Raw genomic sequence first — 72,089 nt, forward strand, 5'->3', positions numbered from 1 at the left:
GATACCGAACCTCGTTAATGCTCATTTTTCCTGTATTTTATTTGTGCATTTAATTTTTGGGCAAATTTATTTATGCTTTACTACTGTATTATTATATTCAATAATCTAGCGTTATGAGTTTATGTTTCCGTTGTCATAACAATTTGGTATCAGAAGCCTAGTGTTTAGGACAGTGATACTTTTGTTGGCTATATCATGTCTAGAAATTCTGTCCAAAAGACGAGTCAAAACTAGGAGACTGGATTTTAAGTGGGACCATGTGTGACCCCTCCTTGTTTCCCTGTGATTTTCCTGGTGTATATTTAATCTTTCACACTCCTGACACTACCTAGGGCTTATATGTTTAATTTGTTGTTGCTTAGCATTTGAATATAATAATTTTGGATCTTGGTTATTGGAATTGTTGTTACCAAGCCATTGTAACGGCTAAATGGCACACCTTTCGGCGATTCATCGTTCGAGGCAGCACCGTTTGCTGCACCACCATCCGGCACCCAATAATAGTGATAACGTTTCAAATCAAAATTTGATGTTGAAAAATTTGATGGCCCAAAATAATTTTGGCTTGTTTGCAAGTGATGTAGATGGATAGCTTGTATCAGCAGGAAATCTAGATATTCGTTATGGAGGAGGAAAAACTAGAAGTATCTCTATGAAAGACTGGTGGGGTTGACACGTAATAGCTGTGGGATGATTCGCTCATGTCTTTGTAGAGAGCCAGAAATAATCCATTCAATGAAAGAGACGTCTGCAAATAATGTTATGGTATGGCGCTGGAAAACAAATACATGAAGAAAAGTAATGAGAATCGTCTCTATTTATGAAAAGACTTTTCGTCTTCATGTTGAGACCAGGTACAAATTATCAGTAGCCATCATGACACATTTAAGATTAATTGCTGATTGGTCTAAATTTGGTCATGAAACCATTCAAAGTGAGCATAGGCTAGTTTGTTAATGTTGGATCCTTCCAGATGATTGTGGCTATCTTATGTATACACTCTTCATGGAAGAAAAATTGTCTTTGCAAGTTTTGTTCTGCTCGTGCCATCATGACAATTCAGGAAGAAGATCAAAGGAGATAGAGTATGATCAGCAGAAGCTCTTGTACAAGAGGTGAGTCAAAATCAGAGTCGTCAGATAGGAGAGAGCGGAAGATCTCGTTCAAAAGGCGAAACTCAATAGGGATCATGTGCCTTTTGTCGTGAGAAAGGGCATTGGAAGAAGATTGTCCGATTGCAACAAAGAAGGGGCAACGTACTTCTGATGCATACGTTGTGAGTCGTTGAGGGCATGAGTCTGATTTTCTGTCTAGTTAGCTACCATCCACCTCTGGATCAATAGTATTATGGATTCAGGTTGTACCTAGTCATAGTGTTCCCCACAACGGAGTGGTTTCCTTTATTTTGAAGAACTTATGGTGGAGTTGTTTATATGGGCAATGATGATGCTTTAAAACAACTGGGATAAGGTTCAATTTGGTTGAAGAATCCATGATGGCTCCTGAGAACTCTGACGAGATGTTTCGGTAGTAGAAGGAGACCGATAGTTGAAAAAGAATCTCACTCTCTTTGGAGCCTTTGGAATCTAAAGGCTTCATAGTGAGAATATGCGAGATGGAATTCTAAAAGTTTCTCTTCAGGCACTCTTTTGGTAATGAAGGGCACGAGGAGAAACAACTTGTCATTACTATAAGGCAGTACAGTATTGAAACGATAGGCTGCATCGTGCAGAAGGATTGCAGATTCAAAATGCTCAAGCCGTGGCAGATGTCGTTTGGGCATGCAGGTGAAAGCCTTACTTAGTTTAGGTGAATCAAGGCTTATTGAAAGGTGCAAAGACCTGTAAGCTTGGACTTCTGTGAGCCATGTGTTTCTGGGACAACAGACAGAGTGAAATTTTCGGTTCACCGCAATCCATAATACTAAGAGTATTTTAGGATTAAAAATGTTTTCATCTTATGTTGGGACCTACCCAAAACAACATCTTGTGAGGTATGGCACTTTTGTCACTTTTGTAGATGATTTTTCCACGACAGAGTTTTGGGTGTATGTGATAAAAACTAAAATAACTACTTGGTGTTTTTCCTTAAATGGAAAAAGATATTTGAGACTCAGACTGGCAGAAAGATCAACAGCTACGTACAGCATATGGTGGGGATTATCGTAGTGATCCGTTTTTGGAAGTTTGCCAAGTATGAAGGAATAGTAGCGTCACTGTTACAGTAAGAATACACCACAGCAGAATGGGTGGCAGAACGCATATCAACTTAACTGGAGAAAGTTCAGATGTATTTGTCCAATTTGCCTGTTGGCAAAGAGGTTTGGGCTGAGGCAGTTATATAGTGCTGTCATCTACTCATCATCTCTACATCAACTGCAAGTTGAAGGCCGACGTCCGATTGAGGATGGTCTGGAAAACCTGTTCCTGATATACTCTTTACATGTTTTGGTTTCCACTGTATTTCTGTGAAAAAGTCTAATGTTAGATCCTATAGTCAAGAAAGCAGTATTATGGGGGATACCTCAGGTGTGAAAGTATACCGGTCCTTTGGCTGTCCAAGTTCGAAGAAAATACTTGTTGAGTAGGGATGTGAACATTTGAATGAGTCTCTATGTTATAACGAAACACAGGAGCCAGATTAAGGGTTTTCTTACTGCCGCAACAGTGTGAGCATACTCAGCATCAGGTGGATTTGCAACACTCATTACGCCCCTGGAAATGGGACTCCTATGATAGAGGAGTTTCAATTGGGATTAGAAATAGGATTCTTCCCCAAGAACCTCACACAGAATCCATTGCTTTAGTAGCCAAGACGAGAAATTCACAAGGCCTCTCGTTTGGCTGATCGTACAGGCCTATTGCACGTCCCCAATTGAAGATGGTAAAGTTCCTCCACTTTATAATGAAGTAGCTAGCTAGTTCCGAAAATGGTAAGTGGAGGAGAATCCATGAAAGAAGAGATGCAGTCGTCTCCATAAGAATAAAACTTGGGAGGTTTTCTTGCAATTACCAACGAATAGAAGGCAATGGTCAGCAATTGGGTAGATGCAAGACAGAAGATTTCGAATTCGTAAAGACATCTGATACATCGCAAGGTTTGGTGGCCAGAAGGCTAACCTACCAGCCGAAGGAATAATTTCAATGAGGTATTTTTCGCGCAGTTGTAAGCATTCTTCCATTCAAATTTTGTTGGCCTTTGGTTATTGTTCACATGTAATCGTGAACTTGTTCAACTTCATGGAAAACCGCGTTTTCTACACTGTATTTGGAAGGAATCTATAGCTGACTCAGCCAGAATGATCTATGAGACGTTGGGAGAGGAAAGATTGGTTTGGTAAACTGCAAAGATCGCTCTTTAGGGTTTGAACATATCTCCGAGCAGTGGTACACCAGCGCTTTGGATAGCTTTTATGATGGGTCGTCGGAATTACACCAAGAAGCAAATTTGACAACTGTGTGTATATTCTTCAAAGGCTACAAAGTATGATCCCATTATCTACCCTTAATGTTTGATGATATGTTGATTGCCTTCAAAGAATGGTAGAAGAAATTAGAAGTTAAAGGCTCAACTAAATCAAGAATTTTGAGATGAAGGTTAGCGGGAAGCCAAGAAGATCGTCGGTATGGAAATAATTAGAGATTAGAAGGAAATGGCAAGGTTTTGTTTGACACAAGCCGTATCTACAGAAGGTCTTACAACGTTTTGGCATTAACTGAAAGTACAAACCTGTACTGTATCCACTTGCTCCCATATAACAGCTTAGTGCGTTCATTATCTCCAAGTACTGCTATAAGAAGAGCGTATATGTCAAAAGTTCCGTATTCAAATGCTTGGTACTTGATGTAATTCAATGGTGTTTACTCGCTCGACATTTCACATGCAGTGGAATTGTGTAGCAGTATAGCCGATGCCATGGTAAGGACATTGGTCCAGCTGTGAGTGGATTTTATCGGTATATTTTAGGTACGTGTAACACATAGTAGTTGGTTTGTGAGAAACGGAGAATGAAAATCTTAGTTTCCCCAATTTTGCTATTGGTCCTATGTTGATTCTGATTTGCTGGGTGATTTTGGAACAATTGCTCGGTCAAACCTACTGGTATTGTAATTTACTCTTGCTGAGCGCCCATAAGTTGGAATCTTCTTTGCAAGTCTACCTGTTGCTTTGTCTACTACAGAGGCAGAACTCATGCGTTTACACAAGGCTGTGAAGGAACTATTTGGTTACAAGGCTATTGGATGAATTGAAAATTAGTCAGAAGAAGATTCACTTCGTAATTCTGACAGTCCGTAGTGCTATCACTTGCAAAGAACCGTATTCCACTTTCAGCACCAACGCATAGATTTCGTTACCATTTGTGCGTGAAATGTAGTTTTTGAAGGTAAGAGTTTATTCAGAAGATTGGGAGCTGCTGAGAATCCGCAGATGTCTAACAAAAGTTGACATGATCAGTTCTCACTGTTTTGACTTGATCAACAATCCTGCGAGCTTGATTATGTCTTTTGGCACATTTTTGGAGGTGTTGCACAATTTTGACAACAAGAATACAAACTATAAAGGTTTGCTAATTCGCCCAAGTGGGATATTTTGTTCAAAAATGGCTTTTTGGCAAATCACATTGGAGAGAATGATAATGGAGAAAGGTTTAGGGACTTATATGGATAGGGCCAGAAAAGGTTGTTTGTTCCCACATTGAATTGATTGAAAAGTGGGAAACTTTTTGGCCTATAATAAGGACCTAATCATGTTAATTGGTATCCCAAGATTGGTAATTTTCCATTATACTCTTTAAGAATTTGTTTAGGTTCTTTCTTTAAGGACCCCTTTAAGGTTGCAAGTTTTGTTGTATCTCCCCCTTCTGTTTTGGGTATTTGTTGTATTTCCCAAAAGTGTTGTAATATTTGTCTTTTGGAGATAGTTGGATTTCTTTTGCAGCGCCCTGAGGACGTAGTTTAATACCCAGGAACACACCAAAAAGAGAAAAAATATGAACTTTCCTTTCCTGTATTCTCTTCTATTTTTTGCATTTAATTTTGGCAATTTATTTATGCTTTAACTACTTGTATTATTATATTCAATAAGCTAGCGTTAGAGTTTATGTTCCCGTTGCACTAAATAATATGTCCTGGACATGGGATCTTGCTGGCACTAGTTTTTTGCTCTCTTTCGCTGTCCCCTGCCAAGCATTGAAATGGAGAAGTCAACTTACACAGAGTCATAGGTTACCTCCTGGTCCGAGAGGTTCCCGCTTTTTCGGACGCTTCATCTTGTTAGAGAAGTTTTCCTCACAAAGATGTGTTCATCACTTTCCCAAAAAATACTGGCTCCTCCTCATCTTCTTACGTTGGAGCTGCAGTTCCAACTGTTGTAGTGCTGCTCACCTCACTGCTGCCTGAGCAGTTTCCTGAAGACTCGACCTTGTTCTTTGCCAGCAGGCCCTCCGGTCGAAGCGTTTAACGTACCATAGTGTATTCGGCAAAAGAAATCCCCTTTTTAGTCCCTAAATGTATCATATTGTTAACCGTTTCGCAAGATTTCCACCGTGGAACTGTCTTAGCGACTCAGGAATTAGATGCTTTCCAGGACCATGATAAAGCAAGAATTCGTCTTTTATAGAGTACCATAAAACAGCTGCTCGCTGGCTAGAGAATTTGGATCGATTAAATTGGCCAAGGTCTCATCTCTCAACTGCATCATACTTTCCCCCTAATGGTGTTTTGTGGAAGAACTAATGGATAAATGTTGGTGGTCGGAGGTTTCGAAACTGTGATCAAGAGGGCCTCACATTGGCAGCCAAGCCCAACTTTAGTTGATTATATTCCGCATATTGCTTCACTTATCTCCAGGGGCTGACCAAGCGCATCAGGCTGTTTCCAAGGTGTTCGATGACTTCTTATGAAAATTATTGATAGCACGTTCAATCAAGGATTCAAATAGAAAAAGGACTTTGTTGATTCATGTTGGAGCTTCTTGGGATCAGAAGAAACCGAATACAAAATTGGCACACCACATTAAAGCCATACTCGTGGTAACATCCTATAATTGTTAGACCGTGAAATCTAATTGCAAATTAAGTTCTAAATTTTCTTTTGTTTCCATTACTTTTATGTCTTTTTTATTTCCTATTAATGTTTCTAATCTTCATGTCGATTATATCCACACTAATCTAAACTAACCTCTTTTTCTGATTGGAAAGTGATCAGGATATGCTTTATAGCTGAACGACACTTCAGGAAGCACTATTGGTGGACGTTTCGAACTCATCAAGCAATCCTGGAATAATGAAGAAAGTACAAAAGAGTTGGAAAATGTTGTGGGATGACAGATGGTAGAAGAATCATAGATTTGGAGAAACTGTAAATACTTAGACCTGGTTGTGAAAAGAGCCTCGAGGCTCCATCCTGTATTCCAGTTGTTCTTCCCTCATGAATCCGTGGAAGATTGCACGGTAAAACGGCTACCACATTACCCAAAAAATCAACATTGTTTATAAACGGTATGGGCAATTGGAAGAGATCCTGAAGCCTGGACTGATCCTGAGAAAGTTTTCCGAAAGGTTTGTTGGGAAAATCGATTCTTCGTGGCCGCGACTTTCAGCTTCCCCATTTCGGTGCGCCCGCAGAGGGCTGCCGGAATGATTGGCCTCACGTGGTGAGCAAGTGTAGCACAACTTGTGCTTTCTTTGATTGGGATACTTCCGAATGGGATGCTGCCGAGTGAATTGGACATGAGTGAGAGTTGGTCTTTGTGACTCTAGAGCCAGCATCTGCTTGGCTATTCCTACTTATCGTCTTAAGAAATGTTAATGTGGCTAGAGCCTCGGAGAGGAGTAGAATTAGAAGTTTAAATCAACTTAACTCAATTCTGAATCTATTTTCAGTGCTAATTATGTAACGTTTACACAACAAATATTATGTCAGCTTGATATTACTGATTCTTCATCTTCCACAACAATGCCGACTTCAGTTCACAAATTATATAACTTTGTTAATCTAACACAGCTCAAAGCATTACGTGATGTGACACATTGTTTACTTATATTTAATGCATGTCTAACATGCCGGAGCAAACGGTACTGAGAGCAAGATACATTATCCCCGTATGAACATTAGTTCCATACAAATTGATACGGAAATTCTTTATGATTCCCATGTCATCCAGTAAATTTGTTTTAAATTATCTTTAATTTTAACTTTGATTTTATATTATGACTCGTGAGTTTGTTGAAAAATGTTTTTCCCACCAAATTTTCGAAGGATTGCTTTTTTGTTGAACAATCCTCCATTAAGTGCATGCTTGCTCTTAGGATAGTCCTACTGTATTTAAAACAGCATCCAATCATTATAAAGAGATAATAAGATAAGCATAAAACTGGTGTAGCTAAATTAGTGGTTGGCATAATAAACAATTTCAGTCCCTGAGGTTGGTTTAAGTAACATTTTTGTTTTATAAAATTCTTAGTAACATTTTGATCTTTGTTAGTAACATTTTGGCTACTGAGGTTGCCTAGTGACACTAACACTGACATGGACCAAAGTTTTTACAAATTCTACATGACTAAAGTGTTACTTTAGCCTAAACCTTAGAGATAATTGTTATGATTCATGCATAGTTGTGCAATTAAAAGAGTAACCTAACAGATGCTATGGACTCTGAGTGTTTACTAAAGAGATTTGAGTTTGATTTCCTCAATTACTAATAAGGGTGATTACTGGAGGGTTTTACTAATTCAACTTCAAATCAAGAAATTATCGAGGATGTATGCTAAGCTTGCCTTACACCCTAGTCACAAAATAATAATATAATAATAACAACAACAAAAACGAAGATATGACTTCACATTAATGTTTATATTATTTAGGTTACTAAATTATGTATATAAGTCATTTAACGTTTCATGAAATTGAGTTTATAACAATTTCCTCCTCAAGATTGGAGAAAGTAACAATACACCCAAGAGATTTAGAAAGTAATAAATTAGTTAAACAATGTGATTACTTTCATAGCCTCCTTTATCATTATATATTCTTTTAAGTTTTTTATTTCTTCAATTTTATTTTATTTTATTTATCTAAATATATTAATATTTCACACAATTTATGTAATAAATTATAATTAAAATAAATTATGAATAGTTCAATTATTTTTAAATTTTATCATAACTAAAAAAAAAAACTAAATTTAATTAAATACATACTAAAAAAAAAAAAAAAAAAGAATAAACAACCTTGAGAAGAATTGTCATAACCCTCAAAAATTTGGACTCTTATTAGATACAACATAATAAACAGAGGATCACAGTTTCCGAAAGGCTTTTTAAGACAAGGTTGATGGTTTCTACTGTCCACATGAATATTTCGGTATGCCCTTAATTGATATAGGAGAAAGTATGGGAGAATATAAAAAATTTCTATCATTTGTATACTCGTTCGGTTGGAAACTTGTACTATATTATTCTGTACAAGATATGACATATCCATTTCTATAATACATTTATTCGATATGTATCATATTTTTCCAAAAATAAAATAAAAAATAGAGGCTTATTCCATAAGTGAAGTTTGACGGTGTTCAAAGCGTTAAGAAGTTGATGAATCGATGACAAAAAATCAACTATTGGGTTTCTATGATGATTGATGACGAAAGCTAGTGATTTAGTCCCTGATGACACGACCGCTTTAACTGACGATCTTAAAATATTGGAATTTTTTTGGTGTAAAGATTACATTTGTAATCAAATATAGAACAAGTTAACTCTAAGATGTGTATAATAAACAAATGATAAATATAATTGTTTTTTAATTATCATCAGTATAACTCTAATGATGTAACAGGTTAGGATTGTAATTGACACCATTACCTTGATTGTCTTGCCTACTAGCAAGAATCCAATTCCTATTGAAGATAATTTGTGTAACTGCACTTATGTTAATTTAAGCACTGTGAGTAACTCAGAAAGTTTGTAGACGGTAGGGGCATGCTAATATTACTCTTTCCCATGAATGACAGTACTTTTCTTAACGCAATGTTCTTCATTAGTTTTTGAAAGTTCTAAATTACCCTTCAGTTTTACTTGCCATATAATATAATAGAGATGTTTGGTTCAAACAATTTTTGAATATCTGCAAATGTCTATCATAGAGAATAGATTATTTTAAAAATAGAATATTAATTAAATACTTTTGTGTTTGTGTGATTGGAATACATGATAAATATAATAATTTATATTTGTTTGGAGATAAAAGAATTGTGAGGAAGCTGTTTACTAAATTGTCATTTTTTTAAATAGTATTAATATAAGCTATTATCTTATCTTATATAATTATTTATCTTAATTATTGATATATTATTTATAACATCAATTCCTAATATATTATAATAACATTATATTATCTTATTAATATATTACTATATATTATTAATAATTATTAATTAGTGGGTAAATTATAACAAAATTAATATGTATTAACTAATCTTAAAATGTTAAGAAATGGAGTGATATTTAGATTATTTCTTATATATTTAGTTATTATATTAGTACTAAGATTATCGAATTTTTATGGTAAATACAGTTATTATTATTGGTACATGACTCTCACAAGAACCCACAAAATTCCAGATCACAATCTTAATTTAATTTTTTAATTAATTTACTGTATTATCAATCTTCTGTATCTGTAATTATAAATTTATAACTGTACATATTTCAATTTATTAATTTCTTTGTAGCTTTAGAACTTTCATTTTTGTTACAATGGAATCCAAGGTCTCTATACTTGTCTTTATCATGACCTCACAAGAACACACAAAATTCCAGAATCACGTATCTTAATTTATTTATTTAATTATTTTGCAGTTATTACAATCTTCTGTATCTCTAATTATAATTATATACTCTACATATTTCATTTTAATAATTTCTTTTTAGCTTCAAGAACTTTCAATTTTTTCACAGTGGAATCAAAGTCTCAACTTTGTCTTTACATGACTCTCACAAAGAACCCACATTTTTTTTTTAAAAAAGACAAAATTAATCCACAGCAAGTGCTTGTATTTTCATCTAAGCCAATCCAACTACCGAACTGAAAATAATTGTAATTATTTGATTTTGATTTGTTTAGCTTCTAAATCTAAAGATAATCTTTGAATATTTCTGCATGTAAATTGATCAGATATTTTTTGGAGGTGGCGTCGCTGCACTATTTTTTATTATTGTATTTGGCACCCTAAAATATAGACAATTCAAAAATATTGCATCTAAAAAACGATCGCATGTTCGGACTAAACGCTATTGAGTCTGGCACTTTCAAACTTATCAGATCCTGCGATTTTGAAGGAAGTGCAAAAGAGTTGTAAAATGTTGGGAGAGACAGGATGGTTGAAGAATCAGATTTGGGAGAACCGGAATACTTAGACATGGTTTGTTAAAAAACCTTGAGGCTCCATCCTGTAATTCCTTCGTTATTTCCTTACGAAAAAGTCACGCATTTTTAAATGAATGGGCAATTGGAAGAGATCCTGAGCTGACAGTTGACTGATACTGAAAGTTTTTTTGCCAGAAAGTTTGTTGGAAGTAGAATTGATCTTCGCGCCATGACTTTCAGTTTACTACCCATTCGTTCTGACCGTAAGGCTGCCCTGGATCGCTAGTTGGGACGCACTGTGGTCAGCAAGGGGTAGCAACAACTGTGCATTGCTTTCCAATGGATGAGCTCCGAGTGAATTGGACATGACTAAGGAGTTAGTCCTTGTTGACGCATAGAGCCAAACATCCTTGGGCTATTCCTACTTATCTCTTTACTTCTCTCATGAATATTAGATATTCTGTGGGAAAAAAAATAGACTTATATATTCATTAAGCTAGTGTTATTAGTAGATTTTCCTTCGTAATTAATAGATGTGGAGACAGAGAGTCGTACTTAATTCGGTGTGTTATAGGGTTTTTAAAAACTTTTTTTTTTTTTTTTTTTTTAGTCTTTGAGGTATCCAGGCCCATTTGGGCCTGTCTAATCCCAAGGCACGAAATACTCTATAAGCCATAGAACTAAAGTAATTATACAATATGGTAGATTCTCTTGCGACTTGAATCAAAACTTTCTAATATACTAACCCTAATGGCCTAAAGGTTATCAATCCTTCACAAGAGAGAGAGGTTCTTTGAAGCTTTTCCCACTATTGTTTAGCATGTATAAACTTTTTCTAATTGAATACAATCACTCACGTAGGTAACTACCCAAAATGGGTAGAAACCTCTTTTGGACGAAATTTGTTCGTACACAACCAATCAGATCATTTGTGCAATGAACCAATTATACTAGAAACATTAACGAAAGTGATTCATTAACAAGAAAGTGAATGACAATTTTCACATACTATCTAGAGCAGAAGGTTTAAGGTAGTGCCCTGTAAAAGGAGGTAAACTATAATTTAATTTTTTTTCACCACCAGTAAGGGATGTAAGTTCACATGATTGTGAACCACCACTCAAAGCTTTCATTATATTCTATTTGCTTAGCTTTCTCGAGAAACTTAAGGTTTGTTCAATAACTGTTCCTTGTGATTATCATTTGGTGTTCTGCAAGGTCAAGAGTAGAGCCAACATTTTTTTTTTCGTTAGAGCTGAAAGTAATGCTTAGGGCTGTCAGACGAGCCGAGTGGCTCGCGAGTCGGCTCGGCTCGTTTGAAGCTCGTTTATGACTTGCCTCGTGATTAACTGAGTCAACTCGGTTCGAGCTCGCTATTTAAAACAAGCCGAGTTTGAACATGGGGAGGCTCAGCTCGTAGGCTCGCGAGCCTGATGTGGCTCGGCTAAGCAGGGTTCTATTTGTTATGTTTTATAAACTATGGGGACTGAAGTGTTATCTTTATACTTTAGTTTTAAAAATTTTGTAAAAGCGACATTTAACCCCACAATGTAATTAGTTCTAAAACACAAAATTAAACCCCCAAATCAGATTTCCCAAATTGACAAACCCTAACCCCTAAATTTGTTCTTGCAAATTTTCATAATCAAAATCAAAATCAAAATCAAAATAAGGTTGTGTCGAGGAAGAAGACGAAGATGAAGATGAAGATGAAGATGAAGATGAAGATGAAAATGAAAATGAAGAAGATGGAGATGGAAGCAGCATAAATCGTGATGTTCTGCAAGATGAAGATGAGATGGAGACAAAAATGAAGATGAAGATGAAGATGAAGATGAGAATGAGATGAAGACAAAGATAAAGATGAAGATGAAGATGAAGATGAAGATAAAGATGAAGATGAAGATGAAGATGATGGAGATAAAGATGCATATGATAAAGATGAAGTCGAGTCAGCTTGAACTCGATTGAGTTTGAGTTCGAGTCCCTTTTCTCTGACTCGACAGGCTCGAGCTCGATAAGTCGAAAACTCGACTCGGTTCGACTCGTTTACAACCCTGGTAATGCTCAATGAATAAAGTGGTTAGAAAATTGAAAAAGTTACATATATGGGGACCAAAGTTGATGTTCCATCACTCCGCCACTGTACAGGGTTATAAAGCTAAGGTTTTTTTTTTTTTTTTTGTTGGGATTGTGCCTTGAATCCCATATTATTTGGGAGTGAGAGTTGCAAAGGGACGCTTCCCTTTAAATAGACTAGTAAATTAGAGTTTTAAAGTATCTCAAAAAGTGTAAGATAAACACCAAAAGAATAGTCATTGTGGGCTATTATTAAGGGTGTAATTGGGCTTTTTGGGATAGTGTAAGGGGTTTGCAATTTTTCTCTTCTAAAAATTGCACAGTTGTAAACTTTTACTTAGTGGATTGTTTGAGTGGATAGTTGACGTAAGCTAAATTGATTGGGCCGAACCATTTTAAAATTCTTGTGTTTGGTTTACTTTATTTTTTGTTCCTTGCTTTAATTTTGCGTTTGAGTTGTGAGAATCTTTTTCAACATTTTTCACTAACAAAAATGGATGAAGGTTCACATAATTGATATTGTGAACTAAACTACTTAAACCCTTGCATTTTTTTAAAGCTTCATTACTGTTCTTTTTGCAAAAGCTTTAAATCTCAAGAAACCTAAGTTTTGTTCAAGAACTCATCCGTATGATAATTGTTTGTGCTAATTTACATATAAAAAACATATATTTCACAATATCTTTACTCTTATTATATATATATATATATATATATTATATAGATATATATATATATATCAGGTGTCTGCCAGGTTTAACGAACACTTTGACTATGGGACGATTAAGTACAAATCCTGGTCTATAGTCAGAAGCAGAGAGGAAGATCAACCTCGTCTGACGACTCTGTTTTCCCTTTTAGCTGCTAAAGAAATTGTGTTTTTGCGGAAAAGCTTTTTGAATCCAACGGTTAGATTAACGGTGGTCATGAGTTTGTTAATTATGTTGACATGAAAAACGGAGTTATCAACTCTGTTAACAGTTCAGGAAACGCTGCCGTTACAAATCAAAGTTGCTGGTTCTCATTTTTATGTGGCTGAAGTTCATCAGCTGATAGAGATCAACGGCTGAAATACTGTGAATTTGTGTTTCTTTTTAATCATGGTGTTTGTTAATCTGTAAGAGTCACACGGATTTCCAACGTGACTCATTTTTAGTATAAAACAGTTCAAGAATCAGTCTGTAAGTAAGCAGATGTTAATAATTTCCGTTCTGGAAAATTCTGTTTTTCTCTCAAGTTTCTCTGTTTGTTTCTCTGGGAAGTGTTATTTCTGGATTTTCTCTGCATTCGATCCTGGGATTCTTACAGCCAGCATAATATGTTCCTGGACATGGACTTGCGGCACTAGTTTTTGCTCTTTTCTTCTTCTCGCAAGCATTGAAATGGAGAAGATCAAGTACAAAGAGTCATAGGTTACCTCCTGGTCCAAGAGGGTTCCCGATTTCGGAAGCCTTCATTTGTTAGGGAAGTTCCTCACAAAGATTTTCATCAACTTTCCAAAAAATATGGCTCTACATCTTCTTACGTTTAGGCTTGAGTCCACTGTTAGTCTCATCACCTCACGCTGCTGAGCAGTTTCTGAAGACTCATGACCTTGTTTTTGCCAGCGGCCTCCTGTCGAAGCTTTAAAGTACTATGTTTGGGCAAAAGAATCTCTCTTTTAGTCCCTATGGATCATATTGGCGAACCGTTCGCAAGATTTGCACCCTGGAACTTCTTAGCGACTCTAGGATTAGTGCTTTCAGGACCATGAGAAAGCAAGACTCGATCTCTTGATAGAGCACATAAAAGAGGCTGCTGCTGCTAGAGATGATATCGATCTAAGTGCCAAGTCTCATCTCTCACTGCATACATGACTTGTCTAATGGTGTTTGGAAGAAATATATGTGAAGAGTTTGGTGGTGGAGGGTTCGAAACTGTGTATCAAAGAGACCACAACATTGGCAGCAAGCCCAACTTGAGTGATTGCATTCCGCATATTGCTTCACTTGATCTCCAGAGGCTGACAAAGCGCATGAAGGCTGTTTCCAAGGTGTTCGATGACTTCTTAGAAAATATTATTGATGACATGTTCAATGCAGGATGAAAAAAAAAGGACTTTGTTGATGTCATGTTGAGCTTCTTGGGATCAGAAGAACCGACACACAAAATTGGCGACACCACATTAAAGCCATACTCGTGGTAAGCAATCCTATAATTGTTAGACGTGAAATCTATTGCCAATTAAAGTTCTAAATTTTCTTTTCTTTGTTTCCAATTACTTTTAGTTCTGAATTTCTATAAATATTTCTAATCTTCATATCCGATTATACCACACAATTTTAAAATTATCTTCTTTTCTTGATGTGAATGTGATCAGGATATGCTTGTGCTGCAACTGACACTTCAGGAACACAATTGAGTGGACCTTTCGGAACTCATCAGCATCCTGAATTATGAAGAAGTGCAAAAGAGTTGGAAAATGTTGTGGGACTTGACAGGATGTTGAAGAATCAGATTTGGATAACCTGGAATACTTAAGCATGGTGTTAAAGAAACCTTGAGGCTCAATCCTGTAATTCCTTGTTACTCCCTCATGAATCCGTGGAAGATTGCACGGTAAACGGCTTCCACATACCCAAAAAATCACCATTTTATAAACTTATGGGCAATTGGAAGAGTCCTGAAGCTTGGACTGATCCTGAGAAGTTTTTCCCGGAAAGGTTTGTTGGGAATAGAATCGATCTTCGTGGCCGTGACTTTCAGCTTCTCCCATTCGGTGCTGGCCGAGAGCTGCCCTGGATGCAATTGGGACTCACTGTGGTGAGGCAAGTGGTAGCACAACTTGTGCATGCTTTGATTGGGAGCTTCCAAATGGGATGATGCCGAGTGAATTGGACATGAGTGGGAGTTTAGTCTTGTGACTCCAAGACCAAACATCTCTTGGCTATTCCTAGTTATCGTCTTAACATATAAAAATATCTCCTGGCCAATGAATAAATATTGAGCTTGACCTAGAATTCCTGCGGAGAATGTCCACCTTTTTTATTATTTATTAGAAACGTGAATTTTTACGCAAGCTAACATTCACCGCACATTTCATTTTCTAACAAGGTGGTCACCAGCAGTGCGGCACTCCATGTGTTTTTCCCGGATAAATTGTTTAATAACACCTCATCCACTTTGTTTAGAAAGTACTAAAAATGCTCTTATAATTATAAAATCTCCTTAAATATCAAACATCCCCTTAATTCTCCTTAAAATACCGAATATCCCCTTACAAATATGATAAACCCCTTAATAGAGGTGTTTTTAAACGAAGTGGGTGAATTAATAGTAAGCATCTCACAGAGGATATACATGTGAAGATTGATTCAAAAATCAAATTAATTCGTTGCATGACATAATAGAAGTGATGAAAATAGAAACAAAAAATAAATGAATAGGTTAACCACATAAAGGATGTATAGCCTCCGTATAAGACCAAAGTGAGCCCATTCAATTTACAAAAGTATACAATTGTGTTTATTTCTACAATTAATACAAAGGGAAAACTTGTTTTTCCGATTACATTTGAAATATGGATAAGGGATATATCCGACCACATAATATTATTAGTCTTTACTTGTAACCATTCACTTTTTTTTTTTTTTAAATAGATAATAATTAAACAAGTATAATTTATTTTGATTGATTAAGAATGTACAAATTTTGATTGGACCGAGGCCGAATCATATGCTTTGCTGACTTTATTTTGAACGATACGTCATACACTGACCATTCATTCCTTGTAGTTTGTACTGATGCAACTTGGTACAGTAGGTTAAGCTTTCTCTGATGGATAGATAAATATTCTAGAAGCAAGTGAATGTGACAACAGGGCCAATGACAACTGTATAAACAAAGAGACATGCTGGAATTAAATAAATTTAAATTTAAAATAAGAGGAATATAATAATAGCTTCTTTTTTTTTTTTTTTTTAGTTTTTTGTTGTTTTTAATTTTTAATTTTGTATATTGGATATAATTTATTTTATAAAACAGAATAATTATTCTTTAGGTTTTTTTAATTTATATTGTTTTTAATTTTTATTTGATCAATTTTAGTTTTTTATATTTATTTTGTTAAAAAAATAAATAAATTTCTTCAATTACGTCTTTACCCTTATATAAAGTTAAAGCTAACCCTAAGTTAGTGTTTATTGCCCTAAAAGCCTAAAAGTTTGCACCCTAATTGATAATACCCCTTATTCTCCATATCTCTTAAAGTCACAATTTTAATTAATACTTTGTAGCTTCAAGAGCTACTGTCTTTGCATGACTGTCACTGATAACCCACAATTTTTTTAAAAAAAAAAAAAAAAATTTAATCAATTGTAAGTGTGTGTACTTTTCTTGGGAGATTATCAATTTAGGACCACTTTTACTAAAAACTATCAAAAGACCACAAGTTATAACTTAATTAAAAGGCCACTTATCACCTAAATTCTGTTAATATTAACTGTTGTATCCCATTTCCTGAATACCCTTGTTATTAAAGCTTAGTGACTATATTTTATAAGAAAACAAACTAAGATATTTTAAAAGAGATAGAAAATACTAAAAAAAAGAACTTCAAAAAAAATAATAAATTCTTCATAATAGTCTTTTACGTGGAAGCCACAATGCCCACCAATGTCCTTGGCCATGGCTATGTTCACTAAATTCAGTAGTCCATGGATGTTTAGTGAAAAGAAATGAGCTACAACATGAACAACTTACGAGTTGAATATTTCTACAAATAGTACCTCATTTTCATTAGAAATTTCTTGAAGTGACCACGTAATCTCCAACCTAAGATGAATATTGTCATAGGAATATCAATGAAACGTGTGATTGTGGTGTCTCTGCAAAACAAAAAAAAAAAAAAAAAAAAAAAAAAAAAAAAAAGACGAGCCTAAGTAAGATTTGAGTGTTAAGTTAGAGATGAGTGTGACTGGAATTACTTGGGTTTGTTTTTAAACTTGAGTTTATTCGTTGTTATTCTCTATTTTAGTCATTTGCCTCACAGTATTGTATACAGGCATAATGTTGTTTATTGTCTTTGAATAAAATATTGATCTTTAACTTAAAATCATGTGGAGAATTCAGGTTGTATATATTAATAAATCCTGGATATATAAATAAAATCAAGATCCTTTCCTTATAAGAAGAAAGGAAAAGCAACAAGGTGACCATAAACCATGCTTTCACACATATTGGCTCTCCTCATATCAAAATTACCGTTTTTTTAATTCTAAATTTATTGTTAACTCAATCACCCTATTTTTTGCTAGTTAGATTTCAGTCGCTATTTTTCCGTTTCATATAATTGAATTGACTCTCTTCATCTCTAATTTTCCTCCGGTTAGATTTCAGCTAACGTTTTTCCTTTTTTAAAATTGAATTGGCTTTTCCTTATACATGTTATTTCCTCTCCAATATCTTTTACACAATTCTTTATTCCAATCACTTAACTCTTCTGAGAATTAAGAAAATAAAAGAAATACCAGTTACTTGAAATAAATTTTCTTTTTCCGTTCTTTTATATATTAATAGGGTTTAGAAAATTTTAAATAACAAAGCCTAATTTGTGTACAAGCCCACACATGGGATGGACGGCCCACAGAAATATTGCCCATTCCTTGGTTAAAATCATTTATATCCCTGGTTAGTTTCGTCCAGCCAAACCCCGGCCTCATGCTGTATTATGTTTCTAGACTCGTACAACTGTAACTTGCATTGAACCGCCTTTTTCCTGTTATACTTGATTCTTCACCTTCGCCATCAAGTGGCTGAAATACTATTCACAGAATATAATCTTAGTAACCATATTAAAAATAACAATAATGAAATCTCTTCCATTTATTTTCTGCATATCAGTTTGCATATAAATTTTTGTAAGATTTTTTATACGAATAGTATTACTCATTAAGATAATAGATAAGTAATGTATGCTTACTCACGATCTTACTAACCATCTCACTAACCGTAGTAAATATAAAGTATAGTACATGTATCATATGATAGTACGGGTACTATGTTTTATATTTACCCACAATTGTGAGTAAATAAACATTATTGATAATAGATACATAGGCATACCTCAAGTTATGATTTGTAATGCTTTTAGTAATTGATAGGATCTAGAAATACGTACCTAAGACTTTTTCTTAAATATGTGAATATTTTATGTGTTTTTTTTATTTTTTTCATCATCCACCTTTCTTATAAGGTTTTTAAATAAAAAAAAACAAAAATCAGGAGGCATGTATAAAATACATTTAAAAAACTCAATCACTTAGAGTAGTTGCATTACAAAGATCCCTGAAAGCATAATCATATGTGAATAGTCAAAATTATGTATAAACATTGTGTGGTACCAGTTCCTCCTCTTCAAAGAGTATTTGATAAACTGTCTTCACTACCAAAGTAAGCAAACAATCCTACCATAATCATGTCTTGGACATGGACTTCACTTGCAGTTGTAGTTCTTGTCTTCCCTTCAAGCATTCTCTGGAAAAAAAATTCAAACAGTAAGAGACACCTCCAGGTCCGAGAGGGTTCCCAATTTCGGAGCCTTCATTTGTTGGGGAAGTTTCCTCACAAAGATTTTCATAAACTTGCCAAAAATATGCTCCATCATGTTCTTACGTTTAGGCTCGATTCCTCCTATTGTGGTTTCATCACCTTACGCTGCTGAGCAGTTCCTGAAAACTCATGACCTTGTTTTTGTCAGCAGGCCTTCTCTTGAAGCTTTAAAACACGTAGCTTATGGGCAAAAGAACGTCTCCTTTTCTCCTTATGGATCTTATTGGCCAACCATGCGCAAGATTTGCACCCTAGAACTTCTTAGCAGTGCTAAGATTAGTTCTTTCAGGCCGAGAAAAGAAGACTTGATCTCTTGATTGAGCACATAAAGAGGCTGCTGCTCCAGTGTTGCGGTTGATCTAAGTGACAAGGTCTCATCTCTCAGTTCAGACTGACTTGTAGAATGGTGTTTGGAAGAAATATGCGGATGTCGAGCTTGGTGAGAGGGTTCAACACTCTGATTAAGAGGGTACAAAATTGGCGGCCATTCCTAACTTGGGTGATTACATTCCTCAAATTGCTTCACTTGATCTACGGGGCTGACAAAGCGAGCAAAGGCGATTGCCAAGGTGTTTGATGGCTTCTTGGAAGGGCGATGATAAGCATTTTGATTCCAGGATAAAATAGAACAAGGACTTTGTTGATGTCATGTTGAGCTTCATGGGATCAGAAGAAACCGAATACAAGATTGAGCGAGCACGTCAAGGCCATGCTCTTGGTAACATCTGAGAATTGTTAGACTTGGAATCCATTTTTAAATTTGAATTACTAAAATTTCTTTAGTTTCCAATTATTTTGTTTTTATTTCTATTAAAGATTATTTTCTTCTTGAAATGAATATGATCAGGACATGCTTGTAGCTGCAGATATGTTCAGCTGCACTATTGAGTGGATACTTTCAGAACTTTAAAACATCCTGAGATTGTGGAGAAGTACAAAAAGAGTTGGAAAATGTCTTGGGACTAGAAAGGATGGTAGAAGAATCAGATTTGATGAACTTGGAATACTTAGACATGGTTGTGAAAGAAACCTTAAGACTCCATCCTGTAGGACCTCTATTGATCCCTCATGAATCCCTGGAAGATTGCACAGTAAACGGCTTTCACATATCGAAAAAATCGCGCATTTTTGTAATGTTGGGCGATCGGAGGGACCCTGAAGCATGGACTGATCCGAAAAGTTTTTCCCGGGAAGGTTTATTGGGAGTAATATTGATCTTCGGCGCCCATCACTTTCAGCTTCTCCCATTTGGTTCCGGCCGCAGAAGCTGCCCTGGAATGCAATTGGCACTCACATTGATGAACTAGTGGTAGCACAACTTGTGCATTCTTTGATTGGGAGCTTCCAAATGGGATGTTGCCAAGTGAATTGGACATGACTGAGGAATTTAGTCTTGTCACTCCTAGAGCAAATCATCTTGTTGCTATTCCTACTTATCGCCTTCACAAATATTGACATGGCCTGTGTAATTTCTGAAATAGTCTTCAGTCGTGCACATCAGAACTTGCATTCTACTGAATAATTTTTTTGAATATTAATAGAGGCATTTCAGAACTAGAATTCAAGTCACTGTATAACTTTTATATGCAAATAAAAATATCTACTTTTTGTTATTTTACCATTTTTGCTTTTGTTTGAAATAGAGTGAATCCAGTTTTGAAATTTTACTACTTTAATTTATCATTTGGAAAGCCATAAAGTCAACTGTCCATGTTTTAGTGTAAGAATTGGGGTGCAACACGAACACAACTCTGGAAAAAATTACTACTAATAATGACACGGTAGAACTGATGGTATTGGATACTGTTTTAGTTGATGTTATTAAGCTTTTATATTTGTTGAATCGTGACATGCCGATTAACTTTTAGGTCATGATTTCAAAACTAAAGATTTCAGGTTCAAATATTCATGTTATTGTATTGACGAGATAAGCTGAATTTTAATGATATTTTTGTCAAAGAAGTATCTTGAAAGTCATAATTCACATTATCGAATTACGGGACAATGTAGAATCCCTTGTAGCTATTCACAATTTTATTATTTAGGTGGGTGTTGTAATGTTTTAATCTATATTTGTTGTAATGTTCATGAATGGTTCAGATTTTATTTTTCATCTTCGGACTATTAGGAACAGGGTTACTTCCCTAGTTTGTACATTTTTTTTTTTTTTTTTTTTTTTTTTTTTTTTTTTTTTTTTTTTTTTTTTACAGAAAGAATTGGAAAATGTTGTGGGACTAGACAAGATGATTGAAGAATCAGATTTGGAAACCTGGAATACTTGGATATGTTGTGAAAGAAACCTTGAGGCTCCATCTTGTGGCTTCTTTGTTACTACCTCATGAATCCATGGAAGATTGCACGGTAAACGGCTTCCAAATACCACAAATCCACATCTTAATAACGCATAGGCGATTGGAACAGATCCTAAGCTTGAGGTTTGTTGGGAGTAAATCGATCTTCGTGGCCGTGACTTTCAGCTTCTTCCATTTGGTTCTGGCCGCAGAAGCTGCCTTGAATGCATTGGACTCACTTTGGTGAGGAAGTGTTGGCACAACTTGTACATTGCTTTGACTGGGACTTCCTAATGGGATGTTGCCAAGTGAATCGGACATGACTGAGGAGTTCGGTCTTGTAACTCCTGGCCAAACATCTCTTGGCTATTCCTACTTATCGTCTTAACTGATGATAATGCGGCTAGCCTCTGAAAGAAGCAAACTACAGAATAGCCAAGCCTCTTGTAGCTATTCCTACTAATCGCCTCAAGAAATGATATGTTGCTTGGAGCCTCTGAATAAAATATTGATCTCTAACTTAGAATACCAGTGGAGAATTCAGGTTGTATGATATTATATATCCTGGATATATAAATAAATGAACTTGTATGTCGGTTGATCAAGAAATGAATTCAGGTTAGAAACGAGTTTTCGCATAATAATTAGTCAAAATTTCATATTCTTCTGTGCTGGCTGTATTCGTTTGGAGTTGTTGGGAAAAGCCGCAAACTCAATTAAGCGAAAGCAAATCAAATCACCAGTCAAATAAGCAAATATTAAGGCACCCTAACCAAATCAACACTGAATTTTTTAACTTGAAAAACCTTATAGAAAAAGGAAAAAAACAAGGTGACCATAACCATGCACACATAAACTCCAGTATCAGTATGAGTTACAACAGAAGTTCTTCTCTAAGAAAATATTAAAACATACAGTCACAATGTTCTACACTCAAAACAATTTTTTTTTTGTAAAAAAAAATCGACCAGAAAATATTTTAAATTTGTATTAATCAATAAGTTTAATTATCAATAATCTCTTAAAATAATAAAAACTCCGATAAAAGTTGTAAGTTTTAAAGGGGTTACCAAGTGATTAAAACTTATGTGAATATTTTACTTGTTCAATTTAATACAAATGAGTTGAGAATAACTGAATTAAAACATACATAAAAATAAGTAAAGAACATGTCATTTTTACATGATTTGGCATCAAGCCTACATCTATGGGATCACGTCAAGAGGAAGCAATTTGTTATGAAATATTATGATTTCAAATACAAAGCAAATAACCACAGTAAAACACCTCCATATTTTCTACACAGCGACTCAATATTCTTTGGTTGAACTTCAAGCCATCAACAACAGCTTCACATGCATACCATCGTCATGTTGAAGAAGAGTTCCTCCAGAGTTCAACAATGAAGACAGAACAATAGCTTGCACTCAAGCTCTCCTCACAGAAAAACAACAATTTAAGATCTCACAGAAGGGTAAGTGATGAAGCGCATTTAAAGCCTATAAGCATAAAGAAACCTTAACAAAAACAAACCTTCGGAATATTTAGAGGTAGAACAATATAATATGGTTTTCTATCAAACAATAAAAATACAACATAAATAAAGATTAACACGTTAAAGATGGGGACATAAAGTAAACTTTTTTGGACCACAGTATTAATACTCCTTTCTTATTCAGCAAATAAAAAGGATCAAGTGTAAAACATAAGTCAAGAATCAATTTTATCCCGACACAAAACGAATATGAGGTGTGATTTGAAGAAAACATCTGCCAGCATTCATTGTAAAGACTAATCTAGAAGCAAGTGAAGTAGACAACATGGCCCAATGATAACTGTATAGTTTACTAAAAAACCCCCAGAAAAAAAAAAAATAAAAATCATTTATTTTGAGCGGTACGTTCATTCCCTTAAACAAAGAGACATGCATTGAAAATTTAATAAATTAAAATTTAAAAAATTAGAGGATATAATGATAGCTTTTTTTTTGTTTAATTTTTAATTTTGATAATTTGATAAATTTATTTTATAAAAAAGAATAAACTATTCTTTAGGTTTTTTAATTTATATTGTTTTTATTTTTAATTTGGATAAATTTGTTTTTTATATTTATTTTGTAAAAAAAAAAATTTAAATTTTTTCAATTACGTGTTTACCCTTATATAAAGTTAAAGCTAACCCTAAGTTAGTGTTTACTGTGCCTTAATTGAAGAATATGTAACTTTTGTCCTCTCTGACCTAAAAAGTTTGCACCCTAATGATAATTACCCTTATTCTCCACATCTCAATAAAGTCACATTTCAATTAATATCTTTGTAGCTTCAAGAGCTCTGTCTTTACAGACTGTCACTAAAACCCACCAAAAAAAAAAAAAAAAAAAAAAAAATTCAATCGTAAGTGTGTGCAGTTTTCATGGAATTATCAATTTAGGACCACTTTTACTAAAAACTATAAAAAGAACACGTTTAACTTAATTAAAAGGCCACTTATCACCTAATTCTGTTAATATTAACTGTTGTATGACATTTACTGTAATACCCTTGTTATTAAAACTAATGACATATATTTTATAAGAAAACAAACTAAAGATATTTTAGAAGAGATAGAAAATACTTAAAAAAAAAAAGAACTTCAAAATAATAAATTCTTCTTATATAGTCTTTTACGTGGAAGCCGCAATGCCCACCAATGTCCTTAGCCATGCTATCTCGCACTAAGTCAGCAGTCCATGCATGTTTAAGTGAAAAGAAATGAGGTACAACATGAACACAACTTACGAGATGAATATTTCTGCAAATAGTACTCTCATTTTCATTACAATTTCTTCAAGTGACCACATAATCTCCAACCTAAGATGAAATAATGTCGAAGGAAAAATCAATGAAACATGTGAAATGTGTGATTGTGGTGAGCTCTTGCAAAAAAAATAATCAAGAGCCCAAGTAGGATTTGAGTGTATAAAACTGAGAGATGAGTGTGAATAGATTCACTTGGTTTGTTTTTAAACTTGAGTTTATCTTGTTATTCTCTATTTTAGTCCTCTGCTCGCCAGTATCGTAAATACAGGCATAATTAATCATGTCTTGGACATGGTTTGTGCTTGCACTTGCTGGACTCTTTTTCTTCCTGAAAAAATGGATAGCTAGAAATACAAATAAGAGATTACCTCCTGGTCCAAGAGGGTTCCCCATTTTCGGATGCATTCAATTGTTAGGGAAGTTTCCTCACAGAGATCTTCATCAACTTTCCAAAAAATATGGCTCCATCATGTTCCTACGCTTAGGCTTTATTCCGACAATTGTCGTATCTTCACCTCAAGCAGCTGAGCAGTTTCTTAAGACTCATGATCTTGTTTTTGCTAGCAGGCCTCTTCTTTTGACTGCAAAGCATGTTACTTATGGTCAAAAGAACCTCATCTTAGCTCAGTATGGATCTTATTGGCGCACCGTGCGCAAGATGTGCACCCTGGAACTTCTTAGTAGTGTTAAGATCAATTCTTTCCAAGGTATGAGAAAAGAGGAGCTCAATCTCTTGATAGAATCGATAAAAGCGGGTGTTGCTGCTGGTGTTGCTGTTGATTTAAGTTCCAAGGTTTCGTCTCTTAATGCAGACATGACTTGTAGAATGGTGTTTGGGAAGAAATATGCAGATGAGGAGTTTGATGAGAGGGGATTCAAAGCAATGATGCAAGAGGCTATGGTTTCAATAGCCACTCCTAACTTGGGTGATTTCATTCCTCAAATTGCTTCACTTGATCTCCAGGGGTTGACCAAGCGAATGAAGGCGGTTTCCAAGGTTTTTGATGCCTTTTTTGAAAAGATTATTGATGAGCATGTTCAATCCAAGGATGAAAAAAGAACCAAGGACTTTGTTGATGTCATGTTGACCTTCTTGGGATCAGAAGAAACCGAATACAAAATTGATCGAGAGCGTATCAAAGCCATAATCTTTGTAATTTTTGTTTGATTTTGTGTTCTTGAAATTCAGTTCATCTCAGTGTATTTCTAAATCTAAAAATTCTCTTTTTTCCCATGGATATGATCAGGATATGCTTGTAGCTGCAGTGGACACTTCAGCGACCACCGTCGAGTGGGCACTTTCAGAACTCATGAAGCATCCTGAAACAATGAATAAACTACAGAAAGAATTGGAAAATGATGTGGGACTAGGCAGGATGGTTGAAGAATCAGATTTGGAAAACCTGGAATACTTGGACATGGTTTTGAAAGAAACCTTGAGGCTCCATCCTGTAGCTCCTTTGTTACTCCCTCATGAATCCGTGGAAGATTGCACGGTAAACGGCTTCCACATACCAAAAAAATCACGCATTTTTATAAACGTATGGGCAATTGGAAGAGATCCTGAAGCTTGGACTGATGCTGAGAAGTTTTTCCCAGAAAGGTTTGTTGGGAGTAAAATCGATCTTCGTGGCCGTGACTTTCAGCTTCTTCCATTTGGTTCTGGCCGCAGAAGCTGCCCTGGAATGCAATTGGGACTCACTTTGGTGAGGATAGTGTTGGCACAACTTGTGCATTGCTTTGATTGGGAGCTTCCTAATGGGATGTTGCCAAGTGAATTGGACATGACTGAGGAGTTCGGTCTTGTAGCTCCTAGAGCCAAACATCTCTTGGCTATTCCTACTTATCGCCTCAACAAATGATAATGTTGCTTGGGGCCTCTGGATAAAATATTGATCTTTAACTTCCTGTGGAGAATTCAGGTTGTATGATATTAATAAATCCTGGATATATAAATAAAATCAGGAATCCTAGGTTTTTTTTATTATAAAAAGTTTAACTAAATGAATTTGTATGTCGGTCGATCAATTTTTCCTGCGACTAGAAATGAGTTCTCGCATAATGAATTAGACAGGAATTTCATTTTCTTCTGTGCTGGCTGTATTCCTTTGGAGTTGTTGGGAAAAAGCCACAAACTCAATCTCATACAATCAAAATTAAATGAAAGCAAATCAAATCACCAATCAAATAAGCAAATAAATTAAGGCAGCCATAACCAAATCAAGACACCGAATTTTTTAACGTGAAAAACCTTATAAGAAGAAAGGAAAAACAAGGTGACCATAAACCATGCACACATAAACTTCCACTATTAAAGAATGAGTTACAACAAAAGTTCTTCTCTAAAGAATATTAAGAGCATACAATCAACAATGTTCTTCACTCAAATACAATTATTTAAAAAAAAAAAAAAAAATAGAACATAAAAGTATTTTAAACTTGTATTAAGAAATAAGTTTAATTACCAAATAATCTCTTAAAATTATTAAAAATCCCCATAAAAGTATATATATATATATATAAACATTTAGATAAAGGGTACTTAATTTTTTTTTTTTTTAAATCAATAGAGTTGATAAAATTAAGCAATTGTATTAAGAAGAATTGTAATAATAAATGGCTATAGTATAATCAATTAGGTTTAGGAGAAATAAAATGTATATTAATAGAAAATTTTAATTTATCTTCTTTAATTTTATTAAAAGAGTAGTTTTAAATTTATTTTAAAAAATAAATCTCTTTTTATAAATCTGGAAAATTAATTTACTTTATTATGATATTTTTTCATAAATAAATAAATATATATTATATATATTTAAAGTCCATGAATGAAATTTATTGTTAAATTAATTTTTTTTTTAATTCTATTTTAAAAAAAATAGGGAATTTTATTTACAAGCTATTGATACTATATTTGTTTCATAATTTATATTTTTTTGGAAATTGATTTCAAAATGGTTTATGATGCAAGTGATTTAAGATTGGTATTTAAACTTTCTAATTATGTGATGTCTATTGGTTACATATAATTTCCCTTTTATAATAGTATAATACCAAAAATAATAATAATAATAATAATAATAATAATAATAATAATAATAATTATGACTTAAATAATAATTAATATCAAGCTAATTTGTCTTTAAGTATAACTTGAGTTACAAGAATTAATTTCATAAAAATAATTTATGTTTTATTTTATAAGTGTGAGTCCTCATCAAAGCAAAATAAAAGAAGCGATCCAAACGGTTAAATGTGAAGCTTCGATCACTATCAGCAACATATTGAAATTTCGTCAAAATTGGATTGTGAGGTCGTTAAACCAAGAAAAATTCATTTCTTCCATTTTCTCCATTTTATCTACTCCCTTTTTTTATTTTATTCACTTAATTTGTAGGAGTAAGGGCTGCACTTCTAGGAAAAGCCAATTTGCTTTCTTTTTCTTTTCCTTTTCCTTTACCTTTTACTTTGTTTGAGTAGGCTTATTGAAGCCCCACCACTACATCTCTTTCTAAGCTTTAATAATAGTTAAAATCATTTTAAATTAAATACTTCATATTTCTTTTCCATAATTACCCCTTTTTAATATTTTTCTTCTTAAATCTTTTTGTTAACTCCATCATCCCTATTTTTTCTCCGGTTAGATTTCAGTTGCTATTCTTCCTTTTCATACAATTGAATTGGCTCTTCCTCATCCTTAATTTTCTTCTAGTTAGATTTCAGTTGACGTTCTTCCTTTTTATAAAAATGAATTGGCTTTTCCTCGTACATGTTATTTCCTCTCTAATTTCTTTTACACAATATCTTTATTCCAATCACTTCAACTTCTATGAGAATTTTTGATATAGAAATCTGCACCAACCAGCAAGATTCGATCGACCTTGTCAGGATTGGAATTGATGTGTGCGTGATTATGGGTAATCAGTGATGAGTAAATGATAATGCCAGAAAGTAAATGACAAAGAGAACTTTTAAAGTGGTTAGGCGAAGTTAACTGCCTACGTCCACTGTGTTTTGTGTATATGCTGTGAGAGCTTACAATGTAGTTTTAATCAAGAATTTTTATCCCCCTCCTCATCGTTTTAGGGGGGTTTATATACAAGATTTACATAAAGGAAAGAGCGAAATTAAGGGGATTACAAATGATTTGAACCACAATTCTGATATCATTGCGATTGAGCACTATGTTTGTGCAAAGATAACTGTTGATCCAGTCATTCTCGCGATATCTAGGATCTGAAGTAATCTGGGGATTGATTGATTAATTATTGGGACTATCTGCGACTAGCTTGTGCTAGGTTGAGCTACGACTCAATGAGCTTATGATAGGTCGATTAATCATAGTTGCCGAAATCATTTTGGGCCGAGCTATATTCTTGTGTTGGCCCAAGCTTGGCGGAAAAACCACACACAACATCTGCCCTCTAGTGTTCGATGCTCGTTTCGGGCTTCGAAGACTATCGCTTGATCTAACGCCAAGCTTGGCTTCAACAGTGAGTCTTTGAGTGCATGCTTGATTGGACTTCCACGGTTGACTTTACATTTCATTGATGTTCTTCACACTTGGACATTATTACCTGTGCCATCTGTCAAAACTTAGAATATAAAAAGTCAGGGTATAAAGTAATTTTTGTGTGGTCGTTTCACATTAAATATGGCAGCCTTTGTTAGTTACGTTTGTTAGAGTGGGTGCCCTAGAGCCAATCAATTATTGTAGAATTGACATTTTGTAATAATGTTCATTGATTAATAAAAAGGTATTTTATTCTATATCGCGAAAATCATCATTGTATGTATTGATATATGTCCTTAGAATGGTAGAATCGTGACGAGGGTATCAAGTATTTCAAATCTTGATAGTGAGAACCCTATGAGCACATATGGTGGTTATTCTAGAAACGTTCGTAGCCCTAGTATTGTTTTGAAGTGAGGGCACAGACAATACGGTAAGGCTATCATAGTGTTGAATGACCTTATCAAAAGGCAGTGACTGATCTCACTTGTCAAGGTTGTTTAATGACAACTTGGTGCAACACATGAGTGCTTGCTGTAGGCAAGTTTACTGGACTGACCCACCAGAACATTCCATATGGATGGTAACCCCAGTGTCTATGGAATAAATACTCTAACGAATGGTGGTGCATGTGATCCTTAGATTTGAGATCACCGGAGCGCCTTGTGCACCGATTGGTGTAGTTTGACACTAGCCCAACGCAGTTCTATTCAGAGCTATCAATACGGTAGTGATTGGCTGCATCAAGGAGTGTATTAAGACTATGATAGATCGATAGAGGATTCATCACTCCCGGGTATGAGGGAGGTTATCTCACGGCGCAATTCAGTAAATGGCAATGACACTAAAATTGTGGCCATAATGGGATTGAGTTGTTGCTTTATCCAGATTACTATTCAACTCATTGGTCCAGTAATTGAATAGATACATATCGAGAGTAACTGAGGTTGACACTATTTCTATGCTTCGGTCTCGTTGAGATAACAGATGATGAAGTGATTGAATTGTACGGTAACCATATCGTTAACAGGTAGCTGCTTCTCTGAATCCGAATCTATCGGGTGGCCATGATGCCTTGTTAGGGGCCAATCTTGATCTGTGTGTAGTGAGATGATTAATTAAAGTTAATTGCGATACTACACACTACCGGTATGATAAGGAGCCTATGAGTCACACACATAGAAGATAATTTAAGAACCAGTTTGTAAGAAGGGTGTTTTCGTCCTTTTAGGCAAAAAGGGTATTTTGGCAATCTCACAGTGTAATTAAATTTGCTGAGATCGTAACCTTTATTTAATTTGATATTAAAATTAAATAAGTGAGATTACTTTTAAATATGTGTTCGCATATATTTAAATAAATTATCATTATTGTTAAATGTTAATATATAATATTAATTTAATTTAATTGAGATAATGATGATTAAAATTAAAATATCTAAAAGGGGCTGTTTGGATACAGTGGGTGTTTGGGTTGGTGCCCAAGCCTATTCCATGATGGAATAGGACAAAGTGTGCCCTATATAAGTGCAACACTTTGTGAATTAATAAATGGAATTCATTCAATCATTGAGAGTAAAAATATTCTAGCCCTTTTTTCCTTTCTCCCACGCCAGATTGCCTTTTTGCTTGAATCAAATCTATTTTGATTTCATCTTGGTTCTTAAGGCTAAAGAGGATCTAGCAAATCCCTCTTTATTTCCTTGGGGTTGTCTTCGTGTAGACTACATTGGTTCGATCCTACTCTTGGGTCGGTAGCGAAATCTGTTTAGAGACAAATTGGAGGAGCCTCCAAACGTGCGTATGATTTCTTAACTCTAGACTGAATTTTTCGTAGATTCTTATTTAATGTATAAACTATAAATTTGTGCCCTAATATTGGCTCCAAGGAACGATCCATGTAGTAAATAATTTTTGTTTTCTGCTGCCATGACTTGATCGTTTCTTTCGTGTAGGTGACAACAACTGTTCACACACGAAGTTAAGGCGTTATGCAATCAAAGTTATCATTTTTTATGGTTCTTCATACCTTTGTGGATGGTCGACATGTGGCCATGTCCAAGGGTTGAGATCGCTCAATGAACAAAGGGCTAGGATAAGTTGTGAGTCGATGGTCAAGATTGAACTCTGCCATTTCATCTTCCATGTAAAATCATTGTAAAAGGTGGCGAATATTCAGAGCAACCACTTTGAAAGTTCTTCCACCGTTTTGCTTTTTTTTGTCGTTGCTCTTACGTCGTCATGATGGTCTTTCTTACGAATTCTCAACACTCTTCTTTGTTCTGGTAAGACTTCTTTCTCCTTTTTACTCATTTTTCTGACTTTTGTGCTAAAGGGTGGCTGCTGTAGTGGCCACATTGGATGTTTTAAGATTTTAGTAGGGTTTTTGAGGTGCATTTTTTGCGGTCTCGGGTTTTAAAGGGGTTTAATCATGGTGTACTGGTGTCCTGGGTAGGTCGCACGACTTCGTTGTGTTGCGTGAGCTATTTTAGGTGCCTAAGATGGAAGCAAATGTGGAATGGTCGCCGAGTTGTTCAAGCTCTAACACATGTTTGCTTCTTTTTTTAGGTACCTAGAGTTAAGTTACAACTGTGTCCTTGTCTAGCAATCGCACAATAGATTGAATGTTCGATTCACTAGTTGACTTGGCAGTACTAGGGGATGTGTCCCCCGAGATATCCGAAGAGTTTGTTGCTAGAAGCTTGGACCCTGACATCGTGGGCTTGTCTGATCGTGCTTCGATCCAACTAGCTCATTCCTCACTATCCTCAACTCACAGGGTACGAAAAGAGCCACAATCCTCAATCACCCTAGGGATCTTGAATGCATTAGGGCAACCTATGCACCGCAGCTCAATCTGATGGCCCCAGGAGAACACGCTCAAAAGAATCCTCCAGTCGGATGGGTGGCAATTTCCGAGACTTTCCTCAGGTGCAGGGTATCCATTCCCCTGCACCCTTTCATCGATAAAGTGTTGAAGCGATTCAACATCGTTCCTCTCCAACTGACAGCCAATTCTTATTTGATCATTACCGGGGTATACATTGCGTACATGATCGCTGAGCTAGGCAAATCATTCGTCAAAGAGTTTGTCCACTTGTACAAGCTCAAAAAAGGGCAAGACGTACTACCTTTCCAAGGCGAGGAAAATACGTTTCAATGGGTTGGTCAATGTCCTGAAGAAGGTCCCACATTGGGATTCCCAATTCTTCTTCTACGAAGCGGGGACGAGTAGTGTCTTCTCTCTGGAAGCGAGTAAGGCTTTGGTCGCCTACGTAGGCAAGGACAAGTTTCGAGCTTTGCTTCATTATCTAACTGAATTACTTTCTATTACAGTTAACGTCAAGTAGAACTATCTCCTAGTGGCGAGCATGTAAAGGTTGTCACGTTTCAATGATCTTCCTGACAATTTGCACAAAGTCCACGAGTTTCTTACGCTTCTTCACCTAAAGGTGTACGACTTTTGCAAGGATGAGGCCAGATTTTTAGCGCTTTTGGAAAAAGGTAAGTTATTGCTTGCTCACGTTTAATTTCCTGTGCAAATTGATGGCTAACTCATTTCCCCTTTTCCTTGCAGAAATGTAGAGTAAAAAACCCAAAAGTCTTATGTAAACCCCGTGTTATTATTCCGATGCCTAAGATATGAAATTTACCTTTTCAAGTAATTTTCTTTTTTGAATGAAAGGGTAAAATGGTCAATTTACATGTATTTCGAGATGTGGCCATTATAAAGTGTAAGGGGTGGTGTCATTGAAGAGAAATGAGGGTAGACTGGTCATAAAGTTGATTGATAAGGTTAAATGGCGTAAACGGTAACCAAGGGTATAATGGTCTTTTCATACAAATCCATATGATTTAAGTGTCCATAAAAGTTCACCAAGGGTAACTTAGTCATTTACCTAATGGGATTGCTTAATTTTTAAGTGTTTTAAAGAAGTCAAATGGCATTAAATGAGTGATAATCTTTATGTTGGGGTAGAAATGACCAAAACGCCCTTATATGAAAAATTTATGCCAAATGACCCTTATATCTAACTTTTATTGACCAGTCACATTAGAGTAACAATGGAATAAATATTTACAAGGTTTTAAGAGAGAGGAGTCGGCCTTTTACACCCCAAGTGCATCATCTTCTTCTTCATCTCTCAAATCCACCATAAAAGCCACTAATTCAAGCATTTTATTCTCAAATTTTCATAGGATTTCAAGTTGGTTTTCAAAGGAGATCACCATCCACACTTAAAGAACTTCAATTTCAGGGTGAAAGGTGAGTTTTGAAACCCTAGTTGTTTTGATCTTTTAGTTAAAAGAGAAATTCATAAGTGGTTATGTGTGTAAGGTAGAAAGGGTGAACCTTTGGAGCCAAGGAGGAGTGCCTTTGTGCTTTGAATACTAAGGTAAGGAAAAATCTCCCTTATGACTACAATTGATAATACCTAGGGTTTATGAAACTTACATTTATTTATGTTAGTATGAGTGTAATGCTATGTTTTGATTATGGATTGTTTAAATGGGTGTGTTGATTGGTGTATGTGTGCATATGGAGGATGATTATGCCAATTAAAAGATTTGTAGTTTGATGATGTTTTGGCACTTTTTGTTTCTGTAAAAAGGGAGGTTTTTATGGCCTTTTATACAAAAAATAAAATGGAAAATGATATGGATGTGCAAATGAAGGTGACATGGTTAAAATGAATAGAATTCGGATTTGGCTTTTTAAGACTTATACTGTACATGCTTCACTGAATCAGTCATAACTGAAGTTATGGAAGTCCGATTGAGTTGATTCTTGAAGTGTTAAAAATTTTAGAGACAGACCTAAAATTTTATGTTTTATCCAAGAACCAATTCTAATTGGAAGATAAGGTAAAAATTGCTTGAAAAGTGACGAACTATATGGCATCCAACTTCTTAATGAAAATTCCCATTTGTTTCTAATTCTAATAAACCCCTGAATAATCTTACTACCGAAATTCCTTGCATTGTATGAGAAATTGAATGAATTAAGTTAAGAAGTTTAGTAGGAGAATATAGTATGATTGAGCATGGGAGATGTTAGTCCATATGTTTGCATTCATAATGGTAATGCATATAGCTTATTTAGTTGTCTTATGAAAATTTTATAAAATGTTAATGAATGAATTCCATGAGTCTCTTGAGGTATAAACCAAGATCAGAGGAATAGAATTATTATGGAAACCATGAGTCCTTTGAGGTGACGACCAAGAACAAGGTAATGGTTTAAATGAATCCGATCGGATAACAAAGACTAATGACACCGTCAAGTATAAGACAAAACAAATAAGCATGCCATGTAAATGAATATTTCATAAGTCATATATGTTCTATGTTATATTATGTATGGTTATGTTATGACTTATGTTTATGAGAAAAGTCCAAAGTGTATGATATATTTTATGAACTTGTTATGTCAAGGAATGAAGGTCATGTTTTGTAGGTAGGTAAGGTCCTAAGTAATATACTTGTATAATGAACCTTAATAGTCTATAAATGGCCATATTCCTTACTGAGCGATTAGCGCTCACCCACGAAATATTTTAAAATGTTTTGCAGGTAAAGTTTAAGGCATGAAGCTGGGAGAGGATTCCAAGGGACGCTATGAGCATGAGGGGATGTTTTAATTATGACTTTTGAATGGTTTTGCTAGTATTTAGTGTAGTAATTATGTATATATCTCATAATGTAGTAAATATGTCCATGTTAAAATGGAGTATATATGTTTGTGTTAATAAAGGAAATCAAATTGCTAGTAAATTTTGTGAAAGTGTGTATGTTCTAGTAAGTATTACTATGGATTTCATAATTTACTCCAAGAAAGGAAACTATATTTTTTTGACTTATACAATGAACTTATTATAGTTTAGAAATTAAATTAATAAACATATATATAAATATGTTTATAAACTACAAGTTTATTCTTTAAATAGGATTTTAAAATAAACTTCTTTCCTAGGCGTGCGTTTTCTAGGTTCTCAATGGCCAATGGATACTTAGGAAATACCTGGCTAGGGAGGGGTTTTACACCTTAAGAAGAAAACAGCGGTGTCAGTGGCTGCTTAGAAGGTATTGGTTGCTCCGACGACAAAACAGCTGCGGATGTTACAGGCACGAAGCGTGCCAGAGGCGAGCTTGTAGAGGGTCCAAGCGTGAAGAAATTCGTGATCGCTTATAAGGCGGTTGGTGAGAAAAGCACCACTAGGCCTTTTAAGGGGCCAATGAAGAAGATGTCCAAGCCAATTGTGGGCTTGAGAAAAGGTAAAGCACCCAAGCAACACGATGGCTTAGAGACGAAGAAGGTGATTGAGCCTTATGGGGGCTCGAGCAAAGAGTTTGCCATGTATGCTGGCGACCTTAAAAAAAGCACGGCCAAGAAAAAGCCCGCTCCTATGGGTGCAGCAACTACTCCAGGGGGGAGTAGACCTGGTTCGTCCAAGCCAAAGGATAGGGAGATGGGCAAAGTGACCAAGGCTGATATCAACCAACTCCCCGACCATATTGGTGTTAGGGCTACGGTGGCCAGGGATTGTGTCACCCGGCAAACATTTGTGGCTGTTAAGGACTTAGTTGCCTCCTAGATATTGACCTTAACCTGCAGCTACGTGGCTAAGGTACTGGTAGCTCGCTTCCTTTTTTTGAATTTTACTCTTGTTTCTTGCTCGCTTCTCACCTTTTCGCTTTCAGGTTGCCATAGCGTGCTGACTCCTATATGAAGAATGTGGCCAAACCTTGGAGGGAACTTACAAGGGATGGATACTGCCAGAGATTGTAAAAGAGGATGCCTTGGCCAGGGCCGTGGTTACGGAGAAAGAGAGAGAAGCTAAGCAAGCCAAGCTTGAACACCTTAAGGAGGAAGTTGCACCCTTTGGGTTCAAAGAAAGGGAATTCCTTGATAAACTTAAGGCGAGTGAGGTTGCTCAAGGTAAGGCTGAAGCTAAGGTAGCAAATGCCAACTAGAGTTTGGCTCAGCAGCAAGGAGCCAACAACAAGCTAAACTATAATCTTTCCTTGGCCTAGAAAGTAGGAGCAAGCTGGGAGGCCAAATTCAAGTAGACTTCACTTGACCTTACCTAGGAAATGATAGGTCGGCAAAATGCTGAAGTTGAGGCCGAGCGACTCAAGCTTAAGATTGAGGAGCTAAAAGAGGTCGTCACTACTTGATCCTGGGATACGTTTTTAGTTAATGAATTAAACTTTTAGTGAATGAAAGAACATTTTTCAACGTTTCTCTTTCGAGCAATAATTGTTTCATTCCTGTAGAGTCATTTAACTCATCCTAATCGGACTTTGGAACCCGAATTTTGCTCCAAGTCATGCGTAGTTCGCAAGTGGAGGTCGTAAATAAGGTCATCAAGCACACCATTAAAAAGAAGCTTGAGGCTAGTAAACAGCAACGAAGCACTTCTTGATGCCGAGTTTTTCGCAAAAAGATCTAAAGTCTTCATTATCAAACTGCTTCCCGTTGTCGGTTATTATAGTGTGGGGGACTCCAAATCGACAAATAATACTTTGGTAGACAAAATCTTTCAACTTGTTCGATGTGATGGTAGCCAAGAGTTTAGCCTCTGCCCACTTGGTAAAAATCAACATAGACCACTGCGAACTTAACACTCCCTTTTCCTTGAGGCAAGGGTCCAATCAAGTCAATACCCAAAATCACGAATGGCCAAAGGCTTGTCAAAGTAGTCAATTCTTGAGGTGGAGCTCACATAATATCTACAAACCTCTGACACCTATCACATCTACGCATATAGTCCACCACATCATCGAAAACCGTCGGCCAACAATACCCCTAGCAAAGTACTTTGTAAGCTAGGGACTTGCCACTTGCACGATTTCCACAAATCCCTTCATGGATCTCCCTTAGAACATAGTATGCGTCTTCATGATCGATACACCATAGTAGCGATACGTTGAACCAATGCTTGTACAATTTATCATTGATAAGTGTGTACCGGGCTGCCTTTGTGTGGAGTGTTCTAGTTTTAGTTCTCTCTTCTGGTAGTGTACCATCCCTCAGGTAGGCAATGACCGAATTCATCCAACTATATCTCTAACTTGTTGTTAAGATTGACACTTATAAAGCGGAGATGCTTGGTTTTGGGAAGAACTTAATTGGCATAGAATCAACCTTCTCTTGGTTCATTGTAAAGGCTAAGTGGGCTAATACGTCCGCTTGCATGTTCTTGTCCCTTAGGATCTGGAGAATTGTGAAAGACCTGAACTACTTGAGCTCGACTTCAACTAGCTGTAGGTAGAATGACATCCTATCTTCCTTCACTTGTTACTCTCGGTAATTTGGTGGACCATGGGTTGTGAGTCACTGTAAACCTTAATGGATTCTGCCCCTATTTCCTTGGCGAGGCTAACCCCTAAGAGCAGTGCTTCATACTTAACCTTATTGTTGGAAACGACGAACCCAAATCTTACCGTAGCTCTGATCAGGTTTCCTTTAAACTTTCGGGCAAGAGCCCCGCTCTTGCTCTTTTCTCATTCGAGGAGCCATCTACATATAAAGTCCATTGCTATAAGTCGTCGAGCTTTTACTTTTGTTGCTCGATTTCTCCTGAGGTGCTTGCCCCTGTCAGGCTTGACACATCTTCTGGCTGATAGGAAAATTCAGATATGAAATCTGCCAAGGCTTGACCTTTGATCGCTGTCCTCGAGATATACTTGATGTCGTGCTGACTCATCTCTATTTTCCACTGGATTAAACTACCTGATGCCTCGAGCTTTTGCATTATCTTTTTCAAAAGGAAGTTGGTCAGCACGTGAATGGAGTGTGCTTGGAAATAAGATCGCAGCTTCCTAGTAACAATGACAAGGTGAGGACAAGCTTCCCCATCTCAGGGTACCTCATTTCCATGTTGAGCAATCTTTTGCTTACATAGTATACTGGCCATTGCACTTCTCTTTCCTCGCATTCTACCATCGCATTGACAGTAGACTTTGATATCGATAAGTACAATAACAATGACTCACCCTAGATGGGCTTTGACAACAAAGGCGGTTGTCCTAGATTTTTCTTCAGCTCTTGGAAGGCTCTCTCACACTACTCTATCCACTTGAAACCTTTCTTTCCTTTCAGGGTCTCAAAAAGTGGTAAGCATCTGTTTGTGGCTCAAGAAACAAATTTGTTAAGTGCAGCCACATGCCCTATCAAGCTTTGTACCTGTTTTACGCTGGTTGGGCTTTTCATATTGAGCAGAGCTTGAATCTTCACTAGGTTGGCTTCTACACTCCGTTGTTTCATGAGGAAACCCAAGAATTTCCTTGAGCTTACCCCAAAAGCACACTTTAAGGGGTTGAGCTTCATTTGATATTTTCTAAGGATGTGAAACATTTCCCCCAAATGCTCAATGTGGCTTTCTACGACCTTTGACTTGACAAGCATGTTGTCGATGTACACCTCCATAATCTTGCCGATTTGGTTGGCGAACATCTTGTTCACCAAGCGCTGGTAGGTCGCCCCAGCATTCTTGAGTCCAAACAACATAACCCTATAACAATAAATTCCACGGTAAGCAATAAAGGCGGTATGCTCTTCATTGGGTTGGTACATCGAGATTTGATTATATCCTGAGTACATATCCATAAAGTTAAGTAGAGCATTTTCAGCCGTCGCATCTACTAGTTGGTCGATCCGTGGTAGTGGAAAGTTGTCTTTAGGACAGGCTTTGTTCAGATTTGTGAAGTCGATGCAAGTCCACCCGCTTGTTGTTTGACTTTTTGACTAGGACCGGGTTGGCGAGCCAATCCAGGTATTTGACTTATCTATGAAGTTAATTTTCAAGAGTTTGTCAACTTCATCTTTGAGCACTTGTGAGCGCACTCCGTCCATAGATCTTTTCTTTTGTCTTATGGGCTGAGCCTCAGGGTCAAGATTCAACTTGTGGCACATTACCTCGGGGTTGATCCCCACCATATCCGCATGCACCCATGCAAACATGTTAAGGTTTTTCTACAGGAACCCTACCAAATTATCAACTATTTCTCCGTTCAGACTGTTATCGAGCTTTAGTATGTGAGTTGGATCTTTCTCACTGACACTTATTTCTCATAACTCTTCTATCGGCCCTGCTGTTGGTTCTTCTATATAGATGCAAGGATTTATTGTATCCTCAAATGGTCTGGAGTTTGGCTTGGATTCTGCTATAACCATTGTTCTCAAGAGTGACCACTTTTGTGCCATGTATATGGCCCTATTGTAACATTCTCGAGTTCTTTTTTGAAGCTCCTTATCATTGCGACCCCTCGGGAGTCAGAAACCTCATTGCCTGGTAGTGGACCGATGTGACTGTGTCAAGTCATCCATGATCGGCCTTCCGAGGATAACATTGTATGAGCTAGGGCAGTTTACCACTAAAAATTTGGTCATCACCGACCTAATCTTGGGCTCCATCCCCAAAGTCACAGGGAGGTCAATCGTCCCCTTAGGAACTAGGCTATCCTTGGTAAATCCATAGACGGCAAAGGGCACACCCTCAAATCCCTTTATGTGAACCTTATTCCTCGGAAAGCTCCCAGGAAAATGATGTTCATTGCGCTCCCATTGTCGACCATTACCTTTTGTACTTAGGCATTATTGATTCTAGTTATGATTACAATCATGTCATGATTGTGGCGAAGGGATTCTTCATATTCCTTGATCATGAACCCTACTACCTCGCTCTCTTGTCTAGGCCGTTTGGGCAACTTCTATTCACAACTTATTATCCGAGGAACCAAGTCTGTCCTTGCCTCACGAGCATATTGTTCATGAGCACGCCTTGAGCTTCTTGCTGTATCGGGCCCCTCTATGGATCATGCCAACCCATACCTCGTTGTTGGCTTTGGTAAGGCTTACTAGACCTGATTTTGGGCTTGGTTTTGGACTTGGTTCAAGATCTGGTGTTTTGCTTGCTTGGATTTTCACAAGCTGGTGTCGTCTTAACGAATTCCTTTAAGTGGCCCCTTCTTATTAGGTTTTCAATGAGACCCTTCAAAGCTCGGCACTCGTTTGTGTTGTGCCTGACATCTTGATCGTATCAACAATACTTTTGTCGATCTCTTTTGCTTGGAGCCCCCTCATTCTTTTTAGAGTGAGCAATCTCTTCATCTCATAGGAGACTTCATAGATATAAGTGATGTGTTAAATGAGGGGGCTGTATTCTGCGTATTAGTTATCTTTTTTTTTTTTTTTTTTTTTTTGTCTTTTCTAAAACTTGTTACGATCCCTGTTATTGTGGTCCTAGTCCCCGCGCTTATCCAATGGGTGATCTCATCACTTGTCCGGGGCCTACCACTCTGAACTTGTAGCAATGCTTCCCGCGAGCTTTCTACCCATTGGAGTTTTGCGGCTGTCTAGTAGAACTTGGTCAGGCTTACATGATCTTCACTTTGGAGCTCTTTCCATAGCTTCATGTTTGGTATAGTCCTTATAATCAGTAAAGTTTGGATGGACTCCTCAAGTGCATATGCAACCTTGCCTGCTTCTTTTGGAACCTTGTCAAGTACAAGGTTAATGTTTTGTCTCTTTTCTAATGAATGTTGCTCAAGTAGCTAAACGGCATTGTGAATTGTCTCCTCGCTTGAAATTGTTGCAAATACAGTGAGACTTATACCACCTCTTGGCATCCCCTACTAGTATAACTGCGAAGCACCTGTACTTCGCCAAATCGGAGGCCTATTGCAGATCTATCAGGTTGTTGAAATTATCGAGGTGGTCTCTTGAGTCCCCTCTCTTGTCGAACTTACTTTCTAGCACCCTGAACCTTACGGAAATGGGTTCTAGTGAACTTCTTAGGTAAATGGGGAACTTACTATTTCCTCGGTCATGCCATTCTGGCGGGCTTTCAGATTGTCGAGTATTCTCTATACATGATCTAAGTCTTCGTTATGGTTGCCTTGGTTGGCTCTGTTTAGCCTCACTTTGAGCAAATGATCTCTCAAATCTGTAGCTTGCAAAGCTACTTTATTGTGCGCATTGATGTGCAAATTTGAGTCATGATGGCTAGGCTGATAAGTGTTATCATGCTCGTCGATTCGTTACTTGCGACATCTGTTATAACCAGAACGTCGGTCATTGCCAGGTTGGTACACATGGCTCCTCTCGCGAGTTGATGAGGATCGATCTTGTCTTAGACATGACTTAATATTGGAACGTTGACGCTGGGGATATCGTCGAACGTCTCGGGGATGACCATTGTCTTCACTCTCCCCTAGTGGTTATTTCCCTAGCCACCTCCTGGTGTTAGTTTACCCTCGGGACTCGAGCTCATGAGCGGAGTGTAGCTTGCGATGTCAGGGGTATTAGCCACCTCTTAGTGCCGATAAACCAGACTGGCCGCTTATAGAATTCATACCTGTTAGGGTGGCACTGGTGAAGCATGGCTGGTTAAGATTCTGGGCAGGTGGTTGCTGATTCCTCAGCTCTGCCATGTTTTGTTGCACCACCTATGCAACCATCATTCTAATCATTTCCACTAGCTAGCCGTTTTCAGGTTTCGACGTTCCTATCCCCTGGTTATTCGCAACAGGTTGAGTTGGTAGCACGGGTGGTCGGTGCCAGGCGGTGTCCTGTTGTACCTCCTGATGGGTGATTTCCACATTCTCAAGGATTTTGGTAGTAGTCTTTGATCTGGTGTGCACCATTATGGGCTTAGATTGGGCAGATTATCGTGATTGTTCGTAGGAATTACTGTGATGTTGTAGGAGGCTCTCATTCTAGTGCCAAAATGTTGATATATAAATCTGCACCAACCAGAGAATTCTGATCGACCTTGATGGAACTAGAATGTATGTACGCGTGATTACAAGTAACTAGCAATAGATAAATATTAAGTGCAATAAAATAAATGATAATGTGGTTTTTTAAAGTGGTTCGGCGAGACAAACTTTTGAGCTTACATCCACTGTTTTTTGTATTTGTTGGGAGAGCTTACAATGAGAATTATGTGTCCAAGTTGTAACCCCTTTTTCATCATTTGTTGGGGTTTATATACAAGGTTTGTACAAAGGAAATAACGAAAATAAAGGGATTACAATTGATCTGAATTGCAATTATGATATTCTCGCGATTGGGCGTTATGATCGCGCAGAGATTGATGTTGATTTGGTCATTCTTGCAATATCTGGGAATTGATTAAATGATCATTCGGGTTGTTCACGATTAGCTTATGCTGGGTTAAGCTATGTGTTGATGAGCTTGAGCTGGGTTGGACAACTGGTGGAGTCGGATTGTTCCGGGGTCGAGCTATATCCTCATGGTAGCCTGAGCTTGGTGGAAAAATCACACACAACAAATCAAACATCTCCATAATAAAACTAAGAGTATTGTAATTTAAGCCCCACTAAATTTCTTTCCAAGTCCCAGTAATAAGTTTTAAATAACATTCATCCCATGATAATTGATATTAGTTCTCATGGAAGTTGAACTCTAATTGAATAAAAATACTAGAGTTTAAGAAAGCAATTTTATCAAGAACGAAAATGGCAACTGAAATTAAGCATAGGAGAAAAAATAGGAATGATAGAGTTATCAAAGAAATTTAGAAAGAAAAATATAAGAGAATGGCAATTGAGGAATGAAATATGGAATATTTATAACTTTAATTTTTAAATTAATTTAATTATTATCACCAATAAGATCATCATATATTTTTAAACACTTTTGTTAATGTCAATATTCTTTTAAATGTTATTAACTCGTTTACCGGTGGTAATCAATAATTTATTACCATTAGCAAATGCTAACAAACAAAATTCGGATATATATTACCAATAAGATTGGTTATGTTATAGTTAATTTTTTAATCTTATGCTTTTAATAAAGCTTTTGGTGTGAGGATATCTCAAAGCTTTACTTATCAGATGAAAAACTTAAATCATAAAAAGATCTTTATAAATAAAAAACATTAATCACACTTTAGTTACAACTTTGAAGTCTTTCATCACCATAAATTGATTACATATTATTCACACTTTGAACTCTTATATGTACATAATTGAAGGGAGAGGAAGCATTATAAAAAATTTAATATTTTTAAAACGTTATATAAAACCAATTATTTCTTTATAAATACTATAAAATATCATACTAGAATTCTTATACTAAAAAATGAAAATTTCAAATGTATAATGAAAAACTAATCATGGTTATAGAGAGTTATATTGAAGCTCATTGACTTTATTTTTTATGAAATATAAAATTTTTAGAATTTTTCTAAAAATATACATATAAGTTGATAGAAATTTAATGAAATAAAAAAAAAATGTATTTTAATTTAGATTAAATAATTAAAAGTTAAGAATCCATAATATTCTAAAAAGGTTAAGAAAGAAACTTAAGAGAATTAATTGTAGCAAGGGTTTTTATTGAATTTTTAAATCTCAGGGGGGCCATTTATTTTACGCAACATTCTAGAAGAGCATTCCATAAATTAATATTTCTCAACCACAAACTGCCATAAATATAATTTCAATTATATTTGTTTATTACGTATTATTATTCATCAAATGAAATAAACATGTGCTTGACTCCATAACATTATTGGTTGTGTCAACTTTAAGTAGTTAAAAGACAAAATATTTAGCTGTCAAAGTGTTAATCACACAACTAATTCCTAAGAAGAAAAGTAAGAATTTTAATAAAGCAGCTTGTGGTCAAAGATATTTTTCATTTTTGATATTAAAAGGTGTTTGGGTCAGTTTATATGCGCTTCAACTAGTCTTTCAAGACCCTATTAAAAAGAGTTAAAAAAAAAAGTTTATTGGATAAAATTATTTTTTATGCATATGACAATTAAAAATAACTATTCCACGAATAGTTTAAGGGGGGCATGTGCAGCTTGTGGTCAAAGATATTTTTTCGTTTTTGATATTAGAGGGTGTCAGGGTCAGTTTATATGCGCTTCAACTAGTCTTTCAAGACCCTATTAAAAAGAGTTAAAAAAAAAAGTTTATTGGGTAAAATTATTTTTTATGCATATGACAATTAAAAATAACTATTTCACGAATAGTTTAAGGGGGGCATGTTAGGTCCACTCAATTTACACGACATTCTAGAAAAGTATTTATCATTGATTGTTCATCAATGAAAAAAGAATAATGTTATAGACACCGATAATTTATACTGAACCGACGTACGTGACATCCAATTAGATGTAACCACGTTAGAGACAATACTCGTCTTTTGTGAATGAACGGTCGTCCAATAATTATAGATGTCCGTCCATATTTGATGAACGACTGTTCATCACAAATTGACAAACGTCTATGAAAATAACAATAGACTCCTGTCCATAAAATTTTTAAAATAAAATAATGGAAAACGTGTCCATCACCAATTCACCATCTATAATTTTTAATGGAAGGCCAAGCCTTTGACTCTAGACGGGTGTTCACTTTTTGGGAGTTTTATTTTCTAAGCATTTTTTTTTTAAAGTGTACTGGGCATAGCAGGAGCACATTTGATGCCCCATCTTCAATGTTGGTTGATTATGGACAAAAAGGCTTGCCTTTGGATGGGCGTCCATTGTTTGGGAGTCATAGCAATATGTTTATTTTCTAAGCATTTTTTTAAAGTGTAGTGGGCATAGTAGGAGCATTCAAGTTACCCACTCATTTTAAATAAATAATTGACAAGTTTTGTTCTCATTGAAAATGGACGCCTACCCATATAATATGGACAGGTGTCAATTTTTTTTTTTTTTATAATTTAAATTATGGACAAACATCTATTCGAGCGCAAGAATCTTTAGACTTTTATCAAACTTTAAAAATCCTAAAGGCCCGCCCCTGGTAATGGTTTGAGTTATGTTAAGCTGGGACCAGGTGATGTAAGGCTCACAGTGGTTGGTAAAGATGGGTTTAGAGTGTGAATGGATGTGCACAAGAAAATTTTGGCTGAAAATAGCAGGTTTTTTGCCGACAAATTGGCGAGAAAAGATAAAGAAAACAGAGAGATTTTGCATACAGTAGAGATAAGCGAGTGCGATGACGTGGATGTGTATATGGAAACAGTGGTGTTGATGTATTGTGAGGACTTGAAGAAGAGATTGCTTGGTGAGGATCTTGACAGGGTCTTGGCCAAATGAGCGTGAGAGAGATGGCTTTGTGAGAGTCTCAGAGAGATGGCGTGAAATTAAGAGAGATTGAGAGAAATGGCGTGAATTAGGAGAGATCGAGAAATATGGCGTCAGTCCCATTTGTCTAATGCTAGCTGAAACAATCACCAACTATCACATCATGATTGTATAAAAAGGTTTTATGAAAAAATTGTAAGTGTAGTTTTATTGCTAAATTTCTACTTCAGGTGGTTGAAAAACAAAAACAAAATAATAAAATAAACATTGTTTAGGTTCCGCTAAGTAGTAAAAATTTGCAGGTGCTTTTATCTTGCTATAAAGATACTCCTCCGTTTTTCCTAAATATTCTCTCAGAGTTAAGGATAAATATTTGTTTGGTAACAGTTCCTCCTCTTAAAGGAGTATTTGTTATATTGTCTTCACAACTAGAAGTGACCAAAACAATCTCACCATCATGTCTTGGACATGGACTTCACTTGCACTTGTAGCTCTTGTCTTCTTCCTCCAAGCATTTCTCTGGAAAAAAGACTCAAAAACTAAGAGACTACCTCCAGGTCCGAGAGGGTTCCCAATTTTTGGAAGCCTTCATTCGTTGGGAAAGTTTCCTCATAAAGATTTTATTGAACTTGCCAAAAAATATGGCTCCATCATGTTCTTACGTTCAGGCTCGATTCCTACTATTGTTGTTTCATCACTCACGCTGTTGAGCAGTTCCTAAAAACTCGAGACCTTGTTTTTGCCAGCAGGCCTCCTGTTGAAGCTGCAAAACACACAGCTTATGGGCAAACTACAAGAAAAATGGCTTTCCGCGTCTAGCAAAATTAGGCACTGATAGTAAAATTTAGACGCTAAATGTCTTGTGCGTCTAAATTTTGTAGTCGTCACGTAATTGCAAAATCTCTATCGCAGAAAGTATGGGCATTAAAAAGTTGGTTAGATGCGGAAAATTTTTTTGGCGACTATAAAATTAGTCGCTAATTACTAATTGAAATAGTCCCCCACTTAGACGCTAAATATGTAAGAGTAATTTGGTAAAATTATATCACGACTAATCAATTAGTTACAAAATATGCCTTTTAGTGACTAATAATTTGTCGCGAATGCCACAAAAACTAGACGCTAAAGGTGTAAGGATAATTTCATAAAAAAATTTTGTGACTATTTTATTAGTGGACGAATATATCTTTTAATGACAAAAATTTAGTGATTAGTTCTAATAATTTTAAATGTTGAATGTAAAATCCAAATATGATGAATTTCTTTTCGCTACTAAAAAATTAGTTACAGAATGTGTTTTTTTGTGAAAAAATAATTAGTGGTAAAAGTATTTCGTTTTTAGTGGGGAAATGTATATACCTAATTTGGTTTCTTACATTTTGTAACTAATGTTTAGTCATTAAAATCAATTTTTTGCATCTAAATAATATAGTAACCGATCGTATATGAGTTTTGGAAACTAATTATTTTATTAAGATATTATTTATCAGTCTTTGCTACTGTATTATTTCTACAACTAATAATTTAATAGTTAATTGGTTAACATTTAAGAGCATTATTTTTTAATATTATATATTCAACATCAACAAAATAATTGTTTTTTGTTTCAGCATCTCCAACATTTGAAAATGTTGTTCTTCAAGCATTTTTATTTTCTGTTTTTTTTTATCAAATAAGATGAGCTACTCCTCCAACTGTTTAATCTTATTTTCTTGTTGTTGCACTATGCGTCTTAACTCTGCTTCTGCTCCTTCAAGCATTGTTGCACGAATGTATCATTTTTTCCTACCATCAATTCAATGCATATTCAATAAGTCAAGCAAGAAACTAAATAATTACAAATAAATTATAATTATTCTGGGGTATACAATATGCGACAAAAACTTATGAAATAGCAACAAAAAAAAAAGACTACTCCTCAAAGTTCACAGAACGTACTGCAGCACCAAACCAAAATCAAATTGATGGAGTAGAAAAGCAAGTATCTCACAGATTATCAATCTAAAGTTCAATTCCCTAGTTTAAAATTTTAAACTAAGTTAAATTTCTACTTTCATTCAGCCAAATGTGTTTTGTTAGAATACATCCTTGTTCATAAAGGCTATAAATGTTTGAAATCTGATGGCAAAATAGTCATCTCACCTAGTGTCTAAGTTTAATGAACATGAATTTCCTTTTGCCAATAATCTTGGTTTCAATTCAAGGTCTGATTCTGGTCCCAATTTCTGTACTTTTGATTGTTCATCTAATACATTGCATACAACTTCATCTTTACCATTCAACGTTGTTCAGCATGCTGTTCCTTCACCACTGACTCCAAAAAATCCTTCCACTGTTACTGATTTCAAGTTACATACGACTTACCCTACTACAAAATCAACATCTAAAGATCAAATTGTAGCAACTACTTCTTAGAGTCAATCTAATAACATTACAATAGTCAGCACCAACTCACCAATTTCAACCAAACACTTTCTCATAACAGTTTATCTCGAGGACAACCAACAACAATTTCAATCTTAGATATTGATCCTTCAAACACCTTAAACATAGAAATCTCTCAAATGGTACAATCCCTTCCTTCACCACACTATTGTCCCTCAGTTTCAACTCTTGCCATTGTCACCTCATCAAATTCAATCCCTTCAAATTCAGCCTACCTAAATTAAATTTCTACACAAGTTTACCAATATCATAACTTTACCAGTGTTTGCAGTGTAATTTTAGTTAACCAACATCATAAATTTCTACATAAATGTATGAGGTAAAAAGATAGCAATGAACTAAAAAAAATAGTGTCAAAAAACTCAGAACTAACCTTTATGTGAGCTGAAGCCTTGTCAATTGTTGTGAAGACCTGTGAAGACCCCAGAAGATTCAACAATATCCTCAGCCCCATAATCGCCCCAAGGGATCTCAGCCGGGTCCCTAGGTGGAGAGTTAAATGTTAGACCTTAAGTAGAATCAATTACTTATGTTTGCAATAAAACCACACTAGTATATAAATCTTAATTTGATCTCTGAGGCCCTACCTTTTGCAGAAAAATTTAATCTACTTCCCATTTATTTGCAAAGTGGATTCATCCACAACCTTGAGGGTTCCCTTAAAAACTCCATGAGTGGAATCATACTTAAACATGTAAGCCTACATGAGAAGAGAAAAAAAAAAATGAGCAACAACAACTCCTTTCCATAATTTGAAGAAGTCTAACAAATCATTACCATGGTAAATATTTGACTTGAAAGATGAGCAAACATTTATCAGGGAAGAAAAATTTTATACTACCAAACATAATCACGAAGCAAAAGAAGACTCAACCAAACACACTTATATTACCACAGAAACTTTCAATAAAAAATTGCACATAAAATAACTATATGAATCATTATTTAATGGTTAAACATCCACCAACCAAAGAGAACTTAACAAATAAAAGTGCGACAAAGCGCAACTAATTGTGCATCCTTACCATGTACTTGGCATCAACAAAAGGATCATTTACTGCTACCATGTCAATATCATCCCTGGAGGTTGCTACTCTCAAAACTAGTTTTCCAATGCGACCAAAACCTGCAAAAGTTTAGCAAAAAGTGAGTTATCATATCACAATTCTTAAGTAAAAAGCCTTTGTCTGAAATGAATAAGAATATATGCAATCGTAAATATTGAGATTTCCAGTATTTAAAACGCTAGAGAGATGAGCAACTAATGAACTCTTCATTACAGCATAACAAATTATCAGTCTAACAAATACGCCATAAGAACTCAAATACCATCTGTTAAAACACATAAAAAACTAAGCTCCTAAACCTTTTGTAGCTCCTTGTAATATTTAGTTAGAGATGAACACAACTCTTCAGCTACTTTCGCAAGGCTAATCCCTTCAAAGTCAAAATAAGCAAAACAAAGCATAGTTCCAATCAGAGTAAAACATACCATTGATTCCAATCTTTGTGCTCCCACTACTCCGAGTTTTTAACAAAACAAAACAGATCAGCACACTATTAAACTAGTTTCCAACTTATGAATCACTAAATGAAATCCTTTTATTCTTACTTTGAACTGTGGGTGGCAACTCTGTAGCAGTGGCTTTGATGGGTTGAATACTCTTGGCAACATATCTCCCGCATAATTTAACACAAAAGAGTCCCACTATTAACAACAAAACAAGAACGAAACAAACAAATGCATCACCGAATATTAATTACTAGGTCACTCAACTGTAAAGAAGAAGACCCGCTCGCGACCAAAGAACCAAAAATGCTTGAAGTGTTGAGATTAAACCCAACACACGAACCCTGTGAAAATTGCATTATATAAATATGTTATTAGAATGCAGAAGCAAACTTTTAAAACAGCTTCTTAAATTTTAAAAAATAAACAAATAAATAAAAAAGATCATCCAAAATCAATACTTAAAACAAAATAACACGATTTAAAAAGAGAAAGAAAATTATTCGAACACTTTCCGGTGACATTACTGAAATTGAAAACAGAACTGTTATGAAACAAACTGGCCGTACAATGTTGTCCGTACTGGTAATGTTACAGAGAAGCCAGTTACCTAAACTCAGATAAGCTTAATATATAAATATATTTCCAAATATATTAAATGTAATAAACTTCTATTTTTAATTCCATAAGCACCCAAATAAATAAAAGAAGCAACTGAGATTCCAAGCTCAGTTCAGTCAACAACAACCAAACGAGCTTCTAAAAAACCAAGGCAAAAACAGAGGATGGCGATCGGACCTTGAGACGATCGGAGGAGGAAGAAGAGAAGTCGGTGGCGCGTGAAAGAGAAATGGTGGGCGTAGATCTAAGGAAAGAAGAGAAAGCCATTTGTTGAAAACAACAGTGCCACTTTTCCCAAGGCTTCTCTTTTTAACAAGCAGAAACCCTAATAAAGAGGAATAGAACAGAAAGGAGAGGGCTGGGTTTTGTGTTTTGACAGGAGGCAGTGGCCAAAATACGAAATGAAGTGTTTTTTCTCAGTTTTGGGTTAAGTCTTGCAGAGAATCCCAAATCCATAACAAGGAAATTAAAGTCTAAGATGCCAATAAAACCTTTGAGTCAACAAAGCAATGATGCCTATAATAATGGCACCAATTCACAAGTTATCAAACAAAATTCAAGTATCATTGAGAACTAATTATTATGTCAAAATGCAATGTCAATACATGAAAATACATCAGTTTCTCAATATTTGAAATCAGATTCAATGTTATCATGTGAGAGAACCAAAGAACCAAAATATATACTTACAGGAGGAAAGGGACTGCCTCATATTGGATGAATAAAGGAAGCCAAGAAGATCAATTGAAAGATGAAGATGCATGGAGAAGAGATGAGGTGAGGTTCTGCATTTGGGAAATTCGGGAAATACGGATTAAGATGAAGATGCGTCAAGAAGAGATGAGGTAAGTTTCTGCATTTGGGAAATTTGGAGAAATAGCTAGGGTTTCCAATGAAGATGCGTGGAGAAGAGATTAGGGATTGGGAAAAAAAGGCTTGCTTTACATAGGTTAGGTTTTTTGTAAATAACTTAAAAAAGTAATGCTTTTATTTAGTTGTTTAATTTTTAAATGTAATTATATTTGGCAAACAAGTAAATTTGGAACTAAATATTTAGTCACAAAAGAATTAGTCTTAGTTGTCTATATTTTAGGTCTGGCAGGAACAAATAATTTGGGGGAACATGAATTTTTCAACTTAAATTGACAACTAAACCAAATTTAATTGCTGTATATAACTTTTTGCAACTATTGTTAATATGAACACAAACATTTGTTGCTAAAAATATCTTGGGCCCCTGGTGATTATTGTCCAAATATGGGATATTTTGGTAATTTCATTATTTTATAACTAATCATAATAGTTACTAATAAATTCCTAATTATTGACAACTAATTTAGTTACAAAGGGTTAGTTGCAAAAAATTGTTTTCTGTAACAAAAAATGTATGCAAAATATAATATTTTAGATGTAAATTGTCAAATTATGAAGGGAAAAACCACCCACTAAAAATGACAATTAAATTTATTAATCACTAAAGCAACCTGTTTTGTAACTAGCAAAATAGTCGTAGAAAATTTACTTTAGATGCCAAAAGTTAGAACATGTGAACCCCAAAATTTTAATCATCTTTGCCCGACCAATAGTAATTTAGTTGGTGAATGTAGCCTTTATGTAACTAATTCTGGTCGGTTGTCAAAAAATTCTTTGCAGAATGTAGTTTTTCTTGTAGTGGCTTGTCCTCTTCATCTTATGGATCTTATTGGCAAGCCATGCACAAGATTTGTACGCTGCAATTTCTTACCAGTGCTAAGAATAGTTCTTTCAGGGCCATATGAAAAGAAGAGCTTGATCTCTTGATTGAGCACATAAAAGAGGCTGCTGTTGCCGGTGTTGCAGTTAAGTGACAAGGTCTCATCTCTCAGTTCAGATCTGACTTGTAGAATGGTGTTTGGGACGAAATATGCGGATGTCGAGCTTGATGAGAGAGGATTCAACACTCTGATTCACGAGGGTACAAAATTGGTGGCCATTCCTAACTTGGGTGATTACATTCTCAAATTGCTTCACTTGATCTGCAGGGGTTGACCAAGCGAATGAAGGCGGTTTCCAAGGTGTTTGATGACTTCTTGGAAAGGGTTATTAATGAGCATGTTGATTCCAAGGATGAAAATAGAACAAAGGAGTAAGGACTTTGTTGATGTCATGTTGAGCTTCTTGGGATCAGAAGAAACCGAATACAAGATTGAGCGACAGCACGTCAAGGCCATGCTCTTGGTAAGCAATCCGAGAATTGTTAGACTTGGAATCCATTTGTTAAATTTAAAGTACTAAAATTTCTTTAGTTTCCAATTACTTTTATATGTTTTTGAATTTCTATTAAAGATTATTTTCTTCTTCTTGAAATGAATATATATGATCAGGACATGCTTGTAGCTACGGAGGACAGTTCAGCTGCAGCTATTGAGTGGATACTTTTAGAACTTTTCAAACATCATGAGATTATGGAGAAAGTACAAAAAGAGTTGGAAAATGTCTTGGGACTAGACAGGATGGTAGAAGAATCAGATTTGATGAACTTGGAATCCTCAGACATGGTAGTGAAAAAAACCTTGAGACTCCATCCTGTAGGACCTCTATTAATCCCTCATGAATCACTGAAAGATTGCACAGTAAACAGCTTTCACATATCAAAAAATTCGCACATTTTTGTAAATGCATAGGCAATCGGAAGAGACCCTGAACCATGGACTGTTCCTGAAAAGTTTTTCCCGAAAAGGTTTATTGGGAGTAATATTGATCTTCGTGGCCACCACTTCCAGCTTCTCCCATTTGGTTCTGGCCGCAGAAGCTGCCCTGGAATGCAATTGGCACTCACATTTATGAAACTTGTGGTAGCACAACTTCTGCATTGCTTTGACTGGGAGCTTCCAAATGGGATGTTGCCAAGTGAATTGGACATGACTGAGGAATTTGGTCTTGTAACTCCTAGAGCAAATCATCTTGTGGCTATTCCTACTTATCGACTTCACAAATACTGATATGGCCTGTGTAATTTCTGAAATTGTCTTCAATCATGCACATCAGAACTTGCATGCTACTGAATAATTTTATTTGTATTAATAAGAGGCATTTTCAAAACTAGAATTCAAGCCACTGTATAACTTTTATACGCAAATAAAAAGATCTACTTTATGTTTGTTTTATCATTTTTGCTTTTGTTTTGAAATAGTGTGAATCCAGATTTTGAAAATTTACTCATCCATTTTATCATTTGGAAGCCATTAAGTAAATTGTCCATGCTTTAGTGTAAAGAAAGGGAGACAATGTAGAATCCCAGTTTGTAGCCACTACACTACACTAACTTGTAAATGTTTTAATCTTGTAGTTGTTGTAATGTTCATGAATGATCCAGAATATTCTAAAGATATCATTTTTGGACTATCAGGGATAGGGTTACTTCTCTAGTTCGTACAATTTGTATTTTTTTTTTTTTTTTTGGTAAAATCAGTAGTTTTAAAAAAAAAAATGCTTCATTACATTAGAAGGTATCGAACTATCACTTTTTTCCTATTAAAGGTATCACACTATTTTTTTTTTTTCCTATTAAAGATACTAAACTATCAATTATTTATATTAAATGTACCGAACTTTAAGTTTTTTCTATTGACGGTACCACTACAAGAAAAACTACATTTTGCAACCAATTTTTTAGCAACTAACCAGAATTAGTTGCAGAAAAGCTACATTTACCAATTAAATTGTGATTAGTCAGCCAAAGAGGATTAAAATTTCGGGGTCCACATGTTCCAACTTTTGACATCTAAAGTTACTGTTCTGCGACTATTTTATTAGTCGCAGAACATGTTGCTTTAGTGATTAATAAATTTAGTTGCAATTTTTAGCGAGCGATTTTTTCCTCCATAATTTGACAAGTTGCATCTAAAATATTATATTTTGCATCTACATTTTGGTTACGAAAAACAATTTTTTGCGACTATCCCATAGTAGCTAAATTAGTTGCGAATAATTATGAATTTATTAGTAACTATTATGATTAGTTACAGAAAAATGAAATTACCAAAATATCCCATATTTGGACAATAATTACAAGGGTCCCAAGGTATTTTTAGCAACCAATGTTTGTGTTCATATTAACAATAGCTGCAAAAAATTATATACAGCAACTCAATTCGGTTTAGTTGCCAATTTTAGTTGAAAAATTCATGTTCCCCCCAAATTAGCGTGTACCCGGCAGACTTCAATTATAAGCAACTATGACTAATGTTTTCCTAACTAAATATTTAGTTACAAATTGATTTGTTTGCAAAATATAATTATATTTAAAAATTAAACAACTAATTAAAAGCCTTACTTTTTAAAGTTATTTACAAAAAACCCTAACCTATATAAAGCAACCTTTCCCCAAATTCTCAATCTCTTCTCCACGCAAATCCCTAGCTATTTCCCCAAATTCCCAATCTCATTACCTTACTTGGCTCTTGTCTTCTCCACGCAAATCCCCCACCAGCTAGCATTCGAAATCACAAGAATAGCAAACTAGAGCGAGCCTATATAATGTAAAAAAGCAAATTATAACCAACATCGATCATAAGAGAGAGAGTAGCGGACGAGACAAGCTCCTACGTCTACAATAGATCCTACAATTTCAGTTTCGATACCATCGACTACTTAAACTGAAGCTCCTATTGAAGGGAAGGGTTCCAGACCAGCCTTAGAACCAACCTCAAACCATTCACAAGAACCCAGAAGCAACAAGAAGAGAAATCTCTCTCTATGAGCTAGACAGCGAGTCAGCATTCGTCCAACTATTTAGGTAAATTTCCCCAAATTCCAAATCTCTTCTCCACGCAAATCCCTACCTATTTCCCCAAATTTCCTAAATGATGTGCGTTGATTTCAAATACTTGATTTTTTGTTTGATAACTTGTGAATTGGTATATCTGGGATAAGTTTTTCTGAAAGTGTGTTTTTGTTTTTGCATTATTTTTCCATTGCCTTCTTGTTACTGTAATGTTTCATTTGATACTAAAGTCGGTTTACTCTTCTCTTTTACTGTGGCTTTTTCCTCTTTCTTGTTTGAGTTGACTTATCTCCTTTATGAACTTATTTAATGTAGAAACCAAACCAAACTAGGAACCAAAGTGGTTTTCTAGTTATCGGGGAAATCGATTTGCTTTTGGTCCATAGAAATAGAGAAAACCGAATTTTCGATTTTATTAAAAAAAATTAAAAAGTAAACATTTTTTCGTTAAAATAAAAAAAGCAATTTAAATCGAAAAGATTATAAATCTAAAATTGAAGAAAATCAAAACCTCAAACCCGGTTCTAAAAATGGAAAAGAAATAATAAAATAAAACAAATTTTCCCACCTCAAAATTTTCACCAAGGCAAATTCTCCCACCCATTTTTTCATTAACAAGCTAGGTTATAAACTATTAGAATAACCCATTTCTTCTACCCAAAATTGCGGCGCCCAAAAACTCAGGCTCGTTGGTTTATTATTGGTAGTTTTTATAATAATCTTTTGAAAAGTTAAATTGGGTGGGTATTACGATGTGAATTTTAAAATTAACATAAATACCCCTAAAATATTCAAATTAACAAAATACCCAATCTACTTATAAATACGGATAGCTGGCCACCACCGCCGAAGAGTGGCCGGAGTTGCCGTTTCGGTGTATGACTAACTCGATCTTGCCAGCTGGTGCGCCGATATGACCTTTTCCTGCCAGATCTGCGGTTAGATCTGGCCATTGAAGGCCATATTTGGTCGTATTTGGTCATTAACAACAGCCAGAGCTATTGACGATAAGATCTTTGGCCGTAGATTTGGTCTTTTTCGGCCAGATCCAACATGGATCTGGCTGAAAAGGCTAAATCGACGTATTATCGGTCAGATTCAACCAGTAGTGCGTCATTATACCAGATTCCGGCAGTGGGTGGTGGTCGAATCTAGTAAATTTCGGTTGCTAGGTGTTTTTATCAAGTTTTAAAATTTTTTTAGGGGTTTTTTTATAGTAATTAACAAATTTAGGGGGTTTAAATGAATTAAATAATTTAGAATTATATTTTAAAGAGGTGAAAAAAGTTGACTTTTTTAGGGAAATCAATATGTGAACCAAACGGAGCCTTGTTCTTCTGCCCAAAACGAGAACATTTCCTCTCTTTCGCCCAAAATCTTTCTTGTCGCTCTTCCACTGAATTGCAGAGGTTTCTCGTTGCAACAATCAATTATCTTCCAAATCTTTTCAATCAATCTTCTAATTGCTCTTTTCTTCTCAATCTTCTGTTGTTGGGACTTGTCTAATTGGTCTGTCCTTCTCAATCTTCTTGTCTTTGCGATTAGGGCAAAAGGTTAATGGATTAATCAATCTGGGCCGTTGAAGAGAAGAAAGCGTTTGTGAAGGGAGAGTTAGGGCATTTCGGTCATTGTGAAGCTAATCTGTGTGGAACAATGAATCTTCAGATTGGTGGAAACTATTGATAGAATGTGGTGGATGATGAGTAATGAAGGTGGCCATTACTGTTCGAAAAAGAGTGATGATATTTGCTGTATGTTTGTCGCCAGGTATTTGTTTTCCACTTTTTAATTTTATTTATAATGCTTTCATTGTTGTTATAAAAGAACAAGCTTTGTGGTGTGGTAATTTTTTTTTTTTTTTTTAAGTTCTTAGTTTTTAGCGTTTCTAGTTGCCATTAAAATGAGTTTGATGGCTTTGTTGCAGCTTGGATGATTTTTTGGATTCAAGTTTGGGTGATTATTGTTCTTTAAAAAAGATAAATAAATAGAAACCCTTTGTTTTTATTACTAGTTTTAAGGTGTTAGGCAAGCGGAATGACGGCAGTAACAATGACTTCAACTCTATTCTTACTGGAGGAGTTCAAGTTCTTTTCGTGTTTTTTTAATCAATTTATTGTCTTTCTACTCTTCAATTGAAAAATATTTGAAACTTTGTTCTGGGTATTTGAGTATTTGATTGCAGGGTTAGATTATGAATATAAGCTGTGAACTTGGTGAAGGAAGAGCAAAACAGTCCTGGTGAGTCTTTGTTTTTGGTTTTTGAGGATAATTACAATACAGATGGCCAAATGGACGCGGGTTTGACTTTGATTTGTTTGATAATTGATTTTTTTTTTTTTTTTTTTTTTTTTTTTTGGTAGAGTTTAGAAAGCTCAATCCTCTTGTTATGTGCTGGTTTTGGTAGATGGAGATGTTGTTCTTTCTGATTCTTTTGCTATTTCACTGGTCAGTTATTTGATACTCTTTAATTTTATATTACTTGGTGTCTCTTTTGTTGTATGGAGGATTTTTATACAATTGGCCTTGCTTGTAGTATTTGGCGGAGAGTATCCTCAGCATCCATTGTTGCCTTCTGATCTTAAGACAAAAGCTTCAAGGTTAATTTCTATTTCATTCCCTTTATTTTTCTTATTATTGTTTTCAATGACATATTTCTATAATTCAGTAACTATTGTAAAGAAACTGTATTTTGTTATCAGAATCCTGCTTCTGCTTTTAGAATTTGTCTGTCATGATTTTTAATTTGCAGTAGATTGTTCAATTTCATTTTTTGTCACTTAGACGTTTTTCCATGATTTGGGGTGGGCTGGGTATAGTTTTGCATGTAATTTATTTGTCCTGTGATTATTTCATAGCAATTTGATTATCATTGAGCCAGTGATTATTTTATTTTCCACTTTGAAAATTTATTTATTTATAATGCTTCATTGTTGTTTATAAAGAACAAGCTTTGTGGGTGCGGTAATTTTTTATTTTTTTAAGTTCTTAGTTTTTAGCGTTGCTTGTTGCCCTTAAATGGTTTGATGTGCCTTTCGTTGCAGCTTTGGATGATTTTTTGGATTCAAGTTTTGGGTGATTATTTTTTCTTTAAAAAAGATAAATAAATAAAACCCTTTCGTTTTTATTACTATTTTTAGTGTTAGGCAAACGAAATGACAGCAGTAACATAAGCTTCAACTCTATTCTTACTGGAGGAGTCAAGTTCTTGTCGTGTTTTTTTTAATCATTTATTGTCTTTCTACTCTTCAATTGAAAAATATTGAAATTTGACTGTATGGTCCACCTTTCTAGATTAGATTAATCAAAATTGCATCTTTCTTTTCTCTTTTTTGTTTGTAGTGGAGTTCTGTCATCTGTTCCCTGTTTCTTTTTCATTGGGAAGCCTGAGCAGTTGTATGTATACTGGAACAGGATGAATGCTGTTATAAACTTCCCATTTTTTTTTCTTATTCCTTGCCTTCTCTGACGCACACGCTGATGTGCTTCCAAAGTCTAGTGTTTGCAGACCCTATGTACACATGATATTGAACCAAAATGGTTAGCGTGGACTTTTTCTCAATATTGAGTCGGCCTGTGCTTATTGCAGAGTAGTTATGCTCACTTGGTGACAAATGAAATTCATTGATAACATTTGGTTTTTCCATGAAGTTTCAACTTTAATGGATTGATTGCTTCATATTAAGATGATAATGTCCGATCCAAATGTGTCATTGCACTTGCATGTATATTTTCATCAATCTACTGCCTTCTTCTTTTCCTTGGCCGTCCCCCTGGCCCTTCACCGCCAGTATGGTTTCTTACCCTTAAACTAACTGTATGATCTTGTTATCGAAGTAATGTAGATTTCCTAAGAACTGTGGTTTGCACCAATTTGCAGAATCATAAGTAAGAATGAACCCCGGATGGTAGCCAATGTATTGTCAATGATATAGTGAAAGGTCGCCTTAAGGTCACCAGAGCATTTGGAGCTGGATTTCTGAAAAGTTTGTCGTATATCCTTTAATCCTATTTTGCTGCAAGGATTTCTGATAAAAAGTAATTCGGGTTGATGATTATTTCTGTTTGGTGATTTGTACATCATGGTGCATATATCTTTGTTATAGTGCTCATTGCTTGCTATGTTCATAAATTATATCCTCATGAATAGTATTCATCACTACGGTATATGGACAAGACCATTGGCTTTTACGATAATGCAATGTATAAATTAAAATTTTGTTATTTTGGATATCTTTTAAAATGTTGTGATAGGAAATGTGTGTATATAGCATTGGAAATGATTCAAGTTGCAGGTCACCTTTATAGTGCATAAAAATATCATTTCTGTTGTAGGTTGTGTCATGTGAGCCAACCGAATATCATTACTGTACTTATTTTTTAATGTTTCAATATATGTGTCCTTGATCTACAAACAACAAGAATGTCATTACTGATTTGCTAATGCTTCACTTATTGCGCATTCTTGCTCTTACCAAACCACACTTGAGCATTACACTTATGTTCATTTTTTCAATTGATGAAGTTCCCAGTGTATTGTTTTATCCAATGGTGTGTTTTAAAAACTTGCTCAATGATATCATGGCATCTTGGTGCGGCCCAAGTTGAACGATTCATTAGTGAAATGTTTCGAAATGAGTATATTGGAACTGCTCCATACATATCCTGAGCACCTTCTCTTCATCACCATAGACTTTGCCAGGAGATTAATTTTTGATCCTCTCATCCGATGGCTTATATCAGTATCTGACCAATCAGAAGTGGTTTCAAATGTTGAGAGTTTCATGGAGAAGTTTCCAGATGGTGATCCTGCACAGCACCTAAGAGGAGCTTCTCTTCCATGCAGCTGACAAGCTGGTAAATGTTCTTTCTTCTCTCTGCTTATTTCTTTAAATGCTAAAATCATCCAGTTGTACAAAATGTGGAAAAGTAATCAGGAGATTTAACCTTGAAAGTAAGGGTGTTTCTTCCACGGTAAATAGTATCAAGCTTTTTCATGTCAATATAAGCCATTTGTCAACTATTCTCAATGTAAAAGTTCGACATAATTTTTAGTCGTTTTCTTCTGCATTACAATAGGTAATTTCTTGGTTATCTTCTTATATTATTAACGTGATGGCTCCAACCGATTGGTTTCGAGCATTTATTCATGGTTATTTGACTTATTGATTATGCATTGACTTATTAATTATAATTTATGTGTAATTATTTAGTTTCTTTGTGACTTATGGATTATGCATTGAATTGATGGTAGGAAAAAATGATAGAGCGGCAGATGAATACAAGCAGGGGAAAGTGAAAAACAGAAGTAGAATATGTGAAGGTTTCTGGGTAAAGCTTTTGGATTTAATCAAAATTTTGCATTTTCACACACTGCTCATGATACTGCAGTAAGAGCAAGTTAAGGTGCATAGTTGCAACAACTAGAAATAAAATAAACAGTTGGAGGAGTAGCTCGTCTTAGTTAATCAACAAAAACAAAAAATAAAAGCCTTGAACACAACAATTGTCTTGTTGGATGATGTGAAGCAACTAACGTTAGCCCTTGAACTACAACAATCTAATAAAGCCAACATCGGCAGCTATCGCCATCTTTAACTATGAAGACTCGTCCTCGCTAGCTACAACTATTTCAAAAACCTCAACTGGTGACACTTGAGATGCTCTAGATATTGATGGTTAGTTTTTTGTTGTATGGTAGTATATATTTTGACATGAAGGTAGGACCATCTTTTTAAGATGTTTGCAAATATCTGTTAGATGGTGTATATGGATGGACATTTTTTTTGTTAGTTATGCACAGATAGATAGCTAGTGATGAAAATGTGGGTGCATACTTTTTTTTTTTTTTTTTGGTTATGCACCTTGATAGTGCATTTTGAATTTTTATTGGTCCATGTATGAACTATATATAAAATATATATGTATGAATATGATATTTGATGTTAGTGTTCATATTTTTATATTGTGATGGATTATTTGTTGATGTTGAATGTATAAACTAGATTATACAAATGTTTTTGCCATTAATTATTTCTTAAAAAAACACATCTACAACTAATGTTTTAGTTGCAACAGTAATTTATCATAATTGAATTCTACATTTAGCGTCTAAAATTATAAGAGTTAACCATCAAATTTTGGTCACCAAAAATACATTCGCCACTAATAAAATATTGCGAAAACCTTTAGGATTTCACATTTTGTCTAAAATTTTAGAATTAACTATCATTTTGGTCATCAAAATACATTCAGCCACTAATAAAATAGTCGTGGAAAACATTTTGCATTCACATTTAGCGTCTAAAGTATTAGAATTACCATCAAATTTGGTCACCAAAAGATACATTCGTCTACTAATAAAATATTGCGAATTTTTTTTATGAAGTTACCCTTACACCTTCAACGTCTAATTTTTATTTTTGTGGCATTCACGGCAATTATTAGATACTAAAAGGTACATTTTGCAACTATTGATTAATCGCGATACCATTTTACCAATTACTCTTGAACAATTAGCGTCTAAGCGGGGCCTATTTTACCAGCAATTAGCGACTAATTTGCTAGTCGCCAAAAAAAAATTTCGCAACTAACCAAAAATTTAGACGCCCATACTTTCTGCTACAGCGATTTTGCAATTACATGGCGACTACGAAATTTAGACACGAAAGAATTTAGATCTCAAATTTTACTTTTTGCGTCTAATTTTGCTAGATGCCGAAAGACATTTTCTTGTAGTGTACCAAACTTTCTATTTTTTCTTATAGCGTTAAATATTGAGATATGACATTTTCATAAAAAATCTGACATGACATTTTGGTGTGTAACTAGACATTTGACGGCAATTAAGGTTGACTTAAATATTTATAATCTAAAAAATCTCAAATGAACCCATTTTTTTACTATTTCAATAAAAACCACAGAATAAATAAAACCTACCCGAATGAAAACTTATCATAATTAAAACCCACCTAATTTGTATAAACAAACAATCATCAATTTTTAAGTTTTTACCTCTAAACCAATTTAATTAATTTCACTAACTTTCTCTATATCATAATAGATTGCTACAACCAATTTGATTAATTTTTAATCATTTAGGTGCAAATATTTTTATCAACAATAATGAGTAATTAATAAGCAAATGCAACTAGGTAGCAAAGTACAAATTTATATAACATTTGAACATGTTTTTTTAATTAAAATACAGAAAGCTGAAAGAAAGTAAAAAAATGGATTTTTTTTATTAACTTTTTTCCCTAAAATTCAATAAGTATCTTTATATATTAATATATAATATTTAAGTTAATAACAATCCCCTTTGGTATAATTAATAAATAATCCCAAGCAGTTGAGAATAACATGATTTTTTCTATTGTTAATTTTTTTGTGTTAAAACAAATGAGAGAGGGCAAATTAAGTAATATTCTTCACAAATCAGTTATAAACTCTAACGATACACTAACAATAATTAATCATAGTGGATTTTTTGTTATTCTGAAATTCATGGGAACTTTTTATTGATTAAACCTTAGGGGGTCAAGAAAACCCCTTTAAGATTTAAAAAAAAAAAAAAATCAAATCAACATCTCTATATAAAACTAAATGTGTGTAATTAAGCCCCACAAAATTTCTCTTAAGTCCCAATAATAAGTTTTAAAATACATTCATCCTATATATTGATATTAATTCTCATGGAAGTTGAACTTAATTGAATAAAATACTAGAGTATAAGAAAGCAATTTTATCAAGAACAAAATGGCGACTAATTAAACTTAGAGAAAAATAGGAATGATAGCATTAACAAAGAAATTTAGAAAGAAATATGAGAGAATGGCAATTTAGGAATAAAATATAGATATTTATACTTTAATTTTAAATTAATTTAATTATTATCACCAATAAGTATCATATATTTTTAAAACTTTTGTTAATGTCAATACTTCTTAAATGTTATTACCTCTTTACCGGTGGTAATCAATATTATTACCGTACAAACGCTAACAAACAAAATTTGGATATATATTACAATACGATTGGTTATGTAGAGTTATTTTTTAATCTATGCTTTTAATAACTTTTGGTGTGAGATACTCGAAGCTTTACTTACATATGAAAAACTTAAATCATAAAAAGATCTTTATAATAAAAAACATTAATCACATTAGTTCAACTTGAAGTTCTTTCATCACCATAATTGATTCATATTATTCACACTTTGAACTCTTATATGTATAATTGAAGGGAGAGAGAGCATTATAAAAATTTAATATTTTAAAACGTATATAAAAGCAATTATTTCTTATAAATACTATAAAAATATCATACTATAATTCTTATACAAAATAAAATTTCAAAGTATAATGAAAAACTAATCATGATTGGAGAGTTTATAAAGCTCATTGACTTATTTTTTATGAATATAAAATTTTTAGAATTTTTCTAAAAATATACATATAAGTTGATAGAAATTTAATGAAATAAAAAAAAAAAATAACATATATTTAATTAGAATAAATATAAAAGTTAAGAATCCATGATATTCTACCAAGTAAAAAAGAAACTTAAGAGAATTAATTGTATGACGGGTTTTTATTGAATTTTCAAATCTCAAGAGGGCCATTCCACTTTACGCAACATTCTAGAAAAGCATTCCTATAAATTAATATTTCTCAACCACAAACTGCCATAAATATAATTTCAATTACATTTGTTTATTACGTATTATTATTCATCAAATGAAATGAACATCTGCTTCGACTCCACAACATTATTGGTTGCGTCAACTTTAAGTAGTTAAAAGACAAAATATTTAGCTGTCAAAGTGCTAATCACACAACTAATTCCTAAGAAGAAAGTTAAGAATTTTACTAAAGCAGCTTGTGGTCAAAGATATTTTTTTTGTTTTTCATATTAGAGGGTGTTCGGGTCAGTTTATACGCGCTTCAACTAGTCTTTCAAGATCCTATTAAAAAGAGTTAAAAAAAAAAAGTTTAATGGGTAAAATTATTTTCTATGCATATGACAATTAAAAATAACTATTTCACGAATAGTTTAAGGGGGGCATGTTAGGTCCACTCAATATACACGACATTCTAGAAAAGTATTTATCATTGATTGTTCATCAATGAAAAAAGTATAATGTTACGGACACCGATAATTTGCACTAAAGCGACGTATGTGGCATCCAATTAGACGTACCCACGTTAGAGACAACACTCGTCTTTTGTGAATGAACGATCGTCTAACAATTATGGACGCCCGTCCATATTTGATGAATGACCGTTCATCACAAATGGACAAATGTCCATGAAAATAACAATGGACTCCCATTTATATTATTTGGACGGGAATCCATCTACTATGGACGGGCATCCACCTCATATGGACGCCCGTCCATAAAATTTTAGAAATAAAATAATGGACGCCCGTCCATATAATATGGACGGGCGTCCATCACCAATTCACCATCTATAATTTTCAATGGAATGCCAAACCTTTGACTCTAGACAGGTGTCCACTTTTGGGGAGTTTTATTTTCTAAGCATTTTTTTTTAAGTGTACTGGGCATAGCAGGAGCACATTTGATGCCTCACCTTCAATGCTGGTTGATTATGGACAAAAAGCTTGACTTTGGATGGGCGTCCATTATTTGGGAGTCATAGCAATATGTTTATTTTCTAAGCATTTTTTTTTTTTTAAATGTAGTGGGCATAGTAGGAGCATTCAAGTTACCCACTCATTTTAAATAAATAATTTGACAAGTTCTGTCCTCATTGAAAGTGGACGCCTATCCACATAATATGGATGGGCGTCAATTTTTTTTTTTTTAATAATTTAAATTATGGATGGGCATCTATTCGAGGTCGCTACAACAATATACACATATAGCTACGAAAATTAGCCACAGAAAGGAAAATTATAGCAAATACATATTTACAGCTACAAAAGTCAATATTTATAACTAATTGAAATAATTTTAGTGATAAGATCTCCTCCCTTGAAGCTAATATTCATCTCTTACTTTAACTTTGTGGCAATAACTAGTCATTTAGCTACAATGTATTAGCTATGGTAAAACATTGTAGCTAATTAATGTATTCAGCTATAAACATTTTATTTACATGTCATATAGTATCATTATTAGCTACGAGTTTAACTATATAGCCATTATTTGTGCATTAGCTATAAAATATTGAAATTTGTAGCTAATTAAGGTATCTAGCTATACAAATTTTATTTTCATGGTAGTAACAATATTTTAGTGTCATTATTAGCTAATTGTTTAAATATATATCTAGTATGTGTGTATTAGCTATAAATTATAAGGATTATAGCAAATAAAGACTGTGAAAATTAATTTGCTACAATCCTTATAGTATGTAGCTATAGATATTCTAATTTATCTCGTAAGTAATTATATTTTTATTACTTATGAATTGAATAGTTATAGTCAAACAATGTGTTAGTCACACCGTTAAAGTCAACAGTAAATTGGAACCTTCAACCAAGCTAACTTAAAAGAACTCTTCAATGAGCTAAAAGTGCGAGCTTTTGTCAAATAAAATTTTATTTTAGAGGATCTATGAGGTTTTTGTCTTTTCTATGGTGATTTAAAATTAACACTTTATGAAATATAGATGATTTTAGGTATGAGATATAAGATATTATAAACATTGGCAATGTTACATATTTGTATATATAGACTTGTATATATGTTCTAGATGATGATGATAATAGCGTTAATAATATTATTAATATTTGAGTATGACGGTATTTGTTTATTGTTAATTATATATTGAAAATGCAAGAAAATAGAAAAAAAAAATTAAATCATATAAAATACAGTTAAAATTATAGGAGATATGATACAAATTAAATCATATAAAATACTACATAATTACCTTCTTAAAACTTTTTCATTGTTTATGTGTTTGGTTTAATACTTTCATAAAAATTTTTATACAGTGGTACAAGACTATTGTAAACAAAATAAAGTAAGAAGAAGAGATTAAGAATGGTGGAGTCACAAATGTCAGCTACCAGAGATGGCAATAGCAACAACTGGAACATCAACAACTTATTTAATACCTATTTAAATTGAGGCTGGTAGTAATGACATTGAAGCATTCATATTTCGTAAAAAAAATTTAGTTGATAACATTTTAAATTACTAGGATGAAGGATTTTATGAGTAGATGAAGAAGTCCTAGAATCGAGAAAGGAAAGTCGCAAAACTTTCCAGAGAAAAAAATGAATTTTTACAGAAAAACAAAGCAAGGAAAACTTGCTGAAGAAGTGTTTATTAAAATCTGGTAAAAGGTTACAATACACTGCTCGTGCAGTCTTCTTTTTATACAAGTTATAAAATGTAACTGAATCAAGTTGCAGAATAACAGAATCAAGTTGTAGAGTTAACTTGGCAACGGCTGTAACAAAATCCAGTTGCAGAATCAAGTTGGCTTGGCAACGGTTGTAATAGAATCAGTTTACCAACGCAAGTGGTGAGGTAAGTGGCAATGAAAATTGCACTTCTTATACTATGCATGTCAGCACCATCACGGTATGTAGACTGTTGAAGAATTTATGAATCGTGGTCACTCATTTTGATTCTGAAATATGATTATTTTCAACTGACGGTGTCTTATAATTTTGCAGGTTTACTACTGATTATGACATCATCCCTCAAGCTGATGCAATATATTTGCAAGAGCTTGTATAATCAGCAACAGAAATTCATATTCTAAAATATACAACTGATGAAGCACATGTAGTACATGCACATACCTTTGTCACTGTAACATCCTCCCTCGAACTAAGCAGCAATAAGCTGTGAAAGTTTGAAAGCAAAGGTGTGTAAACAAGTTTAGCTTTGACTTGAGTGAATGCTCGAAGAAGTTAGTTGGTTACAAGGAGGAATAGGGGATAGAATGTCCTCCCTAAAACTCATAGGACAATTGATAATGGACTTTGTGTCCTCCCTAAAACTAGTAAGAGAGATCAACACAGTTTACCACACAATATTTGAAAGTGTGTGATAGGTAGAGGTTTTATAAGTTTGTCCGCAATCTAAAACTCACTGGCAATGTACTGGACAACTAACCTTTTTGAGAGAACCAAGTCTCGGATGTAACTAGTTTGAGCATGAAGCACAGGGTTTGCAGCCAAGGCATTTGCACTCTTATTGTCACACCACAAGACTGATTGATTACGAACAAAAATCTTCAATTCATCTAACAATTGCTGAACCCAAACAAGTTTAGTAGAGGCTTGAGTAAGTGATCTGTATTCAGCTTCTGTAGAACTTAAGGCTACCACCTTTTGTTTGCAAGATACCCAGCTAATGAGGTTGCCAAAAAGACAAATAGAGAAGCTACTGGTTGACTTCCTATCATTAAGATCATTGGCCCAATCTGCATCAGCAAAGCCTTCTAACACTAGATTTTGAGAAGGCTGAAACTTAATACCAACATCAAGAGTACCTTTGATGTAACGAAGGACTCTTTTACAGGCAACCCAATGAGACATAGATGGACTTTGAAGGAATTGACTTAATCTATTAACAACAAAAGCCAAATCTAGTCGTGTCATAGTCAAATATTGCAGACTACCAATAACACTTCTATATAGGGTTGGATTGTCAAATAAGACACCATCATCTTTAATCAACTTAGTATTTGTCGCTATAGGTGTTGAACTAGCATTGACATCAAACATTCTAACCTTTTTTAGTAGGTCAGCAGCATACTTGGATTGATTAAGGTGAATACCAACATTAGTTCTCACTACTTCAAAGCCAAGGAAGTAACTTAACTCTCCTAAATATTTCAAGGCAAAAGTGTTATGTAATTCGTCAACTAGCTGCTGAATATAAATAGAGTTATTACCTGTAATTAATATGTCATCCACATATACTAGTAAATAAACAACCTTTGTAGAGGAATGATGAATGAACAAGCTGCTGTCTGATGAAGAATTCTGAAAATCCTTTTTCCAATAGCACTCCTCTGAGCTTCTCAAACCAGGCATGAGGGGCTTGCTTAAGGCCATACAAGGCCTTGTTCAATTTACATATATAAGCAGGCTTGTTTGTATCAATAAACCTAGCTAGTTCTGTCATGTAAACAACTTCAGCAAGATCACCATTTAAGAAGGCGTTGTTGATGTCAATTTGTTTAATTTTCCAATTGAATTGAATAGCCAAGGTAAGGATAATTCTGATGGTACATGGCTTGACTACTAGAGCAAAGGTTTCAAAGTAGTTGATTCCATGAGTTTGCTGAAACCCCTTAGCCACCAACCGTGCTTTATACTTGGAAACACTGCCATCCATGTTATACTTGATACAAAACACTCATTTATTATCCACCAAGGTCATTTGACTTTCATAAGGAACTAAGTCCAGGTGTTATTGTTCTGCAGAGCATCATATTCTTGTTTCATAACTGAAAACCATTTTGGAGAACTCAAGGCTACATGTACATTTTAAGGTTCATGGACTGGTTTTGCAAAAGATGTCTCGACAACTAGAGCATTTGTTTTGCTTTGGGATCTAGTTATCATAGGGTGTATATTGGTGTTCAAGTGCTGTAAGGTTGATGAATTTTGAGATAAAGAGAGTTGAACTTCTAGGTGAATTGTAGGAATTGATGAGGATGTTTTATTATCCATAACCTGGTACAGTCCTAAAGGCTGATACTCTGCTGATATTTCAACATTTTTAGTAACCTTTTCATTAGAAGTCTGACTTTGAGATTGAGTTGAGGAAGAAGATGCTGTCAAATTGTCCTCTAAAGGTTTAGTTGCTAATCTTAGTGAATTGACATCAATGGTAACTGTGAGTGGAACTGTTGATTTATGTGAAAAATCAGTTGGTAGTGCACACGGAAGCTGCCAGTTAGAGGGATACCCTACGGACTCAGTTGGTTATTGTTGAGATGCTAAAATAACACGTTGCACATCCTTGATGGAAAGTTTGTTTCATCAAAGTTGACATGCCTGGAGATGTAGACTCGTCTTGTTTCACTTAGACATAAGTAGCCCTTGTGAGAAATGCTATATCCAATAAAGATGCAGGGTTTGGTATGGTAATCCATTTTATGAGAATTGTATGGCCTTAGGTAGGGAAAACACCTACAGCCAAAGACCTTTAGCAGGGTATAATCAGGAGCTTTGTGAAGCAACTTCTCAAAAGGGGATAAGGATTGAAGGATTGGAGTTGGTAACTTGTTTATCAGATAAACTACTGTATGAAAGGCATGCCACCAGAATTGAAAAGGCATTAAGGATTGCGCCAGTAAGGTAAGGCCAATTTCTGTAATGTGCCGGTGCTTCCTCTCAATTTTTCTATTTTGTTGGTGGACATAGGGACATGGATGCCTGAACTTGATGCCATGAGAATTTAGGTAAGGTAGAAAACATCGAAACCCACCACCCGCCCCCCCAAAAAAAAAAAATTTGCTTCAGTGGATATATCCAAGAATATTGGCTGAAATCATCAAGAAAAGCAATGTAATATCTATATCCTTCCTTTGAAACTACTAGTGATGGACCCCACTAGTCAACAAAGATCAACTCCAATGGCTTTGTGCTAACAGCTGCTGATTGAGAGAAAGGTTGCTGATGCAACTTTCCAAATTTACAGGCTGAACAATTGTGCAACATTGATTCTAAAACAAGAAATTTTTTATTTAATGCATAATGTAAAACAACTTGAAAAGTCTTATAGTGAGGGTGGCCAAGTCTTATATGCCATACAACTGAATCATGCTTATTGATAGCAGTAGCTACATTTGAAAAATGTAAATTTTGAAGTCTTAGATTGTCATCTGTGCAGACAACTTCTATGTCAGCGAGAGACTTTATTCTTGAAACAAACTTATCAGAACCAAGCACTGATGATCTTTCATGGAAACTTTGAGACAAAGTAATAGGTGAAGATAGCTAATATAATCCATGCTAAGTCTCCCTTCCAACATAATTGTTTGTGTTTCCTTGTCCTTTATAATACACAAGTCAGTAAGAAACTCAACACTAACTGCATTATCTTGAGTGAGTTTTGATATGCTGATTAAATTCTTTGTAATTTGTGGTACAACTAGCACATTATTAACTAGTAGTTTATGTGAAGATAATGATGTAAAAAGGTGAAGATTACTAGTATAGGTGATAGTGAGACACTGACCATTTCCAACCTGTAGTTTTTCTAGACCACCGTAAGGTGTAACAGTCTCCAGAGATTGAGAGTTTGAGCTTATGTGACTGGTGGCTCTGGAATCAAGGTACCATTGAGGATTTGTTACTGAAATTGGCTGAGCAAAGTAGGACATTGGACCTGCATGCTGAGAAATTTGTTGTTGTAGTTGTGGTAGATTAGGCTGTGGTGTAAGAGCTTCTTTTGATTGATTTGTAGAGCCGTGATCTTTTTGCAAATAATACACTTGATTTGCTTGTTCTAAAAATTCAGTTTGATTAGGTGAAAAAGATTGTTGTTGGGTGGTTTGGTGATATTGAGACTGTTGAGGATGGTTTTGGTTTTGGGGACCATTATAGGACAAGTCAAGCCTATGATAACATTGTACAACTATGTGACCAGGTTTTCCACATACCTAACAGAAGATTTTTGGCTTGAAAAAGTTTCTACCTCTCCCTTGTCCAGAATTTGGATTTATCCTTCTTGTATCTTGCACCATTAAGGCATTGTGAGGTAAGAAGGTGTTGTTTGAGTTGCTGAAGTCTGAGGCTAGTGCTGGTGGTGAATTGTAGTGTATAGGATATTGTGGTGAAGAAGTGTGTGGTGCTGGTATTGGTGTTATTATAGGTGTAGAATGTTGAATGGTATTGATGTATGGTAAGTGTCCTGTATTGACAACATGATAAGGATGAATCGAGGATTGTTTTTGTGCTATTAAGACTGAGTTATCATGGTATAGGTTGTGCGCACTGTTGTATCTCTCTAGTTGAATTTCATGTTTGTGGAGTAAGAATTGTGCCTCTTGGAGGGTAATATCATCTCCTCTAGCTGATAGGTGTACTGATACAGCGTCATACTTAGAGCCTAAGCCATCTAGAATATAAGCTGTCAATTCTTCAGTGGTTAAGATCATTCCACTTGCAGAGAGAGAATCAACACAACCTTTCATTTTATGCACAAATTCATTGATACTTAAGGACTCTTTCTTTGTATTCACCAACAAGTTCCTAAGATGCATTGTTCTAGCCTTTGATTCGGTAATAAAGTGATTCTCTAAAGTTTTCCAAATTTCAAAGGAACTTAAGCATTTTGCAACATATCCAAACATTGATTCAGAGATTGAAGAATATAACCAGCTCATAAGGAATTGATAAATTCTTTTCCATGAAAAATAGTCAGGATTAGTTTTTCTCACTAGGTCTCCTGTTTCATCATCTTTGCTTAAGATAAAAGGCTTAGGACAGGGACGTTCACCATTAATAAAACCTTCAAGCTGAAATGATGTAAGAGCAAGTAGTACTTGAGACCTCCAGTAGTTGTGGTTCTTTTCTCCTAACTTGACAGCAACATTAGGTAAGGAACTTGGAAAGCTGATGTTCTTCAGTTGATCATTGCATGAACTAATTTTCTCCATTCTGTCTTGATCTTGCTTTAGGAGTTGGATAATGTCTCAAATTATCCATGTCAACAGCAACAATAGCCTGATACCATGAAGAAGTCCTAGAATCGAGAAAGGAAAGTCGCAAACTTTCAAAAAAATGAATTTTGACAGAAAAACAGAGCAAGGAAAACTTGCAAGAAGTGTTTTTTAAAATCTGTAAAGGCTACAATACACTCGGCGCAGTTCTCTTTTTATACCGTTATAAATGTAACTGAATCAAGTTGCAAATAACATAATCAAGTTGCAGAGTTCTTGCAATGGCTGTAACAAAATCCAATTGCAGAATCAAGTTGGCTTGGCAACGGTTGTAATGATAGAATCCATTGCAGAATCAAGTTGGCTTGGCAATGGTTGTAACAGAATCAGTTCTACGTTGCAGAATCAAGTTGGAAACGTGTTAACAAATCAGTTTACCAATGCAAGTGGTGAGGTAAGTGCAATGCAAGTTTGCCACTTCTTATACTATGCATGTTAGCACCATCACGGTATGTAGAATCTGAAGAATTATGAATCGTGGTCACTATTTTGATTCTGAAATATGATTGTTTTCAACTGAGATGTCTTGTAATTTTGCAGGTTTGTTGCTGATTGTAACAGTAGACAATTACTTGTTGAAAATGACTTTATTATGTTTTATTTTTATATTAGATTTTTTCTTATGACTTCATTTATTATTTAATATAAAAATGTTGCTATAAATTTGTAATTATAATTAAATTTGTATTAAAGCATATTTTTTTAACTTATTTAATCAAAGCATAAATTATAAATCCTTGATATAAATTATTTGTTCCATTGCAAATATTATAATATTTAGCTACAAATTATATATAAAAAAAAAATTCTATCCTATTTAGTAATTTTAAAGATGATAAATTGTAATTAAGTTGAGAAAAGTAAGAGTGTGGTTAGAATATTGTTGTAGCTTAAAATAATCAATTAAGTTTTAAGCTACAACAATAAAAGTATTTGGTAAACACACTTTTAAACTGACATTTGAAGATGATTATGAAATAATATGATTTATAAAGGATTACACAACCTATTTGCCCACAAAGGCTGCAAAACATTCTGTCACCTTCTGTGGCCAAATGCCTGACAAAATCCGGTGAAACCACCAAATTCCGATAATCATCTCATGCTGGTCGTTATAGGACTAGCTGTGACACCGACATGTCTTGGCACGGTGGCTTGATTTTGACAGTTTATTGTCGAATTCTAACATGGTTGCTGGCCAACCCTATTTTCTTCTTATTTTTTTTAACTATTTGATTTAATAAATTTTAATTAAGATAAATTATTTAGTATATTTTGTAATATTTATTAATATATACTAAAATATATTTATGATTATACATATATAATGATTAAATATATCATTTAAGGGCTAGTTTGGGATT

At 34.8% G+C, this 72,089-nt stretch overlaps 1 protein-coding gene and 3 pseudogenes across 1 annotated transcript; all 4 read left to right on the plus strand.

Moving 5' to 3' along the window:
• The first annotated feature begins 14,298 nt into the window (after window positions 1-14,298).
• Window positions 14,299-15,442, plus strand: LOC116138126 (annotated as a pseudogene).
• Window positions 15,443-18,807: 3,365 nt separating this feature from the next.
• On the plus strand, window positions 18,808-20,619 carry LOC116138189 (annotated as a pseudogene).
• Window positions 20,620-24,328: 3,709 nt separating this feature from the next.
• Window positions 24,329-26,110, plus strand: LOC116138068 (cytochrome P450 CYP736A12-like). The gene is made up of 2 exons (XM_031423786.1): window positions 24,329-25,276; window positions 25,371-26,110. Exons 1-2 carry the CDS (start codon window positions 24,404-24,406, stop codon window positions 25,983-25,985), a joined length of 1,488 nt encoding a protein of 495 aa, XP_031279646.1. The 5' UTR covers window positions 24,329-24,403; the 3' UTR covers window positions 25,986-26,110.
• A 19,016-nt stretch (window positions 26,111-45,126) lies between these two features.
• On the plus strand, window positions 45,127-52,399 carry LOC116138135 (annotated as a pseudogene).
• Window positions 52,400-72,089: the final 19,690 nt, after the last annotated feature.

The sequence above is a fragment of the Pistacia vera genome, unplaced genomic scaffold (genome assembly GCF_008641045.1).
Source record: "Pistacia vera cultivar Batoury unplaced genomic scaffold, PisVer_v2 Contig338, whole genome shotgun sequence".
In the NCBI taxonomy this organism is placed as follows: Eukaryota; Viridiplantae; Streptophyta; class Magnoliopsida; order Sapindales; family Anacardiaceae; genus Pistacia; species Pistacia vera.

Excerpts from the sequence above, each read along its gene's own strand:
- LOC116138068 (XM_031423786.1), top strand. The coding sequence starts at position 24,404 with ATGTCTTGGACATGGTTTGTGCTTGCACTTGCTGGACTCTTTTTCTTC. Across the intron at positions 25,277-25,370 it reads GTATCAAAGCCATAATCTTT|GATATGCTTGTAGCTGCAGT; the intron begins GTAATTTTTGTT and ends GGATATGATCAG.